At 41.1% G+C, this 72089-nt stretch overlaps 1 protein-coding gene across 1 annotated transcript; it reads right to left on the reverse strand.

The window, feature by feature from the left end:
• Positions 1-9271: 9271 nt before the first annotated feature.
• On the reverse strand, positions 9272-33651 carry EIF4E3 (eukaryotic translation initiation factor 4E family member 3). The gene is made up of 7 exons (XM_042450318.1): positions 33460-33651; positions 16665-16737; positions 15229-15323; positions 14507-14567; positions 12710-12776; positions 11103-11258; positions 9272-11004 (listed from the first exon to the last, which is right to left on the reverse strand). The coding sequence occupies exons 1-7, from the start codon at positions 33633-33635 to the stop codon at positions 10958-10960; spliced, it is 675 nt and encodes a 224-aa protein (XP_042306252.1). The 5' UTR covers positions 33636-33651; the 3' UTR covers positions 9272-10957.
• Between the last annotated feature and the right edge of the window lie 38438 nt (positions 33652-72089).

Genomic DNA, 72089 nt, shown 5'->3' on the forward strand with positions numbered 1-72089 from the left:
GAATCACCACACCTAGAAGCTTTTAGTAAGAGCAGTTCTCATGGGGGGGGGGTATTATTGGAGGGGGGATATTAGGGAGGGATGTGTGTGCATGGGCCTTCAAGCTGCTTGTTGACTTATCATGGCTCCATGAATTTCATAGGGTTTTCTTAGGCAAGGAATACTCAGAGGTGGTTTTGCCAGTTCCTTCCCCTGAAATAAGTGCCAAAACGTTGCCCTACATTGCATGTGGGCCACATAGGCTCTTATCCTGGAGACAGGTTACATGTAGCCATCTCTACTACTTGCCATTGACTCATTTCTCCTCAATGTGTTTGTCTAATTAGTTGTGAAGTCTTTACTGGGAGCCGTGGTGGCTGGAAGATTTTGGGAGTTGTACGGTTGGCCCTCCACGGGTTCAAGCACCCATGGCCTGAAAATATTCCAAAAAAGTATAAATTCCAAATAACAACCTTGATTTTTTATATAAGGGACACCATTTTTCTATGCCATTGTATTCAATGGGACTTCAGCATCCACAGATTTTGTTATTCATGGAGGGTTCTGGACCCAAACCCCAGTGAATAACAAAGGCCCACAGTAGTATAAAACCTAATTTTTTCCAAGTTCTTAAAACAACTACATGTTACTTTAAAGATGTAGCTATATCATCTTCTTTTCCACACTGGTACTAGTAACCCAAAGTTAGAGAAGGAAGGATTCAACCCTAAAGTTTAGGCTTTCCCAAACTACAAATTTAGCATGTTTAATGGAACATGTTGCTGAGCCCTTAATTCTTAAAAAGCATGACTTTCTTCTTTTTCTGCATAATGAGGGATCTAGATAATGCATTCTCTTTGAGCCCACATGATCTGATATGTCAGCAACCAGTTAACTTTCATTTGCTTTTTAAATAATAAAATGTTCTCATCATGTTGAGAAATCCTTGAAAGTCAAGCAGTGTTCTTCAAGTTCACTTCTAGCACCAGCAATTGATTATTCACTACATCTTCTTATTACCTTTTCAAAACCATCTGGCTCAAGACTAGTTGAATGCAAAGGACTAATGATGGGTCCCACTGTAGTAAGGCAGGGACTGAAGTGCTGCTGCCTTGGATAAGAGGATTTAGCTGTTAAAAGAGAAAGAAGCAGCCCTGGAGGGTGAAAAAAAAAATCAGGAGAAAAACCTGCTATTTGAGAGACAGTAGATCAAGGGCCTGTATCCGTTACCGCTCCCAAGTTCTCCTTCACTCATTGCCTGAATTCCATGTCTTACATACTCTTCAAAGGAAAGCTCCAAAGAGATCACACGTTTCTATCAGTGCCAATTAATTAAATGTTGTCTTCATACACGGTGGGTACAAAGGAGCAACAAGCTCCCCAAGGGCCCCTGTCAAGGCACCATGTCTGCCAACTGGAAGATGTACAGAAGAGAGCGGCTTGCATGCGTTCCTCCTCCTGCCATGGGATCAACTTGAAGAGCTATGAAGAGGCTGGTGGGGGTGGCAAGCGGGAGGAGCAGACCCGTTATAATGAGAAAACCTCTGATTGAGAGAAAGAGACACAAGAACTGACATGTTCAATTACTTGTATAAATATTTTCACATATACCTAAATGTCAAATTGATTCTTATTCTTCAACAAAAAAAGTATAACGAACAGTTTTGAGTGCGAAACAGTTCATCTTTCCCTTGTAAGGATTTCTCTTAGGATGTTGGGGGAGGGAGGGAAGAGACGAGGGAAATCAGAAGAAAGAGGATATCCAAAATTTTGATCTCAAGAATCATCATCAATCTTAACTGCACTCGACTCTGACAGCTCTCCTAATTTCCCAATTTGACGAGTTAATGAAGAATGAAATTCTGCCAAAAACCTCATATTACTTTGAAACCGATTTAAAAGATGCAGTGTGCCAATGTGGATTTAGTGTGAGTGAATGACTACTTCTAAACCAAAATACAGTGCACTAACTGCACTTAAACCTTACTGAGCCCAATAAGATATATTTGAAAACCCTTTGTTTCTACACTCATACGAAAAGGTCACTCTAATGGAAGTACAGGCCTAGAATGGGCATTTTTTTCTTTGTGCCCCCTTCTCCCACTACTTCTCATCTTAAGACCACAGGTGCAGGTTTTCATGACATTCAATCCCCTACAGTCTTAATTTCTAAAAAGGATCATGTGTAGCAGATGAAGGCAAAAACCTATCAAGAGCTTAGACCTTTTAGTTTTGGAGGCTTCAACTCCCCGAATCCCCTAGTCATTACTTAAAATGCTAGAAGAGTATTGCTGGGAGTTGTAAACCAAGACGGTAACTTCCCAGATTCTGCTTCCACTTCACATTCCTGGAATATTGCTGTAATTCAAAGTAGAACTGAATGAGGACAAACCTAGATTACAAAATGAACTTTCCAATGCAAGAGCAAGATGCATTTTGTAGACAAGATGACACCTGAAGGTAAGGGAAAAAAATGGATCAGGCTCTTGCAAGAGCAATATATTCTTCTGGAACACCATTTTCAATAACTGAAAATATATACTGGTAGGATACAAACTTTGACATTATTAAGACCATCATATCATTTGCCCAGTGACATTCTTTGAGCAAGCCTCCTTTGGAGTCAGAATATGAACGTGTAATGGAATCTGTGAAAAGAAAAATCAACTAAGCAGTGTGTCTTGCACTACTTACAGATGGCTGGACAACTGTGAGAGAAGAAGGAATTATAAATTTTGTAATAACAACACCTCAACCAGTTTTTTGCAGAAGCATTGAAACAGGAGACAACAGACATACTGCAGAGTATATTACTTGTAAAATATGTGAAGTCCTACAGAAAATAGGGAGCAGTAAAGTGTTCACTTTGCTAACTGACAATGCCAGGAATATGAAAGCATGGGAGATCATAATGAGTAAGTATCCATATATTACTGTAATAGGATTTGCATCTCATGGGCTAAACTTGCTTCTTAATAATATTGTGAAAATGGACACCCTTCAAATGACCTATAGACAAGCAAAAGAAGTTATAGAACATATAAAAGCTACTCATAATGTAGTTGGAGTTTTTAAGAAGAGGCAAGCAGGGAAAACATGCAAAGATAAACTAGTGACACTGAAGCTTTCTAGTAAAACTCGGTGGGGTGGAGTTGTGATCTCCTTTGAAAGTTTACTAAAAAAAATAAAGAAACTCTTCAATATAGCAGTGGTACTGCATTTGACTGGGTTACAAAAAAAAGCATTACACTTAGGACTTGATGTTGGGAAGGTACTTGCAAACATCAAAATGCAGAGCATCTTCAGGGATTTGGTCCAGGAATGCAATCTGGGATTCTGCCAAGCATATCCCTCCTGCAACATGGTGGCAAGGTCTTGCATAACACAGCCTCCGACTCTTCTTGCCAGCTTGAGATTCCTGCATCTTCTGCAGCATGTGGAAGAATCTGGTCTATATTTGGAAATACTTACACAAAATCAGGAAATAAACTGACATGTGAAAAGGTAAAGAAACTTATTTCAAACTGGGCAAGCCTTCGGCATTCAGAAATCCATGATAACTGTGATGATGACAAATGTAACTAAGCAGAAGCAGAGAATGAAACTGATACTGATAACTATAGCTCAGAAAACAGGTCTCATTAAATTTCATTAAATTCATTAAATCTTAGTTCTTCCTTCTCCCTTCCACACACACACACACACACACACACACACACACACCTCAATTATTTTTATGGGAATGGTGCTTTATGTCCATTTGATCCTGTGGAGAGGATCCATATTCTACACTATAATAATATATACAGTGGACCCTTGTTATACGCTGGGGTTTGGTTCCAAGATCCCCCGTGTATAACAAAATCCGTGTATGCTCAAGTCCCATTAAATATAATGACATAGCAAAATGGTGTCCCTTATAAAAAATGGAAAATCAAGGTTTGATATTTGAAATTTATACTTTTTTTTAACATTTTCAAACTGTGGATGCTTGAATCCATGTATAAAAAATCTCTGTATAAGAAGGGCCAACTGTATATACCCTACCCTACTCTACTCTCTCTCTCTCTCTCATATATATATATATATAGTTACTAATGTTGATGATTTCTTCTGGGTTTGTTTTTTTATGTTTATTGTTTTGCCTGCTCCACATAAACTAGCAAAATCAAAGTTCAGGAGATTATTACTCCATTTGTTACAAAAATTATTTTTAAAAAAGAAGTAAACTCTGTTTGTAATAATTGTTTGAATGCACTGTATTTTTGTATACCAATTGTGAAAATTTAATGCCAAATCAAATTGTACATAGTCATATTGTATGTTCCTAACAGAGTGACTTTCAATCTGTAAAAAGTGCTCATGTTGCATTTTTCCCAAAAATTCCCCATTTTGTCTGATACCCCCCCAACCTCCCAACCCCATGACTTTAAAATGTCTGGAAAATTTACATCTCTAATCTGGACTATATAGTTACAGAAATTTGGTTTGGCTTTACCTGCTATAGCTCCAGCTCATGGGATCCAAATATTTATAGCTTCATGTACAGAGCTCTAGTGTGTAGTTTTGGTATCAGGATATGTATTGTAGATGCCTTTATGTGTATTTACTTGAAACTGGTAAATTAATATTACTGGCATTCATTAACTGGACTGTGATGTAATGTTGCCTCATTTGTGTCAATTCAGTTTAACTTGCTTTGACAAGCTTTGCCTTGTTGACATAGGACTGACAAATCAGGAGTCCATTCATGATCAAGAGAGAATGCCAGAACCAGAACCATTTGTTAGAACCGGATGAAGAAACTGTGCCCCTCCAAATGTTGTTGCATTACAATTTCAACCTCTTTGGTCATGCTTTTGGTGTCTGATAGGAGTCAGGGTCCAACACCAACTTGAAAGTAACACATTTCCATCTCCTACATTAGGAGAAAAATAAGCCTGGGTAACTGAGACAGCCCATAAACCAAGAAGAGAGAGCTATTCAAACAATGTCATGTTCAAACCTGGTCATGGGGGAAGATTAGGATTTAATGTAAGAGAAGAAACAGCAAATTTAGAGTTGTCTGTTTTTCTTTATGAATGAATGAATGAATAAATAAATAAATAAATAAATAGTGATTATGCAGACAAAGCAGGAAGGTAGATGGAAAAAGATAGGGGAGAGGAAGAGATATTTCAGTGGATGTGGTAAGAGAGCCTGAAGTTGTGATAAATTTGGCCTATCCTCTACCTCAGAAATCTGACATCTTCAAATATTTCTTTAGATGAACTGAATACAGCAGAATTTTGTGTAATTACTACTGTAGAAGCCTCTTTAATTAGGATGCCCCAGTGGATAGCCTTTCATCCTTATTAAGAAGAATTTACAATTGCAACCTATTGTGTTAATTGTAATGCCGTTCTCTGGGGAGCTGCGTAAGGCTTTGTGCTCCTGAAAAAGGCCCATCTCCTTAGAAAGAAGTACTAACAGGGACAAAGCTCTTTTTGTGTCCTTGGCAAGAGCAGCAGCTGGCATCAAACACAGTGGGCATGAGAGCCCATGTACTGAGCAACTATTGGCACAAGACTAGAGGCAGAATTACTGAGCACATCAATGACACAACCCTAAGCATATTTATTCAGAAGTGAAGTAGGCCTCATTGATTAAAAATGGGAAGCTACTTCTGAGTAAATATAGGAACTGGCCATCAACCAAGTGTTCTCAAAATGTTGCTACTGAATCTCATAACTGATTTTGACAGACATTCAGATTCTTCCCAAGGGCAACAAAAAAAGAGTAAACATGAGAAAATATAGGCAGCATGTTTTTAAAGTGAAATAAGCTAACCAGGTCCCAGTGAGTGGGACATTTTCCATCATTCTTCATGGGTGACATACTGTATCAGAGATTTTCTTCTTCTGCTTTAAGGACACTTGATAACAGGGCAAGAGATTGCAAGATGGAGGACATTTGGATTAATCTAATCTTGACTTTCAGTGTTACACATGTTAGGAACCATTAGCAAGACAGACATTTCTATAAAATTAATGGAAAACTGGCCCATCCATACTGACACCCAAAAACAAAAAATAGAAATCATTGTAGAGGCATCAAAGTATCAAAACAGCTAATATGCAAATGATTACCATCTGCTCAGGAGGCATAAATTTTATCCATTGCCTAGAAGGCAGAAGAGTAGGGATTCATTGAGTGCCCAAAGTATTCTTTAGCAAGGACTTTGCCCTTAAAGATACTTTTATCATTAACTGCTATCTCAGCCCCTATCAAGTCAGATGAAGGGAGCATTCAACACCACCTCTGATAAACTTTTGTTTTCCCTTCAGCAATCCATTCTAATTGGTATTCTGAAGAAACTGATGTATGCCTCTGAATGCCAGTTGCTGGAAAAACTAGGTATTATTGAACTCATGTCCTTCTTGTATTGTCTTCTGGTGGGGCACTGAAGGAACAAAATGCTACACCAGATATACCTTTGGTCTGATCTAACTTAGGCCCTAAGCTTGCAGTAGAGAATCTCTGGCACGCGTGCCAGAGATGGCATGCAAAGCATTATTTCTGGCACACGAAGGGCAGGGGAGTAAAAGGTGCTTGTTCCTCCTCTTCCCCCTTCACCTCCCCCCCCCCACAGGGCCTTCAGCTGTCTCTGGAGAGGCAGATGAAGGCCCAGGAGGGCAGGGGAAAGAAGTCCTACCCCTGGATGGTGGAAGTCCCACCCCTTGGATGGCGGAAATCCTGCCCTGGAAATCCCGATCCCCTTCGGAAGTCCTGCCCCCACATCGGGTAACACCCAGTGCTAGAAGGCCTTTTAGTTTGGGCAATTGGTCCCTAAAAGTTTTGCCATCACTGCCCTAAGCTGGCAGGCAAGATAGCATCGGTCAAGCCCATGCTTTCCTACCCCAGGTCAGTCCCTGAGCCAGTGTGATACTGGATGGGTATTTGCACCCTCCCACCAGTGTCATGGACCTGCTACCACTGCATGCCTTACATCTCCCTCCACCATTGCATCTGTTAAGAAGACTCCCATTGTGGCCTATAAGAGAAGAACCAGAACCCCTTGCTAGACCCATGCAGCTAGGTGCCCCCCACTGAGTCACAGGCTACAACAGGGGGTCTTCACCCATAGGACAGTGAAGGCAGGTACTGGGTGTACAGGACACCCCATCTGCTGGCTGTCGCCCACATGTAATTTCTTTGAAATTCTGCGACAGACGGTCTTTTTGGACCATGTCAAGGCCCCTTTGGGCTGGGATTCAGCAGGATCCAACCATTTGCCATTTTAAAGCATTTAAAACTGGTCATATGTCCAATCTTCTTTGGCAGGCTGTTCCATAATTTGGGGGTGGCAGAAGAGGTCCTCTGAATAGCCGCAGCCAGTCTAGTTCTCTCTGGCTGCAGTAAGTTTTTGCTAGAGGACCTAAGTGTGCACGGCAATTATATGGGAGAAGGCAATCCCGTAAATAAGCTGGACCCATGCCATGAAGGGCTTTAAAGGTTATAACCAACACCTTGTTGTGCCTGGAAATTAATAGGCAGCCCGTGAAGGGACTTTAATATAGGTGTTATGTGATCACTCCTGGATCGTCCAATGACAAGCCTGTCTGGCATACTTTGAATTAATTGAAGTTTCCGGACTAGGTGCAAGGGTAGTCCTATGTAAAGTGCATTGCAGAAGTCAAGTCGTGAGGTTACCAATGTATGCACCATATTTTTTAAGCCCTCAAGATCCAGGAAGGGGTGCAGTTGGCGTATCAATCAAAGCTTATAACAGGCACTCCTGGCCATCGCATCTGAGCTGACATCTGGAACGACAGGTCCAGGAGCACCCCTAAACTGCAAACACAGTCCTTTAGGGGAAGTGTGACCTTGTCCAAGATCAGTTGACAAACCTCTATTCCCGGATTAGGACTCCCAACATCGAGCACCTCCGTCTTACCTGGATTCAGTTTCAGTCTGTTTTTCCACACCCAGCCCATTACTGCCTCAAGACATTCATTCAGAGGGGAGATGCCATCATTAATTGACACTATGGTCCAGGGCATGGAGAGATAACTGGGTGTCATCAGCATACTGATAGCACCCCGCCCTATGCCTCTGGATGATCTCTCCCAGCTGTTTCATGTAAATACCAGTGACAGCCAGAAAAAGAAACAGCCCCCCCCCCCTTTCCACCCCACACACATCCTTGTCTTTCACCCATAAGGGACCAGGGTGAACAAGGCATTTTCAGTGGCAAAGAGGCTAGAAGTGAGACTGATTTGGATGCACATAAAATCAGTGTTCAAGCTCTTTCCTTAGATACAGATGTCTTCCAGATCAGCAGGTAACTGAAACAGTAATCAGCATTCAGCTGTTTTCCCCTCTTTTTAGAAAATGGGGTGTCCCAATAATCTTCCCTGTTTTTAGACTTACCTGGCCACTTCACAAGAATAATGCATTAGGATGAGCAAGGTCAAGGAAGTGATAGATTCCAAGCATCTTATGTCCAAATGTGGACAACAGGCTGCTGAAGGTTCCTTAAGATCACCTCAAAAGTTTGTGGAGGCAGACTCTAAACCATTCAGAATGCTTATTCTGGATGGCAGTAAATGGTACAGTAACAAGAAAGTAGTCTAATCTTCACCACCATCTTCATCACAATTCTAAAATAGGTCCACACCTGTGTTTAGTTCAAACTTCACCCAGATCGTTCCATTAACATTTCCTGTTGTCTTGTCCTTGCTGCTTGTCTCAAAAACCATCTCTTGTATGAAGGAGGTGACTTGATTCTACTGAGCAGGGAGAAACACTTAGGGTATACCTGGGACAGTCTCCATTTGCTGCCCTAATAAAAGCCATGAAAGTAAGGTCCTACCTGTGCTGGCCTGGCTGCAGCTACATCAACAATGCAGAAGGACAACAGTGTAAGGGCTAACAGACAGAAAGCTCTATTAGACTTCTGTGGAAGTTAAGCAAACTAAAGTTCAAGAATAACAGTGATACGTTCAAACCTATCCTGTAAATGTGTTGGCTGAATTGCTTCTCCCATGTTCCAATGTCTCTTGCTATCCACTATTTATCCAATCGTATTTAAGAGTTCCTTCTGCAATTTTATTGATAGCTCTTTCAGACCCCTTTCTGTAAACCATTGAAGACATGCTGCACTCATAAAATTCTTGAAAGTACTCTACCTATATGGTAAATGTTCAGTGCTGTACAAACAGATGTGAAGGAATTAAGACTTCAGAGAATAATCTGGCTTCTTGAGAAGAATGAACTCAATAATATAATGCACTTACTGAAGGGATGCACATCAGTTTATAAAACTTTTTAATAATTCTCATTAAATGCACAAGTTTAATTCATAAATACAGATGAACTAGTACAAAAATTAAAAAGGGAAAGTTGATTTATTTAGAAACGCATTGAATTCCAATGGCCACTTTTTGTGAAATTAAAATGGGTTGGTGTCAGTGCAGTCAGAACAATTTTTAAAATACTAATACTAATCCAGCAATTCAGCCTAGATGGATGCACTACCCCTCTAACTCATCGGCATCCTCTTGTGAGGAACTAAATCAATCTTTGGTACTGTAATAAAAATATACCAAAATCTCCAATAATTCAGTACGGAGAGGAAAAGATGCAAACCAAATGCTGAAAATGTTCACATTCATGCTTCAAAAGTGTAACTGACTTCTCTCTACATTGAAAAAGGTATTTAAGGCGCCATGATAGCTTGCAACTACACAGTTGTACTGTATTTTACAATGAAGTTACAATGTATTTGATATTGGTTTCAATGGGATATGATTAGTGAGGCGGTGGGTAGGAAAGGTCTGTTTTAACAAGTGTCCTAAAAGTATATCTATGAAGTTTCCTGTTATAAGGGAGAGCATAGGGGAGTTTTAAAGTTCCTTTTTTAAGCTTTTATACAATATCACTTTTTAAAAAAATCAAAATTAGCCACTTTCAGAATAAAGAGTCCATGGTTTCCTATTGAAAGATCATTCATTTTGCCTAATCAGACTTTTCAGACAGCCAGAAAAGAACCAACACTGATTAATAACTAACTGCTCCATATATGATAGGAAACTTTTGCACTACAACTAGCACAACTGTGGCCAGAACTCAGAAAAGTTACTTTTTAGACTACAATTCCATAGTTCTTTTCCTGACCTCTGTAGCAACTTAAGCACTGCTGTAACAGAAATCAGAGTGGATATATAATCGCAAACAGCCATTTTGTTTGAGCACAGCCTAGTTTACTGAATGTCTGATGGTACCACCCTCCAAGGCCACCATAAAGTGTATCCTAGTTCAATGCATGTTAAAGGATTTGTCTTCAGAATTAGTTAAAAAGAAGTATATTCAGAGTTCACAGTCTCTGTTCAGGGATCACTGCAATTTAACTTACAGTACAAGCATTATCAGTGCATAAGCAGTGCATGACTGGAAGCAAGCCAATCAGCACCAGCGCTATCCACGCTCCATTCATTCCCATGGAGGCTAAGTAGGATTTCTGTTAACTGATTTCTTCCACTGTATTTTACAACAGTGCAAATTTGTATGAGTAGATCTTTGCTTGATAGGAATGTTCCAAAGCAAATAATACAAGACAGAAACAAAACCATGATCCACAAAGCAATTCTTTCCCTAGGTGCGGACAGTCTTGAAAAAGGGAGCATATAGCATGCCTGTGCACATCTGCATTTAAAACTAGGTACAGCAAAAATACTTAAACACAAAGTCTTCTACTTTAAAAGAAAAAGAATACTTTAAAAAGGAGAGCCTTTTCTGTGTTGAGAAGTCAAAAGAAACCTCATGATCAATAACTCAGATGCAATTCTCCTTGCTTTTGGATACCAGTGGCTCAGGTGGGACAGAAAAATCTGAAATGAACCGGCAGTTGCCATGTTTCTACAAGTGTTTTGTCCATCTTTCCATTATGATGATCTCGGGAAAAAGGGGAAAAATACAATTTATGAGTTCAGTACTGTTAATGCCTTCCACGTCCTCCTTCAAAGGCATGATGTTCTTTGTGAGCTGAAAGACAAGATATCACATAAGTATGAAATATATTTTGTTGATGAGGTCTTATGGACATTGCACTTTACTTATATGGCATGCAAGGCAACACTTACGTTTATAAAAAACTGCTTTAAAAGATGTTTGTGGCAGAAGTTCATAGATTTTTTCTAAAACTGTAGCTTCACTTGCTAGTGATGCATTGACATTCCAGACTTGAACAACATCTTCCCGATCACGAACGCTGACACTAACCCCGATTACTTCGTCACCTGTGAAGAGGGAGCGTTATCATCATTATTAAAAGCTATTTTCAACTTACTAGAATGTATGCTCCAAAACACACTATAGAAATAATCCAGTTTGAGACTGCTTTACTTGCCTTGGGTCAATGCTAGGGAATTCAGGGAACTGTAGTTTTATGAGACATTTAACCTTCTCTGTCAGAGAGCTCTGGTGCCACAATAAACTACAATTCCCAGGATTCTCTAGCACTGAGCTAGGCAGTTAAAGGAATCTCCAACTGGATTATTTCTGCAGTGTGTTTTGGACCTATGAGAAGCTCTTAATCACCACTCTCCAATCAAAACACAAACACACCAAACAAGTGAAGAAAACTTGGTCTATGTGGCATGTTGAAAATGAATGTGTATATCCTTTTTTAAATCCAGTTATTACAAAATCTAACTCACTCATTCTACTATAAAGTACTTAGACACTGCAAGATACATATTAATTTAACCAGTAAACCTAATTATTAGAGAACTCAGAGATTATTGTTTAAAGTAAAAGTTGGGGCTGTAGGCTTGTTTGGGACAAATTTGAAGTATGGATGTCTGAGAAAAGGTACTGAATACTCTATAGCTGCAGGGCATTACAAAGGATGGAAGGAGGAGTAATGGGCATTCAGACAAATTTTACTACCAGCACCTCACTATGATGCATTCCTCCCTACAGTTTGCAGCCAAGTACTAAGCATTCACTTTTTCCAAACTCAGAGTGCTCTCATATTCTTTATCTGTCGTGATGTAGCCAAGGAGACATGTGCCCTTTCAAATCCACAGCAACAGGACCTGTTGAGCCTTTCCCCTGCATGACCAATAGTGCTGGTAGTCAAAGGGGTAGCATCCAACTTCCTGAAGGTCACTTTTTTCTTTCTTCCTTTGCACAGGTGTGTTCTAGTCATGCTTCCATATTGTGTCTATAAAATTTGGACAGAGTACTGTCAACAGACTTTATCAATATTAGCACACTGAACGGAAGTACTTCAATTTTTTTCTACAAAGACAGCACCCTCCCTTCCAGCTTACAGAGGTGCCTTGAACAAAGCTTAAGAAAATAAATTCCTTTCCCCAGCATCTGAACCAGCCAAAGAGATGATCAGCTTTGGGTCCTCTCAAACTACACAGATATAGCACTATGTCTCCACTTTAACTGTCATGGCAACATACTATGGAATCCTGGGATTTGTAGTTTAGTGAGGCACTCAAGCTCTCTGGCTGAGAATTCTAAATGCCCCTCCCTAAACTTCATAGGATGCAGCTATGGCAGTTATAGTGGAATCATGATGCTATAATTGAACAGCGTGAAAGAGCCCATTGACTGGAATGTGCCAGATCAGTCAGCAATAACATAACTCCTATCTTTATGTCACATTTATTTTATATTTCAACTTAAGCAAGAAATACTTTAAAACTAAAAGAATAAATAAACAAATCCTTACCTCCTGCACAGCGATCTGTAAACTGTTCCCCAATGGTAGCTAGCAACAGTTCTTTCCAAACTGCAGACTACAAAAGAAAAAAATAAGAAACTGTGTGTGTGTGTTTTTTTTTAAAAAAAGATGGTACTTGCAGTTTGAACTTCAGTATGCTTTGTGCAAAAGCTACTCTAACTGAGCATTTTATTCTCAATTTACTGCAAAAAGGCTAAGTAACTGATTGTATGTTTTTAACCTGAATTTCTGAGGTTTATTCAAACATGAAGTAGCTGGGGAATGTTCTTTGAATTTTTTTTATCTCTTTCCTCTAAACTTCCCCTTCTTAACAACAGCTTATGAGATCCATTCTAACTGTTTACCTTTAGGAATCATTCCATTTCAGAAGAGAACAAGACATTGTCCTAGAGACAAATAGATTTGTTGTGGTACATGTGAGTCCGGTATGCCTCTATGCCATCTACTAGCAAAACACAAATCGTTTTAGGCAGCCTTGTAAATAAGCTCACAAAAAGTACCAGCCTGGAAAAATATTTACCTGCTGAGAGAGCTCCGTTTCTATGGCTGGACACCAAGGAAAGGGGACAGTTATTCCTATGCTTAGTTTCCAGGAAACACTCCATCCCTCTTCTGCTAATCTGCTCACTGCATGAATACATGGCATCACATGCACTTGCCTTTTTGTGATTCTTGGTTGCTAATGGATACCAGGCTAGCACTTAAATACATCTGCTCTTTCAACCTATTATTTCTGAACCAATCTGTCAGTGTGTCCTTGCGGTCTGGGCATGCTGGCTGCCTGTTAAATTTGGAACTCCCTTTTCCTGAAGGTGAAAAGGCTTAGCCCAGCCATCTGAGTTTTTGGAAGTGGGTAAAGGTTTCATTGCTAGTAACTAGGGTTTTAAAATGTGAGGACTTTTATCCACCCAAGCCCTTCGGATGGAGCAAGCAGCACAGAAGAAATCAGTGCCCCATTTATGAATGTGGGTTTAGTCCTGTGTAGGAGTAAAAGGCATGTAGTATAATCATCAATATAATAATAAAAGCAAAATTTGAAATACAATAATCATTTAAGGGAGGAAGGGAGATAGCAGAAGCTGTTAAACAGGAAGCGGCAACTGGGATGGGAAAGTGATGCTTAAAAAGTACACAAAGGTATTCAAAGCAAGACAAGTCCAGGGTGGTGGTGGTGATTAATCTGTCAGCAGAACAGAGACTGATGACAGAACAATACTGACCCTCCTGCATGCATCTCCCCAAACTCTGTCCTGCGGAACAGAAGGAATATCTCAGAGCAGATTTTGGGTATACACAAGTGTGTGTGTGTGTGTGCATGCAATGGGAAAAAAGAGATGGGAGGTCCTGTCCCATGAGCAGACCTCCACTCATGTAAAGTTAAATGTCCTGAACAGCTCTAACTGCTGCCACACTGCAAAATTAATGCAGTCTGCCACCACTAACAGCCATGGCTAAATCCTTTGGAATCCTGGGTTTTGTAGTTGTGGCACCAGAGCTCTCTGACAGAAAAGGCAAACTATCTCCCAAAAGTACAAATCCTAGAATTCCATACACTGAGCCATAACAGTTAAAGCAGAGCATTAATTCTACAATGTAGATGCAGCCTGCCTCCCCCCCCCCCCCCCACACACAAACTCATTGTTTCTCACAGACACTGCCCCACAGCTCACAGAACTAGAACTCTGAAGTGAGTTATCCTAACACAATATTAAATAGCACCCGCTCCACAAAACACAGTATCATTATTGAATTAGGCCTGGTGACATGATGTCAAGCACAACATACCGTACTATCTTTGGGGACCTTCATTTTCCAGACACCACCTCTGGCGTTGCTTTCTTCTTCCCTGATTTGAGAAGAAAACAGCTGTACAGACTGGCATATTTATCAGATTGTAGGGCTAGTGTTCTCCTATGGAAGTATCATGCAAAGAAACAATTTGATGCTGAACATATAGCACAGCAGACTAAAATTGTTTAAAGATCTGGAGACTGAAAAAAAAAATTAAAGCAATGTGCTAGATCTTGTGTTCTGAATTGTGTGGCAACAACAGGAACAAAATTTTCAGAAGTCAGAAGAGGACCACACAGAATTTCTGGTGGCCAAAAGATTCAGAGTTCTTCAGCCCCTTCTAAGATTCACAAAATAGTTCCAATGAAATAAGAAAAGGTTTGCCCTTTTCATATACTTTATAGAAGTTGCAGAATTCCAGTTACACTGGTGCAGAATTTCTGTAGCACTGACTATTCATAGGTATTTCAGCATAAGGCAAGTGTGGCACTTTGGACAGCTTTCATTTCTCAGTCCTGTACAGGAAGGAATTTAGCAGGAATGTAGAATGCTGGCTGGGGAATTCTGATACTTTTAGTCCAAAAATTAATTTTTCCAAGGCTCAGAAATTACCACATGAAAAAGTGATCCACTTCTCTTTTGTTTCTATTACTTGTTTCTTCTGGCATAAGAATTCATCTGTGTTCAAAGAATGGTAATAACGTGAATATACATACCATAGAGGTCGTCTTTCTCCACGCATTAAATGGTAACTACATCTCAGAGGCAGGTTTGTCACAGGAGGAATATTATTATAAACGCTCCAAAATATCTAGAAAAAAAATGATTATACTGGTATAAGTTCACTGTTGTTATGGTGACCATAATGTTGCTATGGTGGCCTAGCACAGGGTTTTTCTGAGGCTGAGAGTGTGTAACTTGCCCAAGATCAGCCAGTGAGTTTCTATGGCCAAGTGGGGGTTTGAACCCTGGTCTCCAGAGTCATAGGCCAATGCTCAAAATAAATGCCACGCTGGTTAAATTATTATTAAGCAATTCATGTTGTTGTTATGTGCCTTCAGGTTGTTTTCATCTTCTGGTGACCCTAAAGTGACCCTATCATGGGATTTTCTTGACAAGTTTCTTCAGAGGGAGTTTGCCATTGAGATCCTCTGAGGCTGAGAGAGTATTACTTGCCCAAGGCCACCCAGTGGATTTCTGTAGCCCAGCCATGATTCAAACCCTGATCTCCAGTCACAGTCCAATGCTCAAACCTCTACACCATGCTGACTCTTATTCATTAAGTAATTCATACTTAACAGTAAACATAACAGTACATAACTGGTTCATTTCTGGGTACAATTCAAAGAGCTGGTCATGATCTACAGTTATATATCCTCATTTGAGCCTGCCCAAGTTTTAAGATCCTTGGAGGGGGGACTTTTCCTTGATCACACCATCATCACAGCCATGTTTGGTAAGCACATGACAGATAACCTTCTTGGTGGATGCTATCAGACTGCAGAATTCCCTTTTATAGGAAGCTGAGTGACCCCATCTCTGCTCCCTTTCTCCCCAGCAGGCAAAGACTTTTCTGTTTATCTACACTGTGAAGTGTTAACTGTTGCAGGTCTTTTAATTGGGCTGTGTTGTATTTTTTACTATCATTATTTCGTTTTAATGGACTTCAAAAAATTGTTTTAAATGAATGCTTTTAATGGCATAATTTAATTTAAAAAAACCTTTTGTGTTATCCATTGTGTTAACTGTACAGTCAGCCCTCCGTATCCACTGATATTTATCCACAGATTCAACCATCCACGGCTTGAAAATGTTTCTAAAATATATAAATTCCAAAGTCTTATGCCTCAATCCATTTATGAACCAAAGTGGCTTTCTTCCACTACTGCAGAAATGAAGCTTTTGATAAAGTTAAGTAAGTAACTTGCAATAGATAGTTAAAAATATAGTTGCAAAACCTGTATAGTGACTGCAGGTATCACTTTTTATAAGGCAATTCGTTACATTTAAAGATGACAAAACATCACACCATTCAACTCCATTAATAATGTTTCACTTGAAGACATTAAGCAGAAAGTCTGAAAATATGAACTGCTTTCCAATTTCATATTGCAAGAAATAATTCTCATGTGCTAACACCTTTGTTTTTTACCTGTACAGTTTGTACTGTGTAGATCTTCTTTAAATTTGATGCACATTCAGCAGCTGTGGTACCAGGAAGGGACCTTAAAAGTAAAAGAAAGCAGATGAAGTATAATACACCTGAGAATAAAAATGACTAGAAATAGAAAGTCTTTCCTGTACTTAAAACAAATAAGACAAATGGTACTATTGACATTGTGAACATTATTTTATGAAAATAACAAAACCAATAGCTGTGTACAATTGCACCCAAAATATTGGGTGCTCATGTGCAGGGAAGCCCTTGTCTTAAATCCACCTGCTAATCCCAAGTAAAGTAGATCCATTTAGTCAATGGGATTTACCTAAGTGTTGACTTACCTTCAACAAGTGATTGAATGAGTCTTTTCTGCAAATGGAATTAGCCTAAGGGTTAGCCTATCATGGAATTCCCAGCATTCCTGTCTCCTAGCTTCACTGGATAGGGATGCTGGAAACTGCAGTCCAACAATATCTGGAAAGCCATGTTTCCCATTGTTATTTCCCTAAGAATGTTCATTAACAATTTATAAAAAGTGTTCAGTTTTAACCTACATTTTACCACAAGGATTTCTTACAAGCATGTCTTGCATTTTCATACTGATTAAATGAACATTGTGTTCATCAAGCTAAAAAAGTTTTTAAAGTTTCATTTTATTAATTTTATAGCTATACCACTAGATGGCAACCTCCTATAAACCTTGCATGCCTCCCTTCAATGACAGAAATCCAAGCACAGAAGCCCACACTTGTTAACTAATAACTAGTTTAGTAAACTGTCACACTTTCGTTATTTCATGCATTTGTGCAAATACTGAAAATGAAAAACTGTCACAGATTTCCAACATACATTTTTAGAGAAATGGTATAATAGAGCACAGATGCTTACTCACAGGTACAGATCGTCTCTTTAAACTATTTTTAAGGCTATTTCCACATTACTCATTTGCACCACATCTTGTAGGCAGAATGGGCATAAAACCTCCCCAAAACACTGATGTTCACGGAAACATAAGTGCCCACTATCCACCAGTAACCTATTTTGATGGGATTGCAGCTAACAGCAAGATGGACAGATTCATCAAGCAAGAAGAATGGGGGAGTAGAGTAGTAGTGAAGGGACTGGTAGCCACTTGAAGCTCAAAGGACAAATAATATTTTACGGTTTCTAGCCTGATCTTTAGTGAAGTCATTCAAAGTGCTGAATCTGACACCTAAATTAGCTTCAGCACCTTGGAAGAGATTCAAGCACCTCACTGACATCAGAGTTGGCAGCCACCACTGAATTAAGAGCTAAGAGTTTAGAGGCATAGCCGTGTCAGTCTGGGATATGAGTATGCAACTGGAATATGAGTATGCAATGGTAGCACCTTCAAGACTAACTGTGGAAAAGAAGTTGTAGGATAAGCTTTCACACACTTAGTGTATGAAAGCTTATGATACAATTTCTTTCACACAGAGGTATTGCAAGATCTCTTTGCAAAAGATAAAAATGCTAGGTTCAACTTCTGCTGAGCTACTTTAAAGGCACCAGACCCTGTCTGATCTTGGAAACTAAGCAGGGTCACCTCTGGTTAGTACATCGATAAGAGACCACCAACAAATACCAGGTGCTGTCGGCTATGTTTCAGAGATAGGAACTGGTAAAACTTTTGAGTATTCCTTGACTAAGAAAACACTACAAAATATATGGGGTTAGACCGAAGCCTAGACCAAAAGCTGTAAGTCGACAGACGACTTGAAGCACATGCACAATTGCACACACAGAGAGAATTATTGCAGAGCTACAGACTGCCTTTATTGCTCAGCCTATTAACTGGGAGCACTGTTGTCACACTGTCAAACCTGTTCTAAGAATGGGCAAGCCATTTTTTGAGCACAATGTACTCCTGAAGTTCAAAAGATGAACAATGATAAGTACATAATATCAGCTACCCTTTCTTCCTTCAAAAGATATACAGATCATCAAATCCAAGGTGGTGAAGAGATTATATTATCTTTCTTAGCCAGAAGAGAAATGTACATTTAGAGCAATGTCCTGGCAACCAGTTGCATAATAACCATTGCAACACAGATAGCGAGTTAATTCTTAAATATTCTGAGCAAGTACAAGGATTCTGCACACTCCTTCCTGTTTGCTGTACTCAGGGTTATCATTACATTGGCTATATTTAAAAATATTAAAAGGCAAAAAACCCATCCCCAATTCAAACCTATAAAAAGGATGGGTGAGGTTGGAATAATCTTTCCTTTGGTAAAGAGGTAATGAGTAATGCCAAATTTGTTGGAAGCCTAGACTGAAACCCAACTCACTGCTGTGTGCCCATCTCGCTGGATCTGGGACCTTTTTCTCCCGAGTTCAAAGTTCTGGTGCTGTTAGCTGGCAAAATATTCAGCACATGTGCAACTGGTAGAAAACTATCAGATTATTTTTATTAAGAGTGTGCGTAGAACAACTTATTATTTTTTTTAGTATTAGTATATCTCTTCTGTAGATGAACTAACATTCCATTTTACAACAGGCTGAGAAAATTGATTCTGCAGACTGGAAAAAGATGCACTGGATCATTTTATAACCAATCTGAGCTAACGCTCATACACAAGCAAAATGTAAATCACTAACATTCTTTAAGTACCCAAGAATAATGTACTTGTTATTACAACCATCACCTTCTTTGATAAGCTGGTTTTTGGCCTTGTTTCTAAAAAGAAATATGATTCCTGAATTGGCATCACAGGAGTCATTACAGTACTTACAGGCTGCTTCAGATGATTTGCTTCTTAGAAAAATCACTGCTGGGGTACTTCAAACTAAGGGATGCTGAAGCCTTCTGCACCACATCAGAACTTTTCTTTCTGCACTAATTGTCTCACAGAGAAAGAGTGAGAAATTGACTGACATCTTTAAGAGGAGTTAGCTGCAAAAATAATCGCAGCTTACTGGAGAAAATATAGGAAGGCATCGAGAATATTGATAACACCTTTTCATCTTCCCTGAAGGTTATATTATTCTAAAGAACAGAGAAAATGGATTTTTACTGAAACAAGTATTTCATGAGAATGAAGCATATCTGGACTTAATATGTTTGCTGCCTTGAAATTTCATGATAAAAGGGTATGATCAAAGTATTTTAATAGATAGGTCGCCAAAGGCATACGCTTGAACTCAAGAAGAGACTTACCAGCTGAGACTGATGATCCTTCCACACAAGTATTCTGATTCCAAGTAGCTCCAGTTTCAGATGCTTAAATCCATTTTTAGACCCAATTAGAGCAGAACCACAGAAATCAATAGAATTTAAATAAGTTCTTGCTTATCAAATTTCCATTGCTTTGATGGAAGAAATTTTGAAAATTAAACTTCAGTTGGATTCTGAATTATTTCTACAAAGATATCTAGATGATTTCTTGGAGAAAAATCAAGCCAGAATACCACAATATATGAGAACAGCAGCTAGATTGATGCACAAAAATGGAAGGCGTCAACAATCCCTTCATCTGAAGACTAGTTGTTAAAATTACAGTGGACCCTTGTTATACGCTGGGGTTTGGTTCCAAGATCCCCCGTGTTTAACAAAATCCGTGTATGCTCAAGTCCCATTAAATATAATGACATAGCAAAATGGTGTCCCTTATTTTAAAAAATGGGAAATCAAGGTAAATTTATACTTTTTTGGAACATTTTCAAACCGTGTATGCTTGAATCCGTGTATAAAAAATCCGTGTATAAGAAGGGCCGACTGTATATGACTTAGTGGATATGGACAAGTTGACTATGCAGATACATGAGAAGCCATCAGAGAATTTTTAAAAAGAATGGAAGATGTTGACTGAATATATGAAAAATAAGAGAGGTTCTATTTTGACTTTAGTTTTTTGAGAGTGAGATATTAAGTAGAGGCTTTGGTTTTTATAGAATGTTTTAGACCTTTGTAAGGCCTCAGGGAAAGGCCTTTATTTATATTTCTAGTTGTTGCTTTAACTTTTGAATAAATTTAAGCGTTACCATATACTGTATACCTGTCTATAAGTCTAAAAATTTATGCCCAAAAATTGACACCCCCCCCCCATCCCAGGTCAACTTATTTACAGGTCACTAGTTTGGCAAGAAAGAGCCAAGCAGAAAGAGTCCTGGATGACTGATTACTATTGCTGTTTGTTTAAGAGTCCCTCTCCCGCCTGCGTCTGGCTGAAATGAAAGCTGAAACAATGAACAAAAGCCTCAGCAAGAGTCTCTTTTGCCATACGCACACATACACAAACTGAAGGAGCCTCCAAGTTTTACCCTTGACTTATCCATAGGTCATGGCAAAATCCATAATTTTGGCCCCAAAACCTGACCTCGACTTATACATGAGGTCGACTTATAGTACAGTAGACAAGTAATGTTAAACAGCCATTGCTAGGTAGGCTGGAAGCTTTTCCCCCTTGGTTATTGTGCATGTTTTAAAAAACATTTGTTTGATGTTAGTTATTGCTGTTTTGTCCCCTCTGTTTTTTAGATGCAGAAAATTGTATATATTGGTTGTTTGGTTGTTTTAGTAAACATATTTTTGAAAAAGAACAAAAATTTCTATTGCTTCAAGACATCTAATACTACTGAATAGTTTTAGTCCATGGATAGTAAGACCTTTCGGACTCTCCCATACCAACCACAGAAGTTTTCACTGCAGGAATATTTGGATGGGCCAGTAATGGCTGCGTATGCTCTCTGGGAAAATCGCTCAGTTTTTGGGAAGACTCCAAGAGAAAGAACATAGACAGTAACAGGATCTCATGAGCCATAGCATGTTCTACAGACATCAGATGTAGAGCAAAGTGTTTACAAAAGAGAAGAGTATACTGATCAGTTCACTAACAGTAATGGTTGAGACATGCTCATATTAGCTGCAGCATTACAAGAAACAGATCAGAATTAGACTTTTCAGGATTATGTGGCAGAGAGAAGGCAGGTGGGTGGAACAGGCCATCACATGGCCTTTTCCTGCCAGGAAACAGAACTACCCATTTCACAAATTGACGGTAGCATCATTTTTGAGCATTTGTACATCTGTGTGCTGTGGTGCTCATACACATTTGTCTTCTTTATTTTTTTGCAAGCCAAGAGGTGGCAACAGGGACAATGATCCAAAGGACTGCCACCCTGCATCCTAAAGGGGAGTGCAACCATAGCCAGCACAGACTGTAAGCCCAATACTGGATCAACCAGCCCCCAACTAAAATAGCAGAAATAGATGGATTTTAAAAATGCAGTGAAGTGTGTGTCTGGGAATGAGGCATGTGTTTACAATGAACAAGGCTCTACAAAGAGAACAAAAGTTGTGAGCAGAGACGTAAGATCCTTAAGACCATGGAACAACTACGCTAGAAGTATCACATCATCATCCTCAACTTCTAATGTGTTTATCATAGAAATATATGAAGGATAATCTATTAATAAAAAACATGTCTGTCTTTTGGGAAGAGGGCGAAGCAGCCCTAAGTTATGAGTCCTTGAAGCATGATTCTGTGTTTGCTGGGCACACAGTAGATAAAACAGAGCACTAGTGCATCAGATGGCCAAGTATGTTTCATCACTTTTTGCTGTTGATGGTTTTTTTGCATGCACCTGGGCATATGGTAGAGATTTATCATTAACTTTAGAGAGCTGGAATATAGACTAGAATTCGGCTCAGATGGACTTTCTTACCTAAATATTTAATTATTTTAAAATTTTATTTTGCAAACTGTAACATACTTGTGATGGGTTTGAGTGTGGGAAGGAGGGTTCAGGACAGCTAGAAAAGCAGAGCAGTATTTTAAAGCTAATCTAATATCACTATGGTGACAATAACACCAGAGTAAAAACAGTCTGGGGGCCTCCAAGAGGCAAAAAGAGACTCCAAAAATTTCAAGGAGTCTGCTAAGCTGATGAACATTTAAGTTCTTTCATTGCAACTTCAGTGTCCTTGAGAAATGTACATTTGGATAAGTTTTGCTACATGTTTCCACAATCGCCTCTCATAAGACAGCAAATGTAGTTACACTGAAGACTGAACCTTTGGATTTCCAGCAAGTTAACCCTGATGAGTAGTTTGCTCTATGCAGCTTTCATTGGTCTCCCTGTTTTGAAATTAATAAGACAAAGGCCAGACACTGAATCCTGTAAATTATAAAGAAGCCAATTGTGGTCAACTTGCATTTTTAGAGGAAAAAGAAATAACTATAGTGACATGATTACAGTTTCCATACATGGGCTGATGCATTTCAAAACACAAAGGGTGATGTGAACCAAAACAAACCTCTTTAATTTCAAAGGAGGGGGAAAGCACTGAGTTGCAGTATAACTCTCTAAGAAATGTAAGGCAGAGTCAGCATTGTACTGTATAGTAGTCTGAGTGTTGTACTAGCATTCCAGGGGACCAAAATTCAACCCCACACTCAGGACTATGGGAGATGACCTTTAAATTTCTGCTCATCGATGAAAACCCACTGGGTGACCTTGGGCAAGCCACACTCTCTCAGCCTTAGAGGAAGGCAATGGCAAACCTCCTCTCAATAAAACTTGCCAAGAAAATTCTATGATAAAATTGTCAAAAGGTACATAATTGTAACAAAACATAAAACACATGCAACATCCTAATTTAGAGGAGGGGAAATTTGGTCTTTCAGATATTCTGAACTATAATTTCTTACCATTGGCCTTGGTGGGTAGGGCTGGTCACAACCGATTACATATGAGGATGTAAATGTGATCCCTTCTTGTCCACATGTCCTTCCCAAAATAAGATGTACTGAAACCACCAATGTATGTTGGGCCATGTAATTGTCTACAAAGATTTTCTATGACTTCTATGTCTGTGTTATGAAATGTCAGTGTACATTACATTTTATGGGAATTTTAATGTGATGTTCTATAGAATACCCCAGATATGAAGGAACTAGGTAAAATCCACAACTATAAAGATATATCATTGAATACCAAAATCAGAATAATCCCTACCACTGTATTTCCAATTTCTGTGCATGTTTCTGAAAGCAGGACAGTGAAGAAAACTGACAGGGAAAAAATATCATCTCATTTGATATGTGGTATTGAAGGAGAGTTCTACAGATATTCCAGACAATCAAAAAGACAAAGAAATGGATCCTAGAGCAAATCAAGCCTGAATTCTCACTAGATGCTAAAATGACTAAGCTGAGACTTTGAACACAATGTGTGATGACATGACTTACTGAAAAAGACAATAATGGTAAAGTGGGAGGCAGGTTTTTGTTTGGTTTTTTTAAAAATGAGGAAGACCACATTTGGAGTGACTCAAAAAGGGAAGCTGTGGCTCTGAGCTTGAAAAGACCTGAGTACTGTACAACTGTCATGACTGGGGCTATTTGAAGGTTTCTTCTTCATTCGGTTCTCATAAGTCAAAGCCAACCTCATGGCAAGTAACAACAAGTAGTGGTCCATGGTCCATGTGAATAGGTAGGTGGGGGCCTTGTCCTGCCATGGTGGGACAAGAGACTCCCCTTTACCTTTTTTTTAAAAGATAGGTAAGTGATGGATCAAGGAAAGCACTGAGGGATAGAGAAAGAGGGAGGGGAAAGGGCAAAACAACAGGACAAATAATTATGAAAAGGCCACATTGTTACTTGTAGCTTCAACTATGCCTATACCAGATAAGCTGAAAAATGTACTTTTTGATGACAATTCCCAGAATCCCCCACCCTTTGAATTCTGCCCTTTGAAATCAGGGAGTTGCAATTCTAAAAATTAACCTTTCCAGCCTCTGCAAAAAGAAATAAATAAAAATTATTTGGCATGTATAAATCTTTGAAAGCACTAAGAATGATAAAAGCTTGGGCTAAATGATCCAGTGAGATCCTTCCAAGTCATGATTCCATAAACCTAATCTGTTCTAATCATGAATTGAACAATTAGATGCATACCAGATCAAAATGATGTGCCACTAATTTCAAAAGGATTTATTGTCTGGTAATTTGGTATGAGGCAAGATTGCAACAAAGGTGTAAGGAATGAAATCCCTTTCTATTCATGTGGTGGGGTGGGTTGCCATGGCTCCCCTCTACTGCAACCTTTATTTATGCCCCACTTTTTCTCCAAAATTGGGAATCAAGGAGGTTTACGAATTAAAATGAGTACAATATAGTTAAAAATGTATAAAAGGCAGCATTAAAATAAAACCAAAACTATAAGAATATTAAAGAGTATTTAAAACATGGAGGGATAGCAAAGGGAGAGGGCATTTCTAGCCTACCTAGGGAAGAAATTCCAGAGCCTTGACCAGCCACTGAGTAAGCTCTATCCTAAATCCACACCAATTGTACGTGTAAAGGTGGTGGGTCTAACCTGCAGCCCCTGGGATCAAACTGTGCCCCAGAAAGCCCAATATGGTTTACATTCAGGCTGTTTTATACTGTATCTCCCTGTATGAGCCTGCCCAGGCCCTGAGATTTTCCTGAGTGGTTTGTCTTTTAGACCCATATTGTATTCATTTTAATTCGTAAGCCTCCTTGAATCCCAATTTTGGAGAAAAAGTGCAGGGGAGGAAGAGGTTGCAGGAGATATCTCTGATGTGGGGCATTCTGTTTGCATCGACAAGCAATTTGAGGATTAAGTGAAGGTGGTTGAGGCATGATGGATTTTATCTTGGAATAGGCGTAGGGCTGCATCCTAGACCATAAAGCTTAAATGTCAGCTTTAGGTTGCATATTTGCTGATGCCCTTTATTTCATAGGTCCAAAACACACTGCAGAAATAATAACAGAATCTTAGAATAATAGAGTTGGAAGAGACCACAAGGGTCATCCAGTCCAACCCCCTGCCATGCAGGAAATCCAAATCAAAGCATCCCTGACAGATGACCATCCAGCCTCTGTTTAAAGACTCCAAGGAGGGAGATTCCACTACATTCCAAGGGAGTGGGTTCCACTGTCAGACAGCCCTTATGGTCAGGAAGTTCCTCCTAATGTTGAGGTAGAATCCCTTTTGCTGTAGCTTGCATCCATTGTTCTGGGTCCCAGTCTCTGGAGCAACAGAAAACAAGCTTGCTCCCTCCTCAATATGACATCCCTTCAAATATTTAAACAGGGCTATCATATCATCTCTTAACCTTCTCTACTCCAGGCTAAACATCCCCAGCTCCCTAAGACGTTCCTCATAGGGCATGGCTTCCAGACCCTTCACCATTTTAGTCGGTCTCCTTTGGACATGCTCCAATTTCTCCACATCCTTTTTAAATTGTGGTGCCCAGAACTGGACACAATATTCCAGGTGGGGCCTGACCAAAGCAGAATACAGTGGGACTATTACTTCCCTTGATCTTGACACTATATTTTTATTGATGCAGCCTAAAATTGCTTTGGCCTTGTTAGCTGCTGCATCGCACTGTTCCTACTAATGTTCAACTTGTGGTCTACTTGGACTCCCAGATCCCTTTCACATGTAGTCTCATTCAGCCAAGTGTCCCCCATCCTATATCTGTGCATTTTATTTTTCTGCCCTAAGTGCAGTACCTTACATTTCTCTGTGTTGAATTTCATTTTGTTAGCTTTGGCCCAAGGACATCTAGGGTAGGGTTGCCATAAGTCTGGACCTCCAAACCAGGACAAATGTAGGGCAAATGTAGGACAAAATTTTCAAGTGTAGGGCACATTTTTTAAAAATGGAGGACAAACGGAAAAAATTGAGGTTTTTTTTAAAAATGTTAATATAAATACATGTTTCTTAGGCATGATCAAAATGGAGGACATTTGGGCATTAGTCCTAGACAGATGACAGAAATGTACTTTCCCTTTCTGGCCACCCCCCTCCCCCCATTCCAAATAGCACGTTTGGGCATTGAACATGGCTTTACTTAACATGGCAATCTCTTACATATTTCAGAGGCTTATTCCATAACCAAACTCTTTGGGTTTCACACTGAATATGTCAAGGTGATTTAACAAGAAGTGGGTTTGCCCTCGGATTCAACTGTACTTCTCAGAAGTGTGTACTTGGTCAAGGGACTTTGGTTTTTCTTCACTGCACATGAGTTTGTAAAAATCAGAGCAACTTACATTGGTCGTGCTTCAGAAGCTGGCTCATATCATCATCATCACTATCCTCTTCCTCCTCCTCCTCTTCTTCCTCCTTGTCCTCCCTCCCTCCGTCCTTCCTCCCCATTCCTCCTTCCTTCCTCCCTCCTCCTCCTCCCTTCCTTCTGCCCTCCTTCCTCCCCTTTCCTCCTTCCTCTTGCTTTCCTCCCTCCTTCCTTCCTTCCTCCCTCCTCCTCCTCCCTCCTCTCTTCCTCCTCCTCTGCCTCCCGGCCCCGGCCCAGGCGGAGGAGGCGGTGGGTGGCTGCCTGCCAGTGCCTGCTGCCTTGGTGCGCGTGCATGTGCGCACGCGCACACAGGGAGCACAAAGCCAGGCAGGCACCTCTGCCTCCTCCTCCGCTTGGCGCGGCCTGCAACGGAGGAGGAGGAAGAGGAGGAGGTGCGCCTCCTGCGTGCGCCCGTGCCACCCTCCCCCGCCTCTCCCGGTGCACCGCCTCCTCCTTCGCCTCCTCCTTCGCTTCCTCCACATGGCCGCATGGCCTGGAACGGAGGAGGAGGAGGTGGGTGGCGCGGCCGCGCGGGGAGGCAGGGGAAGGTGGGTTGGCGCCGCGTGGGCCCCGAACCGGGGGCTGGGGGCCAAACCGGACCGGGACCGGGAGGGGTCCCCAAAAGCGGGTTTGTCACGGGGGCCGCCGGATTATGGCATCCCTAATCTAGGGCTGCACCACATTGCAGATTTAATTCAGTTTGACACTACTTTACTGTCATGGCTCAATGCTATGAAATTCTGGAATTTGTAATTCTGTAAGATATTTAGCCTTCTCTATCAGAGCACTCTGGTGTCACAACAAACTACAAACCCCAGGATTGCATGGATGGAGTTATGACAGTTAAAATATTGTCAAACTGCATTTATTCTGCCATAGGGCAGCAGTCTAGGTCAGGAATGAAGAATGCCACTACCCATAACTTCTCTGAACATCTTTTCTAAATAGTTCTTCCCACATCTACCATTTTCTAAGACTCAAAGTGACTTTGACTAGGCAAAGAGATGGGTATAACTGGCGAAATTAAGAAGCTGGTATTAAGAAACACCTCATTTTCTGCCTATTTTGCTGTTAAAATAAAACTTGTTTCCCTTTTCAGAGACATCGCGTTTTAGTCCAAAATATCAATATGGAAAGTAAGGAAGTAAAAAGTTGATTTACCTCTTCAGAGGAAGAAGACCAAGAGGTTGTCTGCATGGGTTAAACACTGTCCGCATCCCAAGAAATAGGAATAGCATTTACATTTCTATACTGCTTTTCAGTGAACCCAGGACTCTCTAGGTTTACAATCTATAAGTCAATTGCCCCCCAAAAGCTGGGTACTCATTTTACCAACCTACAAAAGGATGGATGGATCAGTCAATCTGGAGCCCCTGGGATCGAACTCACAACCTTGTGGCTGCAGTACTGGCATTTAAGCACTGTGTCACCAGGGCTCCTGTTTCCATGATGCACTGTAACTTCTGGTGGAATACTATGGGCTTTCCCCATTAACCTGACTTTGCCCTGGAGTTAGGGAAAACCCTGGTGCTTCCCTGAAACCTCAGATGAGCATGGGGTTTCTGGTGTGCAAAGAGCTGGATTGGGCACAAAGTGGGCTAACCAAGCCGTTCACACACTTGGTACCGTACCATCCTGCTTCCCCAAGCTGAGCATCACAGGGAAAGCAGATGGACTGTGCCCAGAGCCATTATCGCTGACAGGCCACCCAGCACAAATACAGTGGACCATTGCTTCTCCTATGAATGGGCTCACCAGTGTGACCAACAAGAAGAGATCAAAGGGTTAGGAGGACCGAGGATGGGCCAGCCATGCTGCTGAGTGTTGGCCTGATTGGCCTATGCAAATAATATTGTGCTGTTGTACCGAGTGCATGAGGCTCTCAATGAGGCCAATAATGCATAATGCTCCAGACTATCAGCTAGTGCAGAGAGGATGTTTGGCTGCATCTGCCCTGCAGAAATAATCTGGTCTGACACCTTTAACTGCTATAGAATTCTGGATATTTTTTGTTGTGGCACCAGAGCTCTGCTTCCCAGAATTCTATAGCACCGACCCATGGCAGTTATAGGTCCAAAACACACTGCAGAAATAATCCAGTTTGAGAACACTTTAACTGCCCTGGCTCAGTGCTAGGGAATCCTAGGAATTGGAATTTATTGTTGCACCAGACCTCTCTGACAGAAAAGGCTAAATGTCTCACAAAACTACAGCTCCCAGAATTCCCTAGCACCAAGCCAGGGCAGTTAAATCAGTCTCAAACCAGATTATTTCTGCAGTGTGGAGGCAGCCCTTGTCTACAAAAGCCTATGCTGCAACTCCCCCCCACACACACAAACACACACATTGAGTCTCAAAGGTGCTTGCTACAAGACCATTTTGCATACTCATTTCCCTTTTACATAACTGGGGCACTTCTATGTTCAAACTGCTAACGTCACATCAGGTCTGGTTCTCAGTATTTAATTTTATCAAACCCCTCAGTAGTTTTGGATTTCTTTGTAAAATGCAACTGGTTATAAGAAGATTTCAGGCCTCAGTTATTTGTCTGAGGAAGCTGTTTATACCTCAAGGACAGATTCTCCAGTTACAAAACCTGATCTTTACAGGACAACCAGCCAAGCACCTATTACAAAGTCTGACTAGACAGGGTGCAAGCCAAACAACAAGTGTTGGGAAATCACAAAGTTCAGAAGAGGGTTAAAAAATTGCGTGCAGTTTGAGACAGTACAAACAAACATGTATTTTAATCCTGCTTTGGAGTGATAAGGGGAGTGGATTTGGAGTGTGACAGACTTTGGGAGTAGGCCCATATGACTTTTGAATCTGTCAGAAAATTTATACCTATGGATATTTCTTTTCTTTTCTACAAATTATTTTGATTTTTTTTAGCAAAACACGGAGGGAAATCAAGATTACGATGATGATGATGATGATGATGATGATGATGATGATGATGATGATGATTAAAATAAAGAAATCACTAGAGGCAGCCATGAATTTCCAAGCTGCCCTATTTTTAGGTTGTGAATTAAAAAGGAAGACAGGAAGAGATCAGGTTGCAAAATACGAAGGTAAAGAACATATCAGAAGTAGAGCTTGTTGAAGGCTACACAAAGTTATGAGGTAAAAATAGCCTTGTAATTTTTAAATAAGACATGGGACAGAGCAGAAATGCATTTCTCTAAAAAGGGGAGCCAGCTATAAGCATGTATACAAATTATGACCTTTTCTCTGTAATCATCATATGTTGAGTTTTTGACTGCCATATGGCTTTCAAACCATGCTGAGCAGCTGCAACTCCCATAATCCCTCACCATTTGTTATGCTGGCTAGGTCTGTTGGAAGTGCAGTCCAAAAACATCTGGAGGGCATCTGGATTGCCAACCCCTGCTTTGAAGAAAGCGCAGCAATCTTATTTCCCTGAGAAGCGTGAATTGTAAAGGCAACATTGACAGAATGAGAATCTACAAACTGATAGTTATGTGACACTGGGGGTAATTAATCTCTGAGAATTAATTGTCTTAATTCTTAATTAAGGTAGTATTTTTCTTCCTTGCTTTAATTCAGAACACACCATACATTGGGAACTTTCAAGAGACTTCCCATTTCATCCATAGGCACACAATGAAAACTCATGCTGTGTGGGGTGACAAAAAGATATTTAAAGTCACTGTTTAGCACTGTGTTTCAACCAACAACAACTATTTTTCTAAACCATGAATATGGTAAACATGCCTCTTCATAGGCAATCAGGATGGCATGAAAGAGCATCTGTCACAAAGTCAAAGCCGCAAATGCGGAGGGAAGATTGTAGTCTTAAAAACCTTTGGAAGATCAGTATGGGGTTTATTACACGAGGGGAAGCTGCAAGTTTAAACAGGGTTTATCCCGTGAAAATTGCACAATTACTACTGAAGCGCAATTAAGATTTTCACACACAGTGGTCATTATCCCAAGAATAACCAGGGAATAAACAGCAACAAATCATTCATAGGATTTTCCTGTGGATAATTTATTGCTGTTTATTCCCTGGTTATTGCCAGGTTAATGGCGCTTTAATCGCTTCTGATCGCAACGTTGTGTGAAAACCTTTATCACAAATGCATGCAATTGCGTAATTTTCACAGGACATTCCTGGGATAATGGTACTTTAACCATGACATTGTGTGAAAATCTTAATTGCAAATGTGCCATTTTCACGAGATAAACCCTGTTTACACTTCCAATTGATCCCGTGTGATAAACTCCTAAGAAAAGAAAACCCTCCTTTCCTGCTGAGTGACAAAAAAGCTCAGAAAAGGTACTGAGAGGAACAGTAAGGTCTTTACTGGTAAAAGTAGTGAGAGAACCTATTTAAAAAGCTACAGCTCCGGGGTTCTTCTTTTGTCTTTCCCACAAGAGACAAGCCTTTTCTTGGTCCCCATTAAACATGTTGCCACATACACACACCACAAGTTCCTGCGCATCTGCAGGGCAAGGCAGAGGAGCTGCACTTGCTGAATTTCTGCCAGCAGACACAAGCAGAACAGCCATAGGGAAGGGAACATACCACAAAAGGGAAAGGTGCTCTGCACATGCTCAAGTGCACTCATTAGTTGATAGCACAGGCTCTCATGATCCCTGGAACTAAACAGAGACTTCTGAATTAAATCCAATTGCCCCAAATGGCCAAGAGGAGAAAATATGCAGAAGAAAACATATATGCGTGCATGTAAACACATGGCTAAGATAGCGACACCTCTGGTTTCTGGTGGTTTAAGGTACACAAACTTTGCTTCACGCACAAAGTTAATATTGTGTATGAAATCACCTACAGGCAGTGCACACAAGGTGTATATGAAACATTAATGTTTAGACTTGGGTCCCATCTCCAAAATACCTCATTACCTATGAAAGAACTAGAAAAGATCCTAAAGTGTAAAGGTGTACAACTGAGTACTAAAGTTAGAATTGTACAAGCCATCGTTTTCCCCATCATTAGAATGTGAGAGCTGGACTGTGAAGAAAGCAGATTAAGAGGAAAATCAATTCATTTGAGCAGAATGCATAGGCAGCCAAAAAGACAAACAAATAGGTCACTGAACAGATCAAGTCTAAACTCTCCCCGGAAGCCAAGATGACCAAATTACAGTATTAGAAAAGACAGTAATACTAGGGAAGGAAAAAGGAGTAGAAAGAGAGGAAGACGGCAGACCAGGTGGTTAGACTCCAGCAAGGAGGCCGTGGGCCTGGGTCTGCAGTGGAGGGCAGGGGGTCTTGGAGATGTCCAGATCAAGTTGAAGGGGGTTAACAACACCAACATATGGAAACACATCCAAAATCTGAAACACTGGGAAATCCAAAACACTTCTGGTTCCAAGCTTTTGGAATAAGGGAGATTCAACCTGTATACAGTACAGTATATAGATACATGTTCTTGTCATGTGCCTTCAAGTCGTTTACGACTTATGGTCATCCTATCATGGGGCTTTCTTGGCAATATATGTTCAGAGAGGGTGGGTTGCCTTTGAGGCTGAGAGAATGTGACTTGCCCAGAGTCTCCCAAGCGGTTTCCAGAGCTGCAGTTCAACTCTCAAACCACTACACCATGCTGGCTCTCTAAATACAACACACACACGCACACTTATGTGAGAGCCAGCCAGAGTGGTGCAGTGGCATGAGTGCTGGACTATGACTCTGGAGACCAGGCTCTGAATCCCTGCTTGAGGCATGGAAATGCACTGGGTGACTGTGGGAGAGTCACACTCTCTCAGCCTCCAAGGAGGGTCATGGCAATCCCCCTCTGGACAGATCTTGCCAAGAAAACCCCACGACAGGTTTGCCTTAGAGTTGCCATTAGTCAAGAAATGACTTGGAGGCTCACAACAACAACAACAACAAATACACACAGATATACACACATATTCATACACATACATTTATATACATGTGCATACACACACACACATATGTATATACATATACTTGTATATATTCATATACTTATACATGCATATTCACACACACACATATATATACATATATACGCATGTCCATATATACACACACATACACATATGCATACACATACATACATCTACATATATGCATATACATAAACACGCATATACTGTATACACATATACATACATGTACATATATGTATACACATACACATATATACATAAACATAGATGCCTGTACATATATGCATACACACATATACACATACATGCACATATATGCATATATATATATACACACACACATAAATGCCTGTACATAAATAATAATGATAATAATAATAATAATACTATATTTATATCCTGCCTCTCTGTCAATGACACACATAGAGACATATACCTACCTACATACATGCACATACATATATGTATATACATACATGTACCCACAGCCACACATCCATGTGCCTGGGTGTGTGTGTGTGTGTGTGTGTGTGTTTCTCCTGCCTGTTCCCCTCTCTTTGTGTGTGTTGTGTGTGAATGGCAGAGGGAGAGGGCAATGGGGGCGAGGGAGCCAAGAGGAGAGCAGGGCAGGCAATGGGGGTCTCTCTCGTGTGTGTTGTGTGGGGACCAGGGAGCCCTTCTTGTTGTTGTTGTCAGTGGGGGGGGGACCGCCTTGCCCTTGAGGGATCCGGGGGCAAAGCGAGGCCCTGCTTCCCCTTGGCTTCCCTGGGGAGGAGGGGGGAAGAAGGCCGCCCTGACTCACTTGTCGAGCCAGAAGGTCCAGGGCGAGTGGAGCGGGATCCCGGCGCCCTCGGCCTCCAAACCTCCGCAGACCTCGGCCTCCACCTCGGCCGCCTCCTCCTCCTGCTCCTCCTCCGGGGCCGGGTGCGGGGTCCTCTCCGGGGGTCCCGGCTGCCTCTCCGGGGGGCTCAGCGCCATGGCCCTCCTTCCTTCCTTCCTTCCTTCCTCCTGCCCGGCTGCCTGCCTCTTTCTTTCGGCGCCGCCCAAATCCCGCCTTCCTCCGCCCCTGAGGGAGGGAGCCTGGGTCCTAGCAGGCCCAGCTTGGCCCTGGCTGGCTGTGCTAGAGCTAGGCCCCTCGCTCAGGGCAGGGGGCCGTTCTGTCAATGTAGGCCCATGCTCTCTCCTGGCTGGAGGACACAAAGGGAAATGGAGGACGCCTGGAAAAGGAGGAAGACCTCCATAGGAAGACCTATGCACACACACACACATATATATACACACATACACATCTGTACGTATATGATTGCATACACACATACATGCACATACATATACATACATACATACATACATACAACACCTGTACATAAATGATTGCATATACTATACACAGATACACACATACATGTACATATATACATATACATACATAAACATATACATACACACAAACATGTATATGCAATCACATATGTACAGGTGTGTATGTGTATGTATATACATACATGTGTATATATATATATATATATATATATATATATATATGCATATACATACACACATTTACACACATATATACATATACATCTACATACACACACACACATATATATATATCCACAGGGAGAGAAAGGCAACCCAGCTCCATCAGGGCTTGCCTGAAAGAAGAGCCCTTCCCTCCATCCACCATCAGCCACAGGGAGAGAAAGGCAACCCAGCTCCATCAGGGCTTGCCTGAAAGAAGTAAGCCCTCCCCTCCATCCACCATCCAGAGGGAGAGAAGGACAGGCCAGCTCTATCAGAGTAAAAAGAAGGGTCCTCTCTCCAGTCCATCTGCCATGGTCCAGGCCTCAGAGGGAGAGAAGATCTGCTGGACTTTCCCCCTTCCCCTCTGCCATTCCCTTCTCCTTTTGTGTCTTGTCTCTTTTGATTGTAAGCCTGAGGGCAGGGAAATGTCTAATTAACAATTTGTAAGCCGCTCTGATAGCCTTTTGGCTGAAGAGCGGGGTATAAATAAATAAATATTATTATATTATTGTTTTATTATTATTATTATCATATACATATATACATACATACCTGTACATATATGCATATACATATATGTACACACACCCACACACACACATATGGAAGGCATTTTGGAATTCCAACATATAGTGACCCTATTATGAGGTTTTCTTCGTAAGATTTGTTTGGAACAGGTTTGCCATTGTCTTTCCTTGAGGCTGAGAGAGTGTGACTTGACCATGGTCACCCAGTGAGTCCAACACTCAAACCACTTGGCCATGAAACCCACTGGGTGACCTTGGGCAAGTCACATCTTCTCAGCCTCAGGGAAGGCAACAGTAAACCTCCTCTGAACGAATCTTGTGAAGGAAACCCATGACAGGGTTGCCATGTGTCGGAAATTATTTGAAGGCATACAGTGGCAAATGATTAAAAACAAAAAGTGAGCACTAAATGCTTTAAATGCACTTCAATCTCTTTTAGTCTTTAATGCCAAAATCAGCCTCAGTGTGACAAGCTCCATAGCCCTGTTTGCCTGCAATATCAGTGTGCAACCTTAGGGATTTTGTAGCACCTTTGTGAGAGAAAGAAGTTGTAGCATAAGCTTTTTTAGACCATCAGAGAAAGTAGACCAAGTCTACAAAAGCTGATGCTACAACATTTGTCACAAGGTGCTACAAAATCCCTTTGCATAGATTCTTTGGGGTTAGAGTCCAATTCTGTGCGTGTTTATTCATAAACATGTCTCAGTAGTTTTAGTTAGGATATTTATGGGCAAAGCTTTTGTTGTGTCATTATATACATTGCCTCAGTCACAAAATTTTAGGAAGATAGCCTAGTTTATCATTAGCAAGCCTCCGGTGTTTTTCCCCTGCCGCTGGAGGAAAACATGGGTTTTGCTTATGTAAATGTATTCACTCTGTCAGAGATTATAATAAAGGCACGCAGGGGGTTCTTCCTCTCTGTACATTCAGCACTCTGTGTGAAGATGTCATCATAGTTTTATTTGAATCAGAGTAGGCAGTAGTCCGTGTGTGTACATTAACTGCCTATGGAAACTGTGAAGCTGATAATGGGTTGGCAATGTGGCAGCACTGAGACCAAGTGCAAATGGGTACTTCCTCAGTAGTTTGGGAGACAACATTCGAAAAGATGTACGGCTGTTGACCCGCTCAGAGGTGAAAGTCTGAAATAGCATAACACATATGATAGGAACATGGAAGGTGAGATGCATAAATCAGGGGAAGCTTGACATTGTAAAACATTGAAGCCAAGATGACTGAACTGAGCCTGTCATACTTTGGACATATAATGAGAAGACATGATTCACAAAAAACGACAATAATGCTTGGTAAAGTAGATGGCAGTAGGAAAAGAGGAAGACTGCATTCCAGATGAGCAGACTTAGGACGTTATCAGACAAGGGAAATTGGAAGTATAATCCAATGGCAATCCGAATGCAATCATGGAGTTTAATGTTATTGCGTGATAGACTATCACACGCAATTTCAGGCAATGGGAAGTCAGTCTGAGCGCAATCTTGGGTTTTCACGTTATTGTGCGAGAGGTGATCACATGCAATTTCGGGTAATGGCAAGCTATTTTCGGGCAATGGGAAGTCATTTTGAACGCAATTTGAATTCACGTAAATTCACGTAAATGCATTCTGGCCCCACTTTCTTTTCATTCGAAATTAAGAGAAATTCCTCCCGTGTGATAAACTCCTTAAAGAAGCTGCACAAATAAAATGTCTGTGCTTTTAAAAAAAATACTCTGAAAGACTTCTCCATTTTCTCCTCACCAACTCAAACTGTCTTCCTTTTTGGTACCCCCCCTTCCAATGTCAAGTGCTGTTTTGCCAGCTTCATTTACTGCTGTTCTAGTGCAAATCCAGTGGGTTTACACCCATATAAACCCACTGGGTGACGTCGGGCAAGTCACACTCTCTCAGTCTCACAGGAAGGTAATGGCAAACCCCCTCTGAAGAAACATGCCAAGAAAACACCATGGTGGGTTCACCTAAGGTCGCTGTAACAACTTGAAGGCACACAAAAACCACAAAGGTGTCCTCAGAGGGGCTGCTGTAGGTAGGCCAGCCACACTGTATCTGCTTATAAAGATGGATACTCCTGTGGAGGGGAAAAAAGAGGAGGCCATTCCAAGAAAATGGTTAGGGTGAAACCAGGTTTATCTCCTCACCACAACCACAACCACCACAGCCCTGTTCTCCAGGGATTCGGCTGGTAGTTGGAATAGTAGGATTGGTGTTTTTGGTCTATTCCCCCATATCTGGCATGATGCAGGAAGACAGAGGCAGTTTCTCCATCTCTAAGGCCTAAACTGAATAGTCAGTCTCAGCTTCCAAATTCATTGCATCAATGAATTGATTAGCATTCTGAGTTAATTACACCAAGTCTTGGTGTAGGAGTGATTCTACAGACAACATGGCCATATCTTTGAATCCTACCACTAATTCTCAAGTTAGCCTCATTCCCATTGTGGTCTATTGTAATTATGACTAACAAGTACATTTAGGCTTGAGAGCTCAGTTCGCCATTTCTGATTTAATATTCATTTTAATAGGGGTTTTTTTTTTTTACAGTTTTTCGGGCTATATGGCCATGTTCTAGAAGAGTTTGTTCCTGACGTTTCGCCAGTATCTGTGGTTGGCATATTCCTTGTGTACCTGAGAATGATTCAGCGGTGAACAATAAATAATCTAATACTCTGGAAGTAAATTGTATGAGCTGCCTAATTTCCTGCATACCTCTTCCCCAAACAGTCATCAGCAAAACTGTGTTTCCATGCACAATACACTAAAATCAACAAAAGGGGCCATAAACCAGCTATAAAAGAAAAAGAAATCGTGTTAGCAGAGGAAGTAAACAAAATAATAACTGTGTCATGGAAATGGAACATTTGTAATTGCTTTCTGACTGAATAAAATCTTCAGCTGCAGTGACATTTTAAAAAAATGTAATCTCCTCATCCTGAAACAGAAAGCAAAAGGTAGCTGTCATGTGGAAAACTCCTGATCTTTGTCTCCACTTGTTTTTGGCTGTGATACCTTTGCTGTCTGCTATTAATAACTTTCCGGCATACAAATAATTTTTAGATTGTATTAGATCAAAATAACCTGTTTGATTTTATAGTCCAGGAAAGGGAAAGCTCAGCTTAACACAGTTTCAAAAAAAAGGTTGTCTATTCTTAAAAAGTTACGCTTATGGAGTATATTTGCTCTCCTTGTAGCACAGTGTGCTTTGGTTTGGAAGGCTATAGGTTCTGCAGGCAGCTGATAAAGATGTTTTGGGGAGTGGTTTGGGTTGTGTCATTTTGTGTCAATGTTGGACAAACTGCACTCTCCCAACTTGCTTATATTGTTTGGGGATAATGGGAGCTGGAATCTGACACAACTGGAAAACCCCAATGTGAGGAAGATGAGTCTCCAGGGTACTTTCAAAGAACAACAACTGAAGCAGGCACATCCACCACCACCAGCAGCAAAAACAGCTATAGCTGATGGAGTGGATATTCCACTTAAAAAGAAAGAGAGAGCTTTACAACCAGCCAGTAGTAAAAGTGCAACCTGATCTTAACATCCTTGCTGTACAACCTTCTACCCACCTACACCATAACCCAATCCCTTCCTCGTCTTCTTTCTTTTTAAATAGTTAACCTAATATGTGATACTTTAAAAACTATCTAACATGTTTAAATCTATCTAGCAAAGAATCCAAATGATGCGCATGCGCCCATTTCTAAAGCTGCTTCTCCTGTATTTCAAAACATATGCTGGTGGATGAACTTCTCCATTATCTGAACTGACAAGACTGATGAATGGCCAACATATTGCTTCAGATCTGTGCAATATAGTTTCTCCTTTAGGTGCTTTTAGTTGATATGTTAGCTTTTCATTTAAGGCTGAAGACTAGTGGTACTCAGACTTTTACCCTTGAGACCCCCCTCCCCCATACATCTACATATAGATGTTGCTCCCCCAATTCATCATAGTATAGGAATAAAAATACTCTATTTAGTGTTTCATTCACACATTCATATATATCCACACTTTAACATTTTATAAGGAAATTAACATTGTTGAAATTAGAACAGTTTTATTTAAATAAATTCAACATTTAACTCATTGCATGCATAAATTTTAGGATCGGAGCCTCCAAATCTTGCACCCCGTTTGAGCAATTCTTGTTCCGCCACACCATTTGAGAACCACTAATATAGATCAAATTATGTCCCTCCCATATTGTATATTAATTGCTTTTAAAATGTTTCCAGCATTTTGCAACATCTAGCCTGGCTTCATCGACAACATCAAGATCAGTTCTTTATGTTGTAAATCTCACTCCCAAATAAAGGAGGCAATAACAAAGATAAAAATAACACTGGAAATTTTCTATTAATAGCTTTTCTCTAGCCTTCAAAAGCCCCCTGCCCTGAATTCAAAACAGCCAGGAATGACATACATTGCAAAACTAGTACGATTGCCAGATTGCAAATGGGAGGGGGAACCAGAACCTTTAATAGTTGTGTAGAAGAGGGAATTTCAGCAAGTGTTGCTTAGCTCAGCAACACATAATAAGCAACTGCACAACTGCTAAAAGCACAGGAGCCATCTCCAGTTTTCACTCTGGCAACCTACCAACTGCTCATGTAAGGATAGTTTTTCAACCTTTTTAGCAGCAAGAATGCCTGATCCTCTGGTTTTCAGGTAGTACACGCATTCTCCCCTGTGGCCTCCAAGCAGGTTTGCCAGATCTGAGGGCTGGCTCTCAGACTCCAGTTTCTGTGCATCTTCTCCAGGTGGATGACAAAGGTGCAAATTCTCCAGTTTTGCTGGTCTCCTCTCCAGGTAAGAGAGGAGACCAACTGCTTGCTATAGTTATCATGGTTCAACTGATTTGTTGTTGCAGCTTGCAAAGATTCTCCAGGAGGTTTATGTATTTATTTAGTTAGCTTCCTCCTTCATTGTGGTGCCAGGGCTTACCTTCCACTCTGCTGCGCAGCTACCTTATGGCTAGAAAAAAGTAGGCTAGAATAAATGGTTCTCATCTTTATTCCTAAATAAGGAAGAAAGAATAATCTTCTTATTTCACCTTGATCTGAGAAAAGCCACTTTACCTAAGATCTCGGACTTAATTTATAATTATGAAAATATGTATATGTCTGAATGACTATCTGTGAGGAACTGGCAATTGGTACTTATTATGTGGTGCTTAAAGACATCACTGTAGGTCTCACTAAGTTTTGGCCTGGAAACCTCAGGGACCCTAGAATGATCCTGAACTGGTATCTGTATCTCCAAGAATACATGAAAGAGTAGCAGTTGACTCATCAGCATCAGAAGTACTTTCCAAGGCCTGGGAAACGGGATATTTTCCAACATCATATGCTCATAATATTCACAACTCATATCATTGCCTTTGAAGTAATCTTATTATATGGTATAATGTATTCATTCTCACTTGTTCTCAGCAGCCTCGAGGGCCTGTCATCATTCAGAAAGGCAGGCAGGAGATAAATATTTTAAGTAAAGAAAGAGTTGCATGTTCAGTGTGCAAACACTGTATGTCTTCGATCTGTGTAAGTACCTTGTGAGACGAAGGGTGTCAGGAACTGCATTTGGGATCATGTAAGAGCCTGGAAATTAGCCAAGTCAGCTGTTGTTGTTGTTATTATTATTATTATTATTATTATTATTATTATTATTAACCTTTATTTATGAAGCGCTGTAAATTTACACAGCACTGTACATGCAATCTTTTTAGTTAGACGGTTCCCTGCCCTCGGGCTTACAATCTAAAAAGACAAGACACAGAAGGAGAAGGGAGTAGTGGAGGGAAAGGGTAAGAGGTCCAGCAGTTCCTCTCTACCTCCGAGGCCTGGACCAAGGCAGATGGACTGGAGGGAGGGCTTGGCTTCAAAATGGAAGGTTAATCATTATCCAGGGAAAATACATACTCACAAGTAGGATAATACATATACAGTACATAGCAATACAGGAAATGGATCGATAAACAGGCAACAAAAGAACATCAGATAGTAAGCGACAATTATGCAATGCCTGGGAAGGCTTCTCTGAACAGGATGGTTTTCAACTTCGTTTTGAAGCTGGTTAAAGAAGTGATGGCTCTTGCTTGTGGGGGAAGAAGGTTCCAGGAGTGAGGGGCAGCAAGTGAAAAGGGGCGAATCCGGGATGGGGCAGAGGAAATCCTGGGCTGGGACAGGAACCCTTGACTACCAGAACGGAGGGCCCTGGTGGGAAGGTGAGGAGAAAGAAGGTCTGATAAGTAAGGAGGGGCCAGTCCATGGAGGGCTTTGAATGTCGACAGCAGGAGCTTATACTGAATGCGGAAAGGGAGAGGGAGCCAGTGAAGGGATGCCAACACAGGGGAGATGTGGTCAGAGCGGTGGGTGGAAGTGATAATGCGTGCAGCTGAATGCTGGACAGAGATTAAAGGATGGAGGTGAGAAAGAGGAAGCCCAGCCAGGAGGACATTACAGTAATCAAGTCGTGAGACCACTAGGGCATGGACCAGGATCTTGGCAGAAGAGGCGGAGAGATATGGTCGGATTTTGGCAATATTGTACAAAAAGAATCTATAAGCCTTGGCTGTGGTCTGGATCTGAGGGATACACGACAGAGAAGAGTCAAAGATAAAGCCAAGACTGCGGGCTTGCTGGACTGGTTGAATAGAAATGTTGTCCACAGAGACAGAAAAGGAGTGTTGAAGGTTGGGCTTAGGAGGAAAGACAAGAAGCTCCGTCTTGGACATGTTGAGCTTCAAACGCCGATGGCGCATCCACTGTGAGACAGCTGTAAGGCAAGATGAGACTTGCTGTTCAAGCCTTGGAGAAAGATCAGGGGCAGAAAGATACAACTGGGTGTCATCGGCATACAGATGGTATGTTCAGCCCGCTTTAGCTGTAGTTGAAGTGGTTGCCTGGTAAAATTGCTCTTATCTGCATGTATGGATGAAGGTCACTCATCCCCTTTCTGCACAGTGATTACTCACCTTGTGTTATCTTATCTGTATAGGAAACACTAGCTGGAAAGGAGAATGAATTGCTTGTGCAGAAAACATTGGATCAGAGCTTTGGCCCTTCTATTCCAGTATTGACAACATGGATGGACATCAGCTCCCCAGAGTTTCAGGCAAGATTCCTTCTTGGCCCTACCTGGAGATGCCAGGAATTGAATTTTGACATCCTGTATGTCATACTTGGGTGCTACTGAGGTTCTACCCTCCCACATGTTTACCCCATACAGTGGTCCCATAGTATCCAGTTGGATTTGGTTCCAGGACACCCCCCCTCCCCCAGCATGGAAACCAAAATTCCACAGGTGCTCAGACCCCATTATGTAAAATGGTATCTCATATATAAAATGGAAAAATCAAGATTTACTTTTTTGGAATTATTTCTTTAATATTTTCAAGCCACAGATGGTTGAATCCCCGGATACCACAAAACAACTGTACATAATTTTCAATGTGGGAAAGAACATGAGCACCTATTGACTAGAGGGGGAAATTCATGGCTCATTGATTGATCAAGCATTGTGGCTTAAAGACAACAATAGAAAATGTTTTAGGGGATGTTAGTGTAATCCAAAGCAAAGTAAAAAGCAAAGGGGAAGCATATCAAGAGATCATTCTTAAATTATCTTGCCATAATGATTTGGTGATGGAGATTAATGGAGTTACTCCTGCTGAACATCTGTAAATGTCATGGCATACTATTAGGCAAGGTAAATTGGCTGCCTCAGGGAACAGATTTGGGGTGTCATGGAAAGGCAGAAAATTGTTTAGTCATATAATTATGTGGTTTTTTTCTCTCTCTTCCTGCTGGGAAGTAGGAGCGGTTTGTAGGATTTTCTGCCATGTCTAATGAAATAAAATGGCTGTCTTTAGGAACTATGTAAACAGATGCTCCGCCTAACACAGCAAAATGTCTTCAGCTAGTCCTGGTGTGTATTTGTTTCTATGTGTCCACACACAGGCATGTTCTAGAGTTGTTTTGAAAAGCCTTCCGCTTCCAGGAAAGATCTCATATCAGCTAAGCTTTTCAGGATAGGTTGTCATGGAAACAGAATGGGTTTTACTGGTAATAGGCATATATGAGGCGCTATATGTGATGTGTAATAGGTTCTTTGTGCATTCTAATTGCAGGGGTTTATTAATAGTATCTCTTACATAACTTTAGCAGTCAGTTATTACAAAAGGTGCAATAAATTCTGTAAACAGGCTGCATGTGCTGGATCAAGGTTGAGTCAAACTGAATTTCTTGCCAGATGATGGTGGAGTTGTGTACCATAATTCTATATTCTGCTGTGAAGCATCTAAAACATTATAGCGGTTTCATCAACAGCAACAGAAGTTCCAGTCTGCCTCTTTTCCTCCCCATGGAATGTCATCTTTTGGAATCATGGCTGAGAACATATATAGGAATACAACACCATCAACACTCTATGGACTTAAGAATTTAAATATTGATGTTTTATGAATACAGTACTTGCATTTGTATATGGCTTGGGAAAACAAGTGTGTGTGTGCCTTCAAGCTGCCTGTTATTATATGTTCTTATGGTGACTAAGTAGCTCCAGGGAAATAGGCATAAATAACTAGACTGTATTTGTGATGTGACTTGTACAACACAATTTATGTACAGCATGACCCCCATATCCATGGGACCACTACGCACAGTTCACTTATCTACTTCTGAAACAAAATGTCCTTTCTGGGCATTTTCTAGCTTCTTCAGCATGATTCTATGGTATGCTTCTGCCAGAGGTTGGGCCAGAAGTCATTTCAATAAAGTTTGCTATCATCCGTAGTTTCACATTTCCATGTTAAGTCCATGAATGCATCTCCTATGGATATGGGGATCGTAATGTATTAATCTAGGATTTCTTGCAAGGTTTCTCCTTACTTCTTTCACTTGCCACAGATTCACAGTAATTCAAATTTCTTGAATTTTATATGTTTTTTTTTAAAAGAACAAAAGGTCTTCTGACATACATGAAACTAAGGACCGGAGCAGTAGAGGGGGAAGGAGAAGCCCGAGTCCTATCTGGCCAAAAGTGGATCAAGACAAGCCTACTGCACAGCCTGCTCCCAGAGCAGGCAGCAGATGCTGGCCCCAAGCAGCACCGCCAAGATGGGATTATCCTGGCTCCTTTGCGTTGGTCCAAAGGATCGGAGCGCAGCATTGGCATGGCTTTGGGCCACTCTGGAGGCATGCATCCTTTGAACTCCATGCCTCCAAAGTGGTTGGAAGCAGCTTCATTTGGCCCATCTAGTCTAGGCCTAAGACATGAAACTGAAAGCATCCTTGTTTGTAGTGTAGGAAATAGGAAGTTGCCATTTATGAAGTCAGGTTAGTTTTCCATCTAGCTCTGGGGAGAAAACCATGTCCCTCAAATTCTGCTAAACTCCAACTCTTAGCATTCTTCAAATTAGCTATGCTGGCACATGCATTGGGATGTTAGGACTTGAAATTCAACATCATCTTTGGTGGCTATACCTTTCCTGACCATGAACAAGTCAATAATTCATAGGTTTCCATACTTGGGCCTCCAGATAATGTTTGGCTATAGTTTCCTGTTCACTGCCCATGGGAGCTGAGACACCTGAGAGTTGTTGTTGTTGTTATATCCCACCTTTCTCCCACTATAGGGACTCAAACTGAAGTCCAACAATATTTGAGAATCCAAGAATGGGAACTATAGATCTAGCTATCAGCAGCCATGACCAGGTGTTGTCTGATCCCTTCCAAGATAGGAGGCACTAGGAATTGAGCCTGAATGCAGGGTGTACTTTCTTCCACTGGACTATGATGACTAAAATACTTTTTGAACTTCTCATGCTTCCAGACTACCATGATAGAGAAAAGGTTTCTCAGTATTTGCTTCATTTGTCATTCTTAGGCTGCACATATTCCAGTTCTAGTCAGTTTTATCAGTCATTTCCATAAGGAAAATAAAGTATGCCAATTTGAGGACTAGAAATGAAATTAGGAAGTAACCAGGTTCTGGGAAGATGAAATAACTAACCATAGTTATTTATAAAATAAATTGAATGTTCACACACCTTTTTAAAAACAGTCAACAGGCAAACAGATATTCCAGGTCAGCTCATGGCAGTGTGAACAGCATGCTCAGCTATCCAAAGATGAGACTGAAATTAATTTCAGACAATTTATTCAACAGGCTCTAATCCTTACTTAACAGTTTCCAAATTCCTCACTTTTGGTTCCTAGTTCTTTATTCAGTACAGTAGTTTCTTATATATATCCAGCCCAAGTGCAGATTTGTTGTTGTTGTGTGCCTTCAAGTTGTTTTTGACTAAGGCAAACTTATCATGGGGTTTTCTTGGCACAATTTGTTCAGAGAAGTTTGCCTTTGCTTTTCCCTGAGGCTGAGAGCATGTGACTTGCTCATGACCGAACGGGGTATCGAACCCTGGCCTTCAGAGTCATAGTCCAGCACTCAAACCCCTACACCATGCTGGCTCTTGAGCAGATTTAGGAACTGTGAGATACAGTTTGTCAAGTACCAAGTACCTAGTTAACTCAATTAGGACAAAACAGGTGAAACACAGCAAGCAAGTTTTATTGATATACAACTCTGCAGAATTGGGTGTTCTCAGAAAGAGAGGCACACAAAGCCAAATGCAGTTGGCAATTTTTATTCCTTAACCTGGCTGGTAAAAATCCTCCCATATGACTTTCACTGGCTGACGTTATGAACGCCTAAAATGAATACATTACCTCTGTACCTATTTACAAGACCCCCTCCTCAAATCTTAACCCCACCCAATCTTATTTACTCAGTTTCTTTTGCGGTGTTATGCTGATGTGGTTTTTGGCCATAGTTACCCTGGTACATCTGTCCAGGGTTTGATCTTGCCATCCTAACTAGACTGGACTCCATTGTAATTTATAGCTGTTTTTCCAGCCAATTAGTACTACTTCTTTTCATGTTTATCCAGAGCTCAGGATGGCACACGTATCATCCTTTTGCCAAAAGATAACACCATTTGTCTATTCGCTGTCTTAATGATCAAGTATCTTTGTGTGGAAAAGATGTGCCCAGTTTTCTACCCCTGGGGTTCATATGGAGTTCAAACCGCTTCTTTCTACTTCTATTAACTAATTTTCTATATATAGTTTACTAATCATACATATACAGTATGTGTAGCTAATCTGATATAGATATATGCTTACATGTATGTAGGTTTACATGTGTTATTAACCATACATATGTGTGCTACTAACCTTATACGTATGCATGTTTGTATATGTTACTAACCCTACACATGTATGAGGCTAATCATATACATGTATATTGAATCCAAATATTATTCCTCTCAGGAATGTCTGAAACTTTCAAAATCAATGGCTTCAGCCACAATTCCTAACACACTTATTAGGGGAGCAAGCTATGGTGAATCCACTGAAACCTACTTCCAGGCAAGCATCTACAGAATTGTTCAGCATGGTAAGTCTATCTCTGTGTTGGGCTAGAGGTTTAGGTGCAGCCAGAAAAAGAACTCAGATTTAAACAGCTCTGCTAATAAGCCTTTGAACATTTTGCACTATGCCTCCATGCCAAACAGAGCCTACCTTCTATGACATGCTTGAGGCACACCAAATTGCAAAGATCCCCTGCAACTTTGTATTATATAAACTGGCCATTAGAGGGAGCCTCAATCATTTTATGAATGGAAATGAGGGCACATCTGCTGTACTGACATAACCATTTGTTTTACCTGTGTAGACTAATCAGATTCCAGAAAACTAAACTTAACCACTTGTAACACCAGTTTTGCTTTATAAAAAACATGTGCCCAGTAAACCAGTAGTCTGAAAAAAATTCAGCACTTTATTATCATGTATGCTGCTTCTAGTGTCTATTCTGTGTTCATATTCTCACCATTAGTTCTATTATTTGTGTGTGGAACATTAATATTAACTTTTGAAAAAAAAATCAAAGGATATATGCCATGTCTGAAAGCTTGCTTGCCTTTCTGACTATTCTTTTCCTTTATAATTCATTCCTTGGTGTAGGTTGGGAAGCATAAGGGAAGGGAGAAGCATTTGGGCTGTCTATGACCATCTCCCTATGAGAAATTTCTCCATATGTCTGAGCAGAGAGATGGATTCAGTTGTGTTTAAATGGTCTCGCCAGCAATGACATAACTCCATTCATTCTTCTTTGAATAATTAAAATATCTTTACTAGTTGACACTACATAAATTCCATACAGTTGAATCAAACAATTACTTTGCAGCTGGCTGTCTAGCAACTCTTAAATGAACTCATGGCCCTGCTCTGCTGATCTTCAGAAGGAACGTACAACAGTATTAGCTGCATATACTTTCTTAGACCAGGCCAAATAATTTGTCCAACTCATAGAGGTAGACAATTTGTGGACTACAGTTCCCATAATCTCCAGTCAACATAGTCAGTGGTATTGAATAATTGGAGATGTAGACTAACAGATCTGCAGGACACCAGGTTGCCTTCTCCTTTATTCTGAGTAGTAGTGGCTCTTCAGAAAATGGATTTTCCTAGGCAGTGGAAGCAAAGGGGCAGAATGTTATTGGACGTCTCACCCATAATCTCTCTTTTTTAAAATATAGTTTATTGAATTAAAAGAAACATCCATACAAACTTGCATACATTTACAAAATAAAACGTGTACATATGGTTCTAAATTCTATAAATATTTTCTTATCTTGTACATACACCTTCATAAAAAACTCCTACATTTGGTTTGTTACAATTCCAATTCCATCTCCTCAACTAACTACCTTCTCTCTTCTCATTCTAACTCTTCCATCCTATTCTATCTAATTTCTAGTCCTAACATCCATTCTTCATACTAACATACAGGTTACTTCCTTCTCCTTTTTTCACTGTTTGCGCAAATTCAAGGTAAGAGTAACTTTCTTTCTTCAAAATAACCTTTGTGACTTCGCAAACATTTACAAATTGATTAAACTACAAGATAGCTGACAAGCCTAATTGATCATGATCTGTATCACTGATCCCTAAAAATATATATGTATATATACACACCTATACATATATATTTACACTTCTTTTACCGAGGACTATAATACCATGTTACCCATCGGATTAACTACGAAGACATTCCCCTTCACTGTTATATCATTCACAGTTTATACAATGTTATAATATATTAACCAAGGGTTAGAGTTCCAGATTTCTTAAGGTATTCCGTCACAGGTTTCCAAGTTTGATCCACACTGTTCACATCTTCTCTTCTTAACACCATAGTTAATTTGTCCATCTCTGTTGCATCATAGAGTTTGATTAACCAGTCTGTTATATCAGGCGTCTTCCCATCTTTCCACTTCTGCGCCAAAGTTATTCTTGCTAATGTGATTGAATAAAACAAGATTTTACCATATTTTTTCTCCACATCTTCATCAAACATGTTCAATAAGTACATTTCAGGTTTTTTCTGCATTGGAATATTCAATATTTCTGACAAGGTATCATTAATTCTATCCCAATATTTCCCCACTTCTTTACATGACCACCAGCAGTGAAAAAAGGTACCAGGATTCTTTTTGCATTTCCAACATAAATTACTACTGTTGCTATATAATTTAGAATTTTTTTTTCTATGGTTAAATGCCAACGGTAAAAGATTTTATAATAGTTTTCTCTAATTCATTGTGATACCGTATATTTTGTTACATTATTCCAAGATTTTTCCCATTTTGCCAAGTCTAGGTTGTAACCAATGTTTTTCGCCCATTTTATCATCTCTTCTTTGACTGCCTCGGACTCTAAACTTTCTTTCAACAGAGCTTTATATATTTTCCCAATTAACCCTTTTGACCCCGATGTAATAATTTTGAAAATCTCTGGTTCTTTATCTTTTTCCATAAATCCAAAACATTTTTTATCCAATTGGAACCTTTCGTAAATTTGCCTATATGGAAACCAGTTAATCCTGTGTCCTTCCTTTACCAACTCTTCCTGGGTCTTTAACTTTATTTCTTTCCTGTTACCTTTCAACAATATTCTGTAAGTAAGCCAGTTTTCTTCTTGAATAGTCTCCCTCCTCTGTAAAGCCTCTTGCGGAGAGACCCACTCGGGTATTTTTGTTACCAATCGTTTTTTATACCTCTTCCAAGCGTCCATTAATGAATTCCTAATACAGTGGGTGTTAAAGATGTTATTAATTTTCTCCTTTTCATACATGAGATAGGCGTGCCATCCAAAACGAAGACCTTCACCTTCTATAGCCAAAAGATTATTGTTTTTTAACTTAATCCATTCCTTCAGCCAAACCAGACGACAAGAGTTGTAATGCAATTCCAAATTAGGGATCGACAGACCGCCTCTTTGTTTCGAGTCCTGTAATGCTTTTAATCGGGTTTTGGGTTTTTTTCCCTTCCCAAATGAAGGAAGAAAGTTCTTTGTGCCAATTCTTAAATGTTTTCCTTTTAATTGTTATCGAGATCATTTGAAAATAAAAAAATTAGTTTAGGCCATAATCTCTTAACATTGTAGACAATGGTGAAGAAAGCTGGGCAGGATGACCAGATGTCATAACCTCAAAGGAGGACAAGGCACCACAAAATGTAAGACATTGAAGAAAAATACAGGACATTTTCACATAAAAGCTAAAAACACTACTATAAATATAATTTCATTTCATATTTAAAGCTCATTTCACTTACAGCTATATTACATATACTGTACTGTCTTTTATTTTTCTGATAAATTTATCTTTATTAAAATGTTTTAGTGGCTTGCAATATACTTATAGTACTCTGAACAAAACTAATGCTTAAAATTGTTCTTTACTAAAAACAAAACCTTGACTGAATCTACATTTAAATTATTACTTTTATTTGTACTTTTCCCATTTGCTCTCTCATCTGTCCTGCTTTTTTTCTCAACCAAAACTGACACTTTCTCCCCCCCCATCACTTTCCCTTGATACTGCTGATCTGCTTCAACAACCTAGATCTTTCTTTCCTTTCCACACCTCCGTCAGAAAAGAAAAGAGAAAAACTCTCCTTCCCATTTGTTTTGCCTCTCTGCCTTTTGAAGCAGCAGGTGGCGGTAATAAATCTGTTGAGCTACCTCTCACTTGCCTGACAGGTTTTATGGCTCAAAATAAAGGACATTTTGGCATTCCTCCTGGACCCCTGTCCTCTTCACAGGAGGTTGAAATGTAGGACATGTCAGAAAAAAGGAGGATCTCTGGTCACCCTAAGGACAGGAATCCAACATCTGGAAAGCCACATGAGTCCTACCCCTCCTGTAAAGTAAGTGATCTTTCACTAGAACACAGGTTACCTTCCACACTTTTTCTTTTTAATGTAAAATAGGTTTGAACCATAGTGGGTTGCCATGTCACTATCTGCAAACTCTTCATATCCACCACAGTGAATCTTATTTTAGCTTAGAAGTCAGGACTGAGGATCCCCATCCCTGTTGCAGAATTAATATATTCAGGAACTATTCTCACCTGCGCATAAGTTATTCCTAGTCCTCTGGTATATACTTATGTGGGTGACTAAACATTCGCCCAATTAAGATGCTCACCTCTTAATAAATGGGATTTTATTTAACTTGAGAAGAATAATAGTTTTAGAGCAAAATAGCAGAGCTTCTAAATGCTGCAAGCTTCTTATAACTGGACTAAGAAGCTTACTCTGTATCCCCACAGGCTCATTAGCTGCAGACCTTTGCTTGCTATTAACTACACTGGCTTCTGGTTAAACTTAGGTGCGTTACAGACCGCTGAAAAGTGGTGGCCTGTACCCGCTCCTTTCCCTGGGGTATCGGGGCCTCAGTGGCTAGAACGGCAGCCGCTGAGGCCCCGATCCGCCACTTTCCAGGCCGCGGGGAAGCGGCAAAAGGCCGCTTCCCTGCAGCCTGGAAAGGGGTGTCCTTGGAGCTTCAAGCCCCAAGGACAGCCCGCGGCGGCGGGGAGGAGGAGAAAGGGGCTGCTTGGCCCCTTTCTCCCTTGCGTTGCTGGGCGCAGCCATCTGAAGGCTGCGCCCAGCAACGCAAAGCAGCGACGCAAACCAGGAAGGAGTTCCGAAATGGAGCTCCTTCCTGCTCTGCGCATAGGGCGCACTAAGCGCCCTCACACGGAGCAATGACGTCACGTCCGCGCTGCCCCGTACAGAGGCAGCGCGGTTATGACATCGTCATGGCGGCCCCCATGTAGATGGGGTGCTGCCATTTTGTACAGACTCAGTCCGTACTAGGGTTAGGGGGGTGCGGAAGCACCGCACCTTCCTAACCCTAGTACGGACTGACTCCATACTAAAAGGCCCGTCTGTAATGGGCCTAAGTTCAGGTAAGTGTCTAAGATGCTCCATTTTGCTATTAAAAATATTAGGAATTAATCAGATAGCTATGCAGGGGGGAAAGAGATCATAAAGAATGTTGATTAATCACCAAACTTTAAGAAACCAGCAAGATAAAATCCAAAGCAAAGCTGGCATAACTACAGAAAAGGCAGGATATATGCAAAAGCAAAGTTGACTATGGTGGGGTAGAGCCCGCCAGAAAGAGGTGCCTCCCTGGCGCCTCTCTTTGCTCCGCAGGAGTGCTACAGCAACCAAATTGCGCAGCACTGCTGCAGAGCAAAAAAGGAGTGCCCGAAAGTGGCTCCTTTTTGTGGCGTCGCTGCGATGCCGCAAAGCACCAGAATCAGCGTGGTGACATCGCAGCTGCGCTGCCCCATCTGGAAGTGGTGCAGCTGTGATGTCACTGTTACATGCCCCATCTGGTGGGCGTGCCGCAGGTGCGGCACCCTCGTCACATACAAGGGTTTCCGGGCATGTGGGGGCTCCACCCACAAGGCAACCCTCACAAGTGATGAGGGTGCTGCAAAGGCCCATCTGTTCCAGGCCTATGCAGCTCATTGTTGCTTAAGAGTCAAAATGAATGGATCCCAATCCACATCACAATACTTTATTTCTGTGAAGTATGTAATTTGGTGATACAAAATTACATCAGGTAAAGTCCTCTCAAAGTCAGGTTTTCCAAGCTGAATTCAAGTTTTCTCAAATCTCTTGGGTTCAAGAAATGCTGTGCTTTCTGAACCAGGTGACACTTCCTGCCAAGAACATCACCCAATTAATGAATAGATTGGAATTGTGACTTCAAATTGCAAGATGGATTTTGCTTGTTTATTTTCTGTGACTTCCTGATCCCCCCTCCAAATCAGCTTGTTTCAAATTAAACAAAATTGTCCTTGATGTACCAACTGATTATAGCTTCAGAAAATTGCTTAGTATTAGCATTCAACAGAGGTAATTGGCTAATGAAGCAATATCAGTTGGGTGAGTGGCAAACTGAGACATGGCTGTGTAAGTTCATTCTGTTACAAAGGAGTTGTGAAAGAAATTGTGCTTGGGAGGATTCTTCCTTACAACCTTGTTAAATTGTCCAATTACTATGTCCGGTAACCAGAAGATTGATCTTGGCTTATATGTACTGTCTTGTAAACTTGTTTCTTGGTGGCAACAGATGAAACGAATAAGATCATAAGAAGCGGCTTGCTGGGTCAAACCAAGGCCTATCTGGCCCAGCATGATCTCCCACACTGGTTAATCAGGCACATATGGGAAGTGCACAGCAAGATATGAGCACAACAGCACTGTCTTGTTAATGCTTCCAGCAACTGGTATTCAGAGAAATGCTACCTCTTCTAGTGGATGTGGAATAGAGACATATCCTGGATAAAATATTCATCAGTACCCTTAGCTGCCATAAATTTGTCTAATTCCACTTTAAAGTTTAGTTTCACTAAGTACTGAGCATGTGAAGTGTTTCCTTTTGTCTGTCCTGAATCTTCTGTCTTTTAGTTTCACTGGATGACTGCAGGCTGTTAGCATAACTCTGTATGGTGTTTTGTTTTGGATTACTATTATGTATTTGGTTGCACTCTTGCCAATTTCTAAAAACAAAATCCTTATACTCACCAAACCTAGTTTCCCGCAGTTAGTACTGGTATAAACAGGTGAAAATGATCCTTAGGTTACCCAGCCTCTCTCAAGCCTCCTTGAGCTAAGCATTTCACCCAACATTTAAGGAGATCCTGACACAGGGCCCCACATCCCCCCATGTTTTTGGGTAACAAAATCTGAATATGGTAAGAGAAGAAAGAAGCCTTTCCCATACCATTCGTGTTGTCAAATTATTTGGCTAACTGGATTTTGGATCATGCTACCCTGCGACCATGTGGGCTGTTAGCTGCCATAATTCCAAGCTTCTGCTTTTCTAAAAAAGCAAGTTGACACCATGCATGATTTTATAGGTGCTATCATGTCATGATGCCCTCTACTCATTTTTTTACCCCTAATCTAAACAGATGCAAACATTGTAATCTTTCCTCAAGACATGGCTTACTCTTTCTTCATCTTTTCATTTCCACAATGTCCTTTTGATCAGAATTGTGCATACTGTTACACTGCTGGTCAGCCTATACATTTGTATAAAGCATTACAAGATTGACAGTTGTATTTAATTTTTATCCTTTTCCTAATCTAGCTGCAGAAGGTAGTCAGGCGCTAACAATTTCTCCACTCTCTCCATGACAGCAGAGAACAAAGTAAGTTAAATGTATGTCACTAAAGATCTCGCATAGTTCAGAGAATTTACATGAATTTGAATTGCATTCGAACTGACTTCCCATTGCCCGAAAATAGCTTGCCATTGCCCGAAATTGCATGTGGTAGTCTATCACGCAATAACGTGAAACCCCATGATTGCGTTCAGACTGACTTCCCATTGCCCAAAATTGCATGTGGTAGTCTATCATGTAATAAGTTAAACCCCATGATTGTGTTCAGATTGTCATTGGATTATGCTTCTAATTTCCCTTGTTTGATAAACTCCATAGTCACACTGACAGACCTTTCTTGACCCTTAACGTTCAGCTGGGTAAACATTACAACATAATTCCACTAGTCACAGCACACTCTATATACCACATCCCTGGTGGTGTGAGAGATGTGAAATGAAACAAAGGCATTGATAATATCAAACTCTACAAAGAGTGTTTGCACCATAGTTTAATGTACCATTAGACATTTTTTCTAGTCTGATGCAACTAGGGGAAGGAAGTCTTATTATAATTTATGAGTTCAGCCTCAAGTAAGCCAGATACTTACGTTTATCATGTAAGCACAGTTTAACTTGCAGATACAATAATGCCCTTAGATGTACAGATTTCCTCCAATGCCTGTTCTGTTTCTAACTATAGTGTAAATCGTTTCACTTCCCATCCAGACCTCCACACAAAAAGAGCAGTTACACAGTCAGCAAGGTTAATGACTCTGTGGTAAATATTAGGCTTATACTGTTAGGTTCGTAATATGCTTCTGCCATAAACACCCCATTCTGGAAAGTAAAATATTATCATTCTTCCACTTCTGTAACAATGACAGACGATCCACAATATCCACAGTACTGGAGTATGCCACTTCTTTTCAAGTGAGGTGGAAGGTCAGAAGGAGGTAGATAAACGTGCCCATCTTTAGAGTCCCCTTGTGGAACTAATATGTCGTCAGAATGTTCTTGTTTTGGATTGGTATAGCCCAGAACCTTTACCATGCCCACCAACTGTAATGATTTGGCAGGGACAGTCCCAATTAATCCTGTCTTGTCCCACTTTTTCAGTTGCTTTTAAAATGTCCTCACTTGTTCTTTCTCTCCCACTTTCCACCTTTGTCCTTCCTTCAGTTGATGCACTTAACTCAGTGGCATGTGAGGGTTGATCTGCAATTCAAATTACCTTGTTTGGGGTGGTATGCAGCAACCTAAATCCTTCACTTAAAATGAAAGGTCCTCCCTGATTTGAGGAATTTTCTTTTTAAAACACAGGAAGACACAAAAGAAAAGAAACATAACCGTGTGGTGGCTGAAGCCATAACAAATAAACAAACCAGCAGTCAATGGCAACATAAAAAGTTGGACTCAATGCAAAAAAATAGATAATCCTAATTTACTTACATTATTTTTTTACTGTTTTAAATAGGTTAACCTGATTAGTTGATTTCATCGCATCCCATTCTGAAATCTCATGGCAAAGGGTGGGATATTTTTATTTTTAAAGAGAAACATCTTCCAACCATTTCTAGATGAATCTTTAAGGAAACCACATCCACTCATAACAGAGAGGGAGTTGCTGTTGCCATTTGACTGTCTCTTAAAGAGACAGATCCTATATACTACAAGAAGTTGAAAAAGACACCCCAGGATGACATGTGTTCCACCAACGGCTGGTTCTACTTAAGCGGAAGGGTTGGCAAAATTCATTTTTTCACCCCATAATTGCAACTTGACATTGTTAATTTGGGTAAAAGTAGAGTATTGACTCTCTCAGAAGATAGCATTCTGGAAATGCTAAACATCAGTGATCAATAGTTGTAATGGAAATGCTGCCAAAAAGAAAAGAAAGCTCAAATATATACCATTCTTTTCCGTGGGAGAGATAACATGGGTAACGGCTGTCAACCAAAGCTGTACAGGAGCAAGAGCCATTTGCTCTCGTGTACTTTAGTAAATCTCCAGAATGGTATCTTCTGTGCACTAATGTGCTCCATGTTTCCCATGGCATAGTTGAATGACATTTTTATGATTTTATTTTCTTTTTTTAATATTGTGCCTCTGCTTCACCCCTCAGAAACACATAGAAGCACACAATGAACTTTCCTGCTCACTTCTTTGGGTGCATAGCTGATACACCTTCTACAACCACAGGTATGTCTAGATGAGGTGCAGTTTTAGAACTATTGCCTTAATTCATACTGACAGGAGACCCACTATGTGATGACAGCAGCCTTGAATATCCTTGCATGCACTTTCTCATTAAAAATGACAACGAACTGCTTCCCTGTGTCAAGCTATCTACTTGCCAAACTAAAGTGCTTCAGGGGGATGGAGGTGATGCATACTATTACCATTAGTTTGGGAGCTGTATTGATGTTAACAATTGTCATTTTAATGCCGATGGACTCTTATGGGAAAGAAAGGTTACAAGGAAAATGCATTCTTCTCTGGAAATTGGTCAGGTGACAGCCTCACTACTTATTCGATGTAGTTATATATCTTTTTGGTGCCAAGTCTGCATTTTATTGCTTTGTGGTCATTTGGGAAAAATAAAAATAGTCCCAACATGTATTGTTTGAACTGTTTTGTCCTAGTCATGGTTTTGTGATGCATAATCAATTTTAGCATTTTCAATTTGCTTTTTACAATTGAATTTTTAATTGAATTTATATATAAATTGTTCCATTGCAATGAGCTACTTTTAATTTGTGTGTGTGTGGACAAAAGAGGAAATTCTGGATTTATATACTAAAAACTATAATATCATATGTCCTCAATTTAGAAGATAATGCCATCATGCACAAAGAAGGCTGATAATATCATGTTTGCCACCAACTATACAGCTCAGGAACCCTAGTGGCACAGTGATTAAATGCCTGTACTGCAGCCACTCACTCACAATCACAAACCACAAGGGTGTGAGTTCAATCCCAACTAGGGGCTCAGCCTAGCATCCTTCTGGGGTTGCTAAAATGAGTAAATGGTGGATATATATACATCCTGATTCTTGTAGATTCCACTGTGTCCTGTTTTCTCAGGGAAGCATCTCCATAAAAGGCAAGTTTCTAAAAAGCAACATGTGGTGCCAAACATCTAGTTTACTAAAGGCAGCAATGGAAATGTGTGTCATCTTATTCTAATCTTGCTTTTCTTCAGTCACTCCAATGCACAAGTCCTCTTCTGAGTTTTACCAGTCTTATTTGTGCTACACAGGGATATAAAAACCTTCAGCTAGTGGAATGCATAGAGGCTTTTTACAGTCATCTTATTCTTGTTTGGTTGTTTCCAGTCAAAATAATCCCCCACTCAATTATGGAGAAGAATAGAGAAGCCATTTTCCACAGTCAGATGAAGAAAGTAAGAGGTTGACTAGTTGTGAAGAAGGCCTGCAGATATTGTAGAGCTGGGAACATCAACAACTGTTTTATGATTTTAATTTGGAATAAATTCACTTGTTAGAAATACAGATTTTTCTTCCAGGATTCAATATAATCTTTGAACAAGATCAGCAGCAGAAAAGACAAGAGCCTTTTCTAAGAACTTGGAGGACAGGAGCCAGAGTCTGAATAGAGTGATGATAAAGAGTTACAAAAAGACTGTGGCATGGCCATTGGCGTCACTAGGGTTGGTGTCACCCAGTGCAGTAACTCATGGGGTCACCCCCTTGCATTGGTCTCCTCCCATACCACACCATACAGAATCCTTAGAAAAGTTTTTTGTATTAATGTTACTCATAAATCATAATTCCCAGACATGACTGAATGTAATGGTAATAGTTGTGACAACTAACAAAATTAAAATTGTACCTTTAAATATTGTATGCACAGCCCAAATGTATTTACATATACTGTACATATACATAATTTCATGTGATTAAAGTTAAAATGTGGTAAGATGTGACATTTTTAAAGAAATATTTTTAAAAATTAAAATTTTAATTTACATAATCTGCCCCGCACTCTTAGAATATCTGGGACGTTCTTACTAGAATATTATAATACTAGGCTAATGACAACTTCACATAAGGCATTCAATGCCGCAGCCCCAAGATTATGGAATGACCTACCGGAAGAGATCCGTCTCATTACTTCCTTAGAGGCCTTTAAGAAGGCACTCAAAACGGATCTCTTCTGGCGGGTTTATCCACTGAATTCCACATAAAAAGGTTATGACGACTGCTCTTCCTTGACTCTGATTGTTGGCTAATGGGTGAATTGTAATTTTTAGAGAACTAATAGGAATTCTTGGTAAATTCAGTGTTAGTATTTTATTGCTGTATTGATTGTAAATTGTTGTATTGATTGTAAGTGTCTTTTAAGGTTGTAATCCCGCCTCGATCCATGGGAGAGGCGGGAGGTATAAATAAACTATATTATTATTATCTTCGTCTGAGTATCGACAGAAGTAGTGTGACCCTGTTGGTACTTTTGGACCTCTCAGTGGCTTTCAATACCATCAATCATGGCATCCTTCTGGAGCACCTGAGAGAGTTGGCAATCGGGGGCACAGCATTGCAGTGGTTTCGATCCTTCCCCTCTGGCAGATACAGAAGGAGATGCTTGGGGACAGTTGCTCCTCAAAAAGAGAGCTAAGATTTGGCATGTGTGTGTGTGTGTGTGTGTGTGTGTGTGTGTGTGAACTGCATTGCCCTTCCCTCCACCAGCCCACCCATAATCCAGTGCAGCTACTCTAAAAGCAGCCATGCCAGACCCTGAAAACAGTCTTCTGGAGAGGCTTTCAGGGTCTGGTGAGGCTGCTCTGAGAGCAGCCATGCAGGATCCTGAAAGCAGCCCCTAGCCCAGAATATCTCTAGTCTTTCAGCAATTGTTTTAGCTGAGGTTCGCCAATTTGTCAAAATCAGGTAATGAACATGCTCAACAAATTCAGGAGCTGACACTCTTGAAGGCCTGCCAGACCTTGCTGCATCTTTGGTCTCAAAAGTTTCATGCTAAAAGCTGGCACACTACTTTTTTATAGCTGAGTATGAGGGGTACTTATCACTCAGTGTTTGCATCATAAACTTATGGATTTCCTTTGGAGTTTTCTTCTGCAGGAACAGGAACCTCATGACGGCCCAGACTTCAGCACTTGAAAATTCCACACTTTGTGTTGACATAGTTTTATAAATGATCAGAAAAAATAATAATCAGAAATAGAATTATGGGTTGAAGCAGACTGGCATGTCTAATTAACTCTTTGTAAGCTGCTCTGAGAGTCTTTGTGGCTGAAGAGTGGGGTATAAATACAGTAAATAAATAAAATAAGGAGTGGCCACTCCGGCCCTAATTGAACTGGGACTGTGGCAATCGGATGGCCCACTCCCAAAGTGGGCTGCCGCTGGGGTCCCAAACAGGCTGCCAGCAGGAGTGGATTTAATTCACTCTTGGAATGTTTGGCTCTTGCCACCTTGGCAGCTTTGGTGAGGCTTCTGGCCACTTTAGGGGCATGCATCATATAAATGCCACATCCCCAAAGTGGCTGGAAGCCGCTTTTTTTGGCCCATCTGATCCTGCAAATTGGCAATTTACAATACAAAAGAACATTCTTTCAGGCTATGGTGTCAAAAGTATGCTCAGATTTTGAGAAGTGAAGGCGGCCTGCAGCCATCCCTTCTTCAACCAGATTGGGACCACAGCAACCGCACACTGCACAGGGCGCGATAGCCGTGGTGGTATGGCTATATGGCACTCCTTCAGCACTGTGTGTGCGTTGTGAGATGCTCCTCCCTGACTTTGCCACCATGCCAACCCAAAGTGCCGGTCTGTATAGGGCCTGAGTCAGGCTGAAAACTTTTCAGCACTCATTTCCACATGTCCATAAAAAGCCCTTTTGTTGAAAATGAATTTCCAAAGGCTTGCTGGAAAAGAAAGGTGTTAACCAGCTGCCAGTTGGATAGTAAAGAAGTAGCCATCCTAGCTTCTCTGGAGAGGAAGTTCCAAAATGTGGGAGCAGCCACAGAGAAGGTCTTCTCCTGCATTCCTATCAACTATGCCTATGAAGGTGGTAGGACAGAGAGAAGAGATCTTACTTGAAGATCATAAAGCTCAGACAGGCTCATATGAGAAGATATGGTCCTTCAAATTGCCTGGGCCTGAACTGTACACTATAGTTGATAATTTAGTGTAGGTTGGTCTGTTCATCTTTTCAAAATGATTCCATATGCAGGGAATATTGCCATTGGATCTTGTGCCTTGTTCAGAAAGTTGGAAATACTACAAAAACAAATAAATGTGATTGTGTTTGTGAATACTGTAGAAACAAAGACTCCATAGTTCACAGTGAGTTTCTCGGTCTTCATGTTTATGTGTTCTCTGTCTTTTGTAGTCTACAAGCAGATTTTCTTATGTCTAAAAACCCATGCTCACATTACAACTCTATATTTGCCAGCACACAACTGCTTGTAAAATCATTCCAAATCATACGCAAATTACAACATTCAGAATGAAGCAAATTGACCATGTTAATGCAAATGAACACATTTTCATGTATTTATATGTGCATATTTTGTTCTAAGCACAGTATTTGAATTTTCTTGGCAAGGAATGAGCTCCTTCTGTGAACCTTTTAAGGTACTTAACAGACAATGGGAGTAACATTCCATGTATTGAATATTAATATTCAATACATTGCAACTAATTCCTGAAGATGGTCTAGCTAGCTCTTCTTGGATATATGCAGGGACTTTGTGTTTTCATGCAGATTTGAACACAGGAGGCTAAATGCAACTTCACCACACCATCTGAAAAGATCCATAACCTCCAATTGTCCTGATTTGTCAGGGGAAGTCCTGATTAATCCTGTGTCATCCCACTTTTTCAACTGCTTTTAAAATGGCTCGATTTCTCTCTCCCCTTCCCCCTTTCCTCTTTGTTTACAGTTTACTTTAATTGCTACAAACTGACTTCAAAGTGCAAAAATAGTTTGCATTCCCTTAATTCAGCAGAGGAGGAAGGAGAAGGGGGGCAAAATCTTGCCCTTCTCTGTAGACTTGGGCAAAAGCAAAGTGCTGCAGCTTCTCCTAGCTTGTGTATTCTTTCTCAGTAATAACCAAGGTGATCTGGCCTTGTGTACTGGTTTTCATTTGTTTGAGGGTATGAGGATCACCTCTGAAATCCATTAACATCCACTCAGAAACCTCTGGGTGAAAAACTATCCAGCCTACAGAAGAGATGATGTCTACGCACTTGAGTAATTGTGCAAAATGTGTGAAATGCCTCCAAAGCTGCACAAGTCCTAATCGGCCTGCTGGCAATATACTGTCAGAGTGAAGTCTGTGCACAGATGAGAAACCTAATAAGTAAAACCAGCTTGGATGTGCTAGTAGGAAGATTTTTTTTTAAAAAAAGGCAAATTAAATTATCTGATTTTGCTAGGAGGGTCCCCCACATTTGTGGCCTACATGCCTACAACTGCATATGGAACGAAGCCGCAGGTCAATTAAATCTATTTAGGATAAATCACAGATTAGCCTAAACTGCCCTGAATGGACCTCTAGGCTTCAACCTCACTCAGTTATGTAAACTTAACTGTTTCATAGTTTCCCATTTAAAATAACTGTATCATATTAACTGAGGTTAAGATGTCTAGGCGACTTTGGCCTGTTGCCTGGAAATAAAAAAAAATCAGAATGGGGGAGAAAAGATGGACCTCTTTGCTGAAGGAAGCAGAGTTAATTCCTTTATCATTTGCACAGCAGATGAGAACAGCAGACAGAATTGACTTCTGGTCATTTCTGGGTTAGCTTTTTGGGCTGCTAAGATGTGCCAGGAGGTAGTTCAGGGACAAAATTCCCCCCACAGTGCAATAGCTTTCGCTAGTCCACATTGGGGTTCTAGGCAGGAGTCTTTCCTATCCTTATCTGGAGATACCACCCCCAGGGATAGAAACTGGTACCTTTTGTGTGCAAACCATGAACATTGCCACTTGCCACTAAGATCAAATTAGCATTTGCACTCTTCCCCAAAACAAACTCGCGAGCCAGTGAAGTTCTTTTGAGCATGCTGGGTGAAATACACTCCTGCTGGTGAACCCCTGTTAAGCAAAATCAATGAGCTGCTTCTTAATATAATGTTCTCTTCTATACAGGCAACCTGCAAGTGTTAACATCTGGCCCTATCAATTATTTTGTGTATTCCCCAAAGACCTACTCATATTATGCTAAGGCCTATCATCTGCCATCAGTGGTATCCCAATGAGTTCAGTGATGCTGCCTGCAAGCTGGTCAAAATGTCATAGCCATTAAACTGGGAATTAGTGAGCACAGTAGTGCTGGGCTGTTTTTTCTTAGTTGAAAAGGGCTTTTTTGGGGAGGGAGGAGAGATCTATGAGCCTTATCACACGTGGGGGGTTTGCAGCTCAGATCCGCTGTCACTCCTGTTCTAGCAACGCGAAATGTGATGTTTTTTCACATCAGATCTGGAGTCACTCCTGTCTAGCAATGCGAATTCACGTTAAAATGTGATCTTTTACCACACCTGGTTGCCTTTCTGTTGCCATTCCAAATCGAGGGGAAAGCGGAGTCAGTTCGATTCCAGACAAGTCATGTGATGCGGATTCAAGCAAAGCGTGGTGAGTGCACATTGTATTACCACACCGGAGTGTTCAATGATTTGAATCAGCACCTTTGTGCATGCCCAATGGGGCTCTGGACACTGTCATCAGGGGATGATGGGATAGGTCGCAGGGGGGTCACTGGGGCCAGGATTGGGATGCAGGAGCAGGCAGGAAATGATGGGATAGGTCACAGGGGGTCACTGGGGCCAGGATCGGACGGAAGGAGCAGCCAGGGGATGAGATAGGCCGCAGGGGGTCACTGGGGCCAGGATTGGACTGAAGGAGCAGCCAGGGGGTGATGGGACAGGTCATAAGGGGTCACTGGGGCCAGGATCGGACTGAAGGAGCAGTCAGGGGGTGATGGGATGGGTGGCAGGGTGGCAGAGAGGACGAGATGGCATGAAGGAGGAGGAGGATGAAGGAGCAGGATGCAGGGGGCCAAGGGGGGCGACATCAGAGTGATCTTCCACACCAGACCAATTCGAAGTGAAATTGAAGTGATCTTGAAAGCGAATTCTATGAATTCACTTTTTTCCCCAAAGGGGTCACTTTGGAATCACTGCGGAAGCACCACGGAAGGAGCGCCCATAGAAAGGAATCTCGTCTGATAACACATTCACGTTATAACGTGAATTCGCATCATTGGACTGGCAGTCACCCTGGATCTGAGCTGCAAAATCTCCTAAAAGCTCAGTGTGATAAACACCTATGAAACCATAGCAGAGAAAAAAAATCCTAAAAGAGATTTAGCTAAAAGAACAACCAAAAATGCTGGATTCTGGGAATGCTGTTTTCACACATGGGTTGTGAAATCTGGGATCTTCAGTAGACACCAGGGAATTTATGATGTAGGCTACATGTAACATCAGAAGCAGCAGTACAGAAGCATGGCTATGTCTTTTGAGATTTCTGGAAGTCTGTAGTTTCTGTTCTCTGCCACCTCACAGATATCCCATGTTTTACCTCTGTTTATCTGTCAAAGATGATTGTGCCTAGGGGTTGAGAGGAAAGGGAGCAGGGATAATTAGCCACAAAAAGAGAGAAAGGATAAACAGTGACAAACAAAAGCGCCATGCTGTGACATGCCCTCTGGTTGGAGAGGCATTTTGCTTGGGCCTCTGTGTGTGTTTGTGTATGTGTGCATGTGCGTGCATGCCTCCTGAGTGGAGTGACCAAAAATTAAATGGGGTTGTGATTTTTGACTAGTTCCAGTTTTTGATAGTGCACTGCTCCCTTGCCCCATAAGCTAAGTGGGGACTTCCTGTAAAAGCATAATTCAAATTTCATTCTTAAATCACAGCATGACATAAGTGGGAAAAGACATCAGTAACTGAGATGTTTTTTTTAAATAGTAAAAGGAACTGCTTTTAAAATTATCTTCAATGCAACAATAGAACAGCAATGATATCATGAGGTCGGTCAAACAGAGGACACAATTATCCAAATGCAATTCCGGTTTAGTTGCTTTGTGAGATAAGGTGCAGAGAAAGTTAGCCAGCTGTTCTCTGCTTCTCTGTGTGCTTGCCTCCTCTGCATATCTGCAGCTGAATGCCAGCCTGCTCTTTCATGGGTAACCTTTGACAGGACAAATGTAACACATAGCTGTGTAAAGAATATTCATCAAAATTTGAAAAACAGTAGAAATATCCATTATTTGAAGATTTCGAAAGCTTTTTAAAGAGAAGAAATTATGAGCACTTCTCGATTAATGAGTAATAATCAGCTGAAAATCCGATGGCTAGGATTTGAGTATTTTGTATAAACAAAGCTACCATTTATACTGAGTTTTACCAGAGGCCTGGAATAGACGGGCCTTTGCGGCGCCCTCATCACGTGCGAGAGCTGCCTGGTGGGCAGAGTGCCCACATACCTGGCAGCCCTCGCACATGACAAGGGTGCCGCAGCTACAGCGTACCCACCAGACGTGGTGCATACTGGTGACATCGCAGCTGCGCCACCTCCAAATGGGGCAATGCAGCTGCAACATCCCCACACCGTCGCTGGTGCTTTGGGGAGCGCTGCAAAAAGGAGCCACTTCCTGACGCTCCTTTTTTGCTCTGCAGCACTCCTGCAGAGCAAAGAGAGGCACCGGGGACGCACCTCTTTGTGGCGTTGTGTACCCTGCCTTTGTTTCCTTTCTGGCCTCAGAGAGAGAGAGAGAGAGGCAGGTCAGCTCCATCAGGCCTAGCTCAAAGTAAAGATGAAGAGCCCTCCTTCAAGCCTATCTACCATGGGCCATAGAGGGAGAGAAGAACCAATGAACGTGATCCCTTCCTCACCACCATTCCCTTATCTTTTTGTGTCATGTCTTTTTAGATGGTAAGCCTGATTTAGATTGTAAGGGAACTGTCTAATTTTTTTTAAAAAGTAAGCCACTTTGAGAGCCTTTGTGACTGAAGAGCGGGATATAAATACTCAAAATAAATAATAAATAAAATAATAATGACAGGTTATTTGGACTATCTTACAATGTCTGGAACGCGCCTAAGAATACTTAGGAATTCTCTGGTGGGGAACTAGTGGAGTATAAGACTACCAATGTAGTCATGGTGGCTCAGAGTCAGCATGCTTCTGAATACTATTTGTTGGGGGGAGAACAGTGGCAGACGACTATTCCCTTCAATTTCTGCTGTTTGTGCCACTGTGGGAGCAGAATGCAAGACAAGATAGGTCACTGGTCCTATGCAGGGTCCTTCTTATGTCACTATAGATTGTATTATTCGTTTATTTGTTTAGCACTTTACAAATAAGAGAACAGCAAAACATTCCCTGTGCTCAGGCTTAACAAACTAATAAGTCATGACACAAATGCAAAGGGGATGGCAATGTGGGAGGAACTGCTGATCATATGGTTTGAGTAGCATTCAACTTTATTTTCCAGAATTAAAGTTTGAAGTGAGCAAGGAAGCAAGCCATCCATTCAGGGTACCAGCAGTGAAGGAGGAATTTAATAATTAATTACTTGTGGCCCTTCCCAAAGTCACCACGCGTGGATTTATAACAGCACTGAGAAATTATCACAACATTCAAACTCATGTAGCAATTTCAAATAGACCCCTAGCCAATTTCAGTGGTTTTATGGATAAACAGGATTGAATCACACAAATAGCAGATGAGTGTCTTGGGTTATGAGATGAGTAACCCATTGGGCTCAGGGCTTAGAACAGAAATTGGTGAAGGGTGTAGGAATGATTGTGGCAAAATAAAATATGCATTTATTTGAAGGGAAGTGCCGTGTGTGTGTACACATATATATTCTAAGATTAGCAATGCAGTTTCCCTGAATGAATGCTAGGCCAGTGAAGACAAACAATGATTAGTCCAGAACTAGTGAGTAATTACTATCATAACATAATTACAGCAAGTCACCCCAAAAACAGACTATTTGTGCGGATATCAAAGAGACATTGTAAAACCATTGATTCTGAGGGTTGCGACCTCACTAGTGCCAGCCAATCCCGGAGGCTTGTGTTTCTGGGTCTTTGTGACATCACAGAGGCAGGCTAAAGATTACTTGCCTGCTTGGCAGGCTTCAGAGGCAGTCCAGCCCACAGAGCAGATGGATGGCAGGCAGAGAAGGCCAATGGCAGATGGAAGGGAATGATCATAAGAAGGCGAGTCCTTAGGTGGCTTGCTAAGCAGGTGTTGAGTCTAGGGACCTGAAGCCGGCAGAGTTCCTTGACTAACACTGGGCTGGGTCGGCTGACAGACCTGGCAGAAACCTGTGACGGAAGCGTGTGGATATTTTGGGTTGAAGCTGGGGCGTGTCGGTGAGTGAAAGGAGAGTGAATGGAGCCAGCTTTCATATATGTTTGGATGTGGTCGAGGTGAATGAGTGTACTTCAGGCTCTGGCGGAGGTCGAATCTGGTGCAGCGTGACTGGGGACACGTGCTCAGAAGGTGGCGGAAGCCCCCTCCAAACACAGAATGAATGGTGAAGCTGGTGGATGTGTGAATATGAGGCGGAGAATGTGTCGAGGCGAATGCGTGTGTGTCTGTGAGTGCCCGTCGTCCAAATCTGGGTGCAGGGTGACTGGGGACACGTGTTTCAGAAGGTGGCGGAAGCTCCCTTCCAGACGCAGAGTGAATGTGATGAACCGGTGGATACTTGTGGGTTGAAGCCGGTGGATGTTGGCAGGCCGCGAGCTTGGGGATAGTCACCGATAGAAGCGGGTGAATTATGTCCTGGGATGAAGCGGGGGGATGTTGCTGACGACTCACATCGCTTAGCTTGTTTGTGTTTTCTCTCAGGGAGCTGACCCTTCTTCAAGGTGTGACCATCCAAAGGATCCTGGAGGCAGGCTTCTTGTTGAATCAAAGCAGCTCTGGGATGGATGAAACACAAGACGTCCTGTGAAATCTGTGGAAACATCCTGGTTCCACTGGTGGACAAAGACTGAATAACAGTAGGAAAAAATCTACAACTTCCTTGAAGGCTATTTAGATAATTTGAATAAAATAGTTTTGACAACAATAAAACCTCATATTATTATTTTTCAAAATATTATTGTTACATCATCACATCATCACCACCCCCACCAGTTTGGTAGGTCAAAATGCCCTGCCAAAGGAGTTGAGTGAGATGAAGAAAGTCTAGAGGGTTGTGTCTGGGTTTTTGTAAATGAATCGCTTTCTTTTCAAGTGTCAGTTGCCTTTCTGTGAAGAATCTACCTGGGCCAGACTGGCTATCTGTTGGAGCACTTTAAGGCAGGCTTCTTCCTTGGGTTCAAATATATGTAAGTCACCTTGAAAAGAGCCAGTCTGGTGTAATAGTTTGAGTGTTGGACTACGATTCTGGGACCAAGGTTCAAATCCCTGCTCAGCAATGGAAACCCACTGGGTGACCTTGGACATGTCACACTTTCTCAGCCTCATAGGAGGGCAATGGCACACTGACTCTGAAAACATGTTGCCAAGAAAACCCTGGGATAGGGCCACCTTAAAGTCACCATTATTGAAAACTATTTAACGGCACACAACAATAACAGCAATAACAATGTTTCCTTAAATCCAGTGCGTGGAGAAAGGTGGAGAGATTTGGTCTGTGATGGGTGTGCCATAGTTATGTCGTGCTATAACTGTGTTATTACGGCTATTAAAAAGTGGTGGGGGCTTTTTTTAGTCAAACCAATCACAAAGCAAAAGTGGGGCAAATGGGCGGGTGATATGGCAGATAGAAAATGTGCAAATCACACTATTACAGTGCAAGTGGCAAGGTGTGATACACAATGTCAACAAATCAGCTGCATTGTGAATACAGTTGCAGAAGTTATGTGAATGGTACAGTATTTCCCTGCATAGCACATGGTTTGATAAGCTCCTTAGCATCTAGAGAGGATATACCCAATAAAGTCCATTAGCAAAAAGCAAAATTATGTGTCAGCTGTACTACTATAAACACGAGCATGACTGACACAGGCTTTGTGTATGTGTGTGTACATACATTAGAGCCTTGTGGGCTTTTATTGTTCCCTGTGGTGGGTTACAAAACGCCGAAAGCAGCGCTCTGCCACCACTGCCGGTTGCTGCGTCTGAGAACCAAAATGGCGCTGCTTCTTGCGCCCGGATGGGAGGACGCGAGGCGCTACTCGTGCACTCGCGGTGTCACATCTGGGGTGGTGACGTGTGGATGCTAAGCGTCCAGCTGTAAACATCACGGCGCCCGTGTGTATAGGTGCCGCCTCTTTGCCCTCATCACATGCTAGGGGTGAGGCCGGTATGGACGCTAGGTCCTCGGCCAACCCCAGCACGTATGGGGGCGCCGCAAAGGCTCATTTGTAACGGGCCTATGTTGGATTTCAAATTCCCAACATGTTTGTTGGAATCCCTGCATACTTCCTCCCCTCCCCCCTTTATTTTCTTTCAATTGATTTCCTCCTCTTGGGAAGGAGCTGGAATATCAGCACAGAACAATACACATGCAAATCACTCCTGCATTCCCAGGCTCACACAGTATATATACACCCAACTTTTTCCGTTCAAAGCATTTCTCTGAAGATGCAGCCACAGATGCTGGCGAAATGTCAGCAAAAAACTTTTCTGGAACATGGCCACATGGCCTGAAAAACCTAAAAACTTAAGTTTATTTGTTGAGAATGTTGTTTTTGTTTTTGTGTGCCTGCAGTTTTTTCTAGCGAGGATTTCTTACCTCGGCCAAATTTCCTTTGACATGCTTGATTTTGAAATGCCAGGTAATGTTCACCTCACTTGTCTTTTACAGTGGTACCCGGGATACGAACTGCGCCGGGTTACGAATTTTTCGGGATACGAAAAATCCAGAGGATTTATTGCTTCGGCTTACGAAGGTTTTCTTCGGGTTACGAAAAACCGCGGCGCTATTTTCCGCCACCGGAGGGCAGCAGAGAGCTATTTTTCCATTAGCGCTAGGGAATTCGGCTTACGAGGTATTTCGGGTTACGAAATTAACCGCGGAACGAATTAATTTGTAACCGCGGGGTACCACTGTATTTTCCTTCGACTCTTGACAAGGAGAGAAAAAATAACCTTTGGAAAGAATTTTTTTTAAAAAAATCGCATATAGTTCTAGATAGGAGAGAAGAAAAACTTGGTCTGTCACAACACTAGTGTGTGCTTCTCAGCCCTGCTTCAGGATCCCAGTGCAGACTCTGACACTGACAGGGAGTACTCAGATGGAGAATTAGATGACAGGGAGACCTGCTAGTGCCAAAGACAGATGGTGAGACCTCCCCTCCAGCACCAACAGCCTGACATAGAACCAGTGTGAGATACAGACCTATGGGTATCGAGCCTGGTAGAGCACGTTGGCAGGAGAGATGTAGAAATTTTGAGAGTTTAATCAAAATGCTGCAGCAATCAAACAGCACCTGTGGGAGGTTGCCGACATAAATAAAACCCTTGAAATAATTTAATACATAATAGCCCAACACCCCCTCAGGAATTTGTTTGCTGACAACGAACTCCTTGATAGAACCGACATTTGTGTCCTCCTGTTACTGTTTGTGCTATTAACCTGTCTGTTGTTCACTACGCTTGTGGAGCTCCGTTTGATTGTTGCTGGTACTGCACTTAGGGCAGAAAATGAAATGCACAGATAGAGGATGGGGGACACCTGGCGAACAAGACTACATATGAAAGGGATCTAGGAGTCCAAACAGACCAAAGAACATGAGTCAATGGTGCGATGCAGCAGCTAAAAAGGCCAATGCAATTTTAGGCTGCATTTAATGCACTTTTATTATTTTATTTATTATTATTAAGTATAGTGTCTAGATCAAGGGAAGTAATAGTGCCACTCTATTCGGCTTTGGCAGTCCCACCTGGAATACTGTTTCCAGTTCTGGGCACCACAATTCAAAACCATATGGAGAAACTGGAGCGTGTCCAAATGAGGGTGACTAAAATGGTGAAGGGTCTGGAAACCATGTCTACTGAGGAACCCCTTAGGGATGCTGGGGAGTTTATCCTGAGAAGAGAAGGTTAAGAGGTGAATATGAAAGCCCTGTTTAAATATTGAAGGGATGTCATATTGAGGAGGAGGAAGCAGCTGCTCCAGAGACTAGAACATGGAACAATGGATCCAAACTGCAGGAAAAGAGATTCCACCTCAACCTCTAAAAAAGAAAAGATGGCTTAAAAAAAAGGGTTTGAAATTGTAAAATATTATATGGATGGTTATTAAAGGTTTTTGTGTTGTGATTTCCTATTTGGAAAAGTTCAAGACAAGGGAGTAGGCCTCCATATTCACTTTTAAAGATGCATATACAGAATTTTCACTTTTTTTGTTTCTTTTCTTTGTTTTTGTATTGCTCATTATAATGTGCTTTTCAGAATATAGAGGTACCGGGACATCTGATGTATTGTTTGCCTCAACAGTTTTTGTTTAGAATGCAAAATATATTTTTCTGTCTTGAATACTGTATAACCCATTGATAGTTCCACTAGAGCTCTTACTCAAATACAGTCAATTCAATCATTCAGTTTCACAACGGCGGGATACAAACCGCCGCTTTGCGGTGGTCCCCCGCCGGCGCCATTGCTCTGCGCGGAGCCGCAGCAGCCAAACCGCGCGGCTTCCGCGCGGCAAAAAAAGAGCTCCATTTTTGGAGCTTCTTCTTGCGGCGCCTCTATGACGTCGCGAGGCGCCTGGCGCGGACTGGCGACGTCATAGGCGCCGTGACGTCTGGACGCTATGCGTCCAGTACGTAAAGATGGCGGCGCCCATGTAGAAGGTGCGCCGCCATCTTGTACGTATAGGATCGTACTAGGGTTAGGGGGGGGGGAAGCACCGCCCCTTCCTAACCCCTAGTACGTATACATACGTACTATATGGCGGTTTGTATCCCGCCAATGTCCCTCCAAAATGCTTCTGCTTGCTTCTGCTTGCTCTTGCCTCAGCTGTTCCTGATTTCACGCTCCTGGTTTTACTTGCTGTTCGCGGCTGGTGCTGAACTGAGCTTTTGCTAAACTTGAGATGTGAGCGCACCACATATAGTTGTTTAGCTTTATATGGGAACTATAGAAAATATTTTTGAAAATAAAAAGATTGAAAGTGTGGGTTCATACAGATTAGTCAGGTATAAATTTGGAATAAAATAAAAGAATCAATGTGGCAGATAAAATTGATGGCATAAAGAGACTGAAAGAATGAAAAAATTAGAAACCCTATTTGCAATTAAAACGTACAATTCTATGAACTCAAATATAGTAAGAACAAATGAAACAATAGATATAGAGCGCTGTGAAAAATGGGAAATGGGATACGTATGTCCACAGGAAATAAACAAATTGAACTATGTGCTTTGGAATCAGATGGCATTTGTAGATTACAGAGGATGCCAAAAAGGACATTGATCTTTGACAATGGATTAGGTTGTCTATGTGGAATATCTCCTACACCTTGTTTTGGTCAGATGGAGAATATCATGACAATGGAGAAATGAAGTGTAAATGTAATGTGACTTATACAAAGTATAGACACAGGTAAACTTATATATGCAATGGAAACAAGAATACTAATCTTATGGTAGAATAGATAAAATGATTATGATATTAACATAGGAATAGACTGGGAAAATTAAATCAATTGTTAAAATATAATAAACAGATTAGGACACATTTACAGGACACACGCTTGGAATTCAAAGAAGGAATTTGTGAAATACAATATGAGAATGGTGAATTCCAGAAAAGCTGATGAAGAAAGCCAACTTACAGAACACATTGGTATGAACTTTTTAAAGGGTATCTCCAAAAGCTACTGCATTTTAAATGTATTAATACATCCTATTGTATGGATAGGTTAATAATTTGTTGCTGTTGATATATGGATGATTTTTAATCAGAAAAATGAAGAAAGCCTCTAACAATTAGAAATAGTAAAGAAGAAATGAAAATATTGGAAAATAGTCCATATTGAATAATAATATATAAAATCATATTCACATGAATGACACTTGAATATAAGTATGACACTTGATTAATTGAATATAATCAATCAAGTATCAAGAGGGGGAGTATGTGAAGAAATGAGTGAATGTGAATAAGGTGGTACTGTTGCTCTGAACAAAATGGAGACGCCGCAATGCATGATGTGGGGAAGTTACCTGACAACAAGCGAGGATTTCAAGTCTGTTGACGGAGATGGCGCATCTTGAAGAAACAAGATGTAGCTGCCAAAAACCTTACTAGGAACAGAGAACGTACAGGTCTAACGTGATGAGTTACTGTATGTTTGGATGACCGTCCAGGAGTTTGAAATTTGGACTGATAAGAGATGGAATGTGGAAAACAACCCAGTTTATGCTGAAGAAGAAACTCCTGGACAAACCACAAAGGCGGTGGTCAGTGGAAAGGCAGAAAGGTTTTAAAACAGAGACTTTTGAAAGCAGTGACTTGTGATCCTGATCCGCGGCATCAGCTCTCCCATGGCTTCATGAAGGCACCTGATCATGACTTCAGTGACAGCCACTCTTGTATGTGTGAATATTGGGTGAATGGTGTGTGTGAGAGCTCTCTTGGTACTGAATATATGTATGTCTTTATGTTAATAAATGTTACATGAATAGTGCAAAACCAAATTTGGTGTCTCAATGTCTTTCCAGCCTTGCTGTGAATAGTTCACGGAGAGGGAGATTCTCATTACACGCTCTCAGGATAATAGGTTGCCTTACAATCTTGGGCATAACACCTATACAGCCATTTGGAGGAATTCAGGCTTTTGCAGAACCTCTAAAAACTCCTCAAACATCT

This window comes from Sceloporus undulatus, chromosome 2 (assembly GCF_019175285.1).
Source record: "Sceloporus undulatus isolate JIND9_A2432 ecotype Alabama chromosome 2, SceUnd_v1.1, whole genome shotgun sequence".
Classification (NCBI taxonomy): domain Eukaryota; kingdom Metazoa; phylum Chordata; class Lepidosauria; order Squamata; family Phrynosomatidae; genus Sceloporus; species Sceloporus undulatus.

Bases quoted from the DNA above. Each gene is read 5' to 3' on its own strand.
- EIF4E3 (XM_042450318.1), bottom strand. From the start codon at position 33,635: ATGGCGCTGAGCCCCCCGGAGAGGCAGCCGGGACCCCCGGAGAGGACC. The intron at 15,324-16,664 runs GTAAAAAACAAA...TTTTTTTTCTAG, and splicing joins ACACAGTACAAACTGTACAG to ATATTTTGGAGCGTTTATAA. The intron at 14,568-15,228 runs GTATGTATATTC...TTCTCAAATCAG, and splicing joins GGAGAAAGACGACCTCTATG to GGAAGAAGAAAGCAACGCCA.